A 72,089-nucleotide genomic window follows, 5' to 3' on the forward strand; every position below is an offset into this window, starting at 1 on the left:
CCTTTTATAGAAAAGGCTAAAATCAATTGTGGCATGCAAGTGCCAAAGAATCCTTTTCGCAACTAGAAAATGAATTTCTTTTGGACTCTCCATGAATCCGCCAATGAGACTCACTGTTCACATTATATTAGGCCTTCTTGTTGTCAAGTACATTAAGCTCCCAACAATTTCCTTATAAAAAGTACTTTTAACCCTTCTTCTTGCTAGATCCATCACAAGCTTCAAACCCTTTTCAATTGGAGTAGTGATGGGATTGCAATTCTTCACTTGAAATATGTCTAAAATTTATTGGGCATGTTTCTTTTGAAAAAATAAAAATTTCAGCAAGACATTGTACTACTTCTATGCTATGAAAATAATGCATCTTACTAAGATCAGACATATCAAATTCAAGCATTATAAACTCCTTAAATGTTTTAAACATGACCCAATCATTTCCCATATAAATTAAATAATCTACATACAAACATATTGTGAGCCTCTTTCTCCATCTCCAATTTTTATGTAAAAATCATGCTCATATGAGCATTTTCTTCCTTCAAAAAATAAGCATGTATATGAATATACCAAGCTCTAGGTGCTTGTTTTAGTCCATATAGAGCCTTTTTTTAGTTTATAAACTTTATGCTCAATGCCTAATTTAACATAACCAAAAGGTTGATCAATAAATATCTCTTCTTGTAAGTCTCCATGTAAAAAGGCCAATTTCACATCCATTTGGAACATGGTCGATGAGTTTTGAGTTGTCAATTCAATCATCAATTTGATTATGTCATGTCTTGCAACAAGAGCAAAAACTTCTTTGTAGTCGATGCCAAACTCTTACTTATAACCTTTAGCTACTAGCTGTGCTTTGTATTTGTCAATTTCACCATTCTTCTTTAGCTTCGTCTTGTAAACCCACATAACACCATTCTTCTAATGGTTGTAATTTCTTCAACCATAACCTTTTGCCACTTTTGTTCTTTGACAACAATTTCAAAAATTGTGAGATCACAATCTAAAAATATAGCAAAATGCATAAATGGGTCCTTAAACTCATTAATTCTTATTACCTCATAGTTTGACATCTGTAGACCCTCCATTTTGTTTCCTTAGCACATGCCCTATTAGGCGATCTTTTACTACTCCTTAATACTTCCCTAGTAACCCATTGATACTCATACAACTTACTCTTTTTTTAACCACCTTGGGGATTTTGGTTGAGGAAGTTGTCTACCCCTCATTGTGACCTTTGGTAGCCCTAAGTTAGACCTATAATTTTTTTTTCTTTTTAGGACAACTCATTTAGGAACACTTTTAGGATACTTAAACACTTTTTCAATCACCCTAGGTCACTTAGGCACTTTTTCGATCACCCTAGGTCACTTAGGCACTTTTTTGAATCCCCTAGGCTCACTTAAGTTCACTTGGGCCTATTAGGCATTCGGGCCTATTTAGGTAGGTCTGGCTCATTAGGCACCACTCTAGGCCCATTTAAGCTCACCTAGCCCACGTAAGTAACCTTTTATGCAATTGGTTGTATGACTTGCATGCTTGCATAAGTCCATGACTTGCATGGTTCAATTTTTTTGCATGACTTGTGTGGCTTTCATTTTTATTATTATCTATTTATTTATTTTGCCTATTATTTTACTTTATTTTATTTATTTTATTTATTTTCTTTTTATTATTTTATCATTTTCTAAAATTCTTTTTCTTTACTTATTTATTTAATTTGGCAAAATATTTTTACTTAATTTAATAATTTTGTAAAATTCTTTTACTTTATACAATAATTTGTACAATACTTTTATTTAATTTAAAAATGTTGTATATATATATCGTGTGTGTGTTTAATCTAATAATTTTACTCATTTTCAAAAACATGTCTTTTTAATATTAATTTAATCTATTAATGTTGAAATAGTGAAGTGGGGTTTGGAGAAGAAAAAAAGGATGAGATGGAAAAAGGTAAACTATTTATAGGGTTTTGGAAAGAATCACAAAGTGGTACGTTGAATGAAGAAGAATGGGCAATCCTATCGGCAAATGAGATTTAAAAAAAAAAAAGGAAAGAAAAGAAGGTCAACACGACATATAAAAAAGAAAGAAAGGTGAACTAGAGACTTTGGGAAGTGTTTTCAGAAAAAGAAGAGGGGGAAATTTGGAAAAGGTTTTGTTTTGGGGAAATATTCAATTGATTTTTTGGGAAGGTGGGAGAGCGTTTTGAGCTATGTGAGGATCAGCTTGCAAAAGAATGAAATGTTGAATCCACTTTTCTTTTATGAGGAGTAGATCCAGCATGTAAAAAAAATAAAAAATAAAGAGAAAATTTGAACACAATATGAACCGTTTTAGGTTGGGATTTTGAGAAAAAGAAGTGGTTAGTTTGGAAATTTGGAGATGTAATTGTGAAGAAATAGGAGAACCTACAGTGAGTCATGACTTAAGGCTATCTAGTAGTCATGACCTCACCAAGTTGCTTCATTGTGTTATCTCTCAACCTTGTGAGAATATTGAGCTTGTGCTAAAGTTAGTAGTGGCTTTGACTTATGGGTGAGATGTTGATGGAAGTCGGTAGCAATAGGTATTTTCAATAGAGGCACCATGATATCACATGGGATTGAAACAGTGTGTCTTATTGGGTGATCCTAAGGAGGTGTGTTCATGGAAACCATGGTCATAGTAGTTCCTTAAGTGGAACTTCACATAAGCTCTTTAAGAGCTATGACATGTCAGTTAAATGCACAATAGAAGGATCTCTAACTTAAGGATGGTAGAGCTAGTCTTGAAAGACTGATAGTTTTCACCTTGTTAGACTACGAACACTAGTTCATAGGGAGACTGAACACAATGGGTAGTAGGTCACAAACCCAAACACTTAATGTATCTTTGTTATTTATATGGAATACTAAAGTTTAGTTGATTCTCTCTAGTGGGATGTTGAATCAAATTTAGAATTGGATTTTGAGGGAGTCAATATTCCTATGGGTCCCAATGGTCCCCGTTTTGAGCTCATATACCTTGTTGGCATGGGTTATGATAGTCGGCTTGTCTCTAGGTTCACTTTTGTGCATAAGAACATTTTGGTAATTACAAAGGTTGCATAGGGGTAAGTGACCAAGGTCTAGGCCCTGTTGGGTTAATTAATCAATTAGAACCCATTTTGAGCTAGATTAAGTGACCCTAGCCCTTAGTGGGCTCGACTCACTTAAGCCAAGTAGGAAACCCTATAAATACCCCCTTAGGGGATAGGGTTCCTATAGTTTTTTCTAGAGAGTCATCTTCCATCTCTAAAGAGAGAGAGAGGGAGAGAGAGAGAGAGAGAGAGAGAGAGAGAGAGAGTCATAGCCTTCATTCTTCCTTCCATCCCCACCGGTAGTGTGTCAAGATCAAGGTTCAAGTCATCGAGCGAAAGACTTCGGGTTTATGAGACTTTTATGATTTCGTTCTTCATCTTCACTACATGGATTTGATTTGAGAACATCTGAATCGGAGGTATAGTTTTCATTAGCACTTTCTGAATCACTTTAAAGTTTAAAAATAATATTTTTCCAATGTGCATAGGATTTAGAAAAAACCTAGGATAGTTATGCATGTTCCTAACTTGATCCGAGCATAAGAAACGAAGAGATCTGGGTTTTTCCCTTCACCATCAACATACAAACCCACTACCAGTAGTTTAGGTATGGATTCTTTTCATTATTATGATATACTATGAGACGTTCCAAAGTCAATTAATAATAGTTGTTGTATTATATTATACTTTTAATTATTATATTGTGTTCTATTATACTTTTCCTTATTATACTTTTCAATGATTGTTGTTATATAGTGGTGGTGTCAATTAATTTGAAGTATGAATCGCATTATAATATATCAAGTAACAAGGTGTTTCCTATATTGCGTAATGGTTTTTTTTTTTTCACTGGTACATTCAAACATGGGTTCCTGAATACAATTCATTTTTAGTTCAAGCTTTATGAGAGTTTTCATGTGGTCACTTATTTAATTTTCATTTAGTTTAATTTTAGTTTTTTTTTCATTTGAATGAAAGTTAGTTTTTATAATTTAGTTTTGATATTTTAGTTTTGTTTTTTTTTAGTTGAATAAAAGATACGGTTTTGATATTTTTGTTTTGTTTTTTTACTAGGTGGAAAAGTGGGTTCTTTTAAATACTTTAATTTTTATTTTTATTTTTAGTTTTGGATGAATTTTGGTTGATAATGGATTTTTTTTTTTTTTTAAATTTGGCTTTGGGTAATGTTAGGTGATAATGGAAAAATTGGAACTTGCATGATGTTCCAAATTCAATTAATAATAGTCATTGTACTATATTATACTTTTAATTATTATATTGTGTTATATTATACTTTTCATTATTATACTTTTCAATAATTGTTGTTGTATAGTGGTGGTATCAGTTAATTTCAAGTATGAATTGCATCATAATATATCAAGTAACAAGGTGTTTACTATATTGTGTAATGGTTTTTTTTTCATTGATACATCCTGACATGGGTTCCTGAATACAATTCATTTTTAGTTTGGGCCTTGTGAGAGTTTTCATGTGGTCAATGTGGGCTATTGCTTTATTTAATTTTTGTTGAGTTTAATTTTAGTTTTTTTTTCATTTGAATGAAAGTTAGTTTTTATAATTTAGTTTTGATATATGTATATATTTGCTAGGTGGAAAACTGGGTTCTTTTAATTACTTTTAGTTTTTTTTTTTTAAGTTTTGGATGAATTTTGGTTGATAATAGAAAATCTAGTTTTTTAAAAAAAAAATTAGTTTTAGGTAATGTTAGGTGATAATGGAAAAATTGGAACTCGCAAATTGTAGTTATGAATATTGGGTGAGAATGGAAATATTAGATTTTTGTAAACTTTAGTTTTGAATGAATTTTGGATGATAGTGGAAAATTAAATTTTTTTTTTTTTTTTTAAATTTAGTTTTGGTTAATGTTAGGTGACAATGGGAAATTTGGAATTTGCAAATTTTAGTTTTGAATTTCGGATGATAGTGGAAAAGTAATTTTTAAAATTTTATTTTTGGATGATAGTGGCAAATTATTATTATTATTATTATTTTAAGTTTTAGATGAATTTTGGATGGATAGTGGATTTTTTTTATAAAAAAAAATTAGTTTTGGAATCTTGAATGATAGTGAAAAGTGATAAATATAATGACTTTTTTTTTAAAGACAAAAAATCGTGTACGAGGTTAATAAAAGTTTCTATTTTAAAATGTAAGTTTTAGTTAATTTTTTAATGTTAATAGGAAAGTGTTTTTTTATATATAAAAAAATAGTTTTAGATATTATTTTAATGTAGATAAAAGTTAGAGTTTTAAAAATTTTAGTTTTCGATTTTCTTTAATGTTAATGAAAGAATTAAATTTTGTTTATTTTTTAGTTAGCCTAATTGTCACACCATTCCAGATCTCTCATTCAAGGATTTGAATCTTTGAATTATGGGTTGAAGACCTTTACCCTTTCGGAGTGACTAAATGATCTACAAGGAAGCAAATGATTTACTCTGGAGCAATAGGGAGTTGTTATGTTGCAGACATGGATCAAGTTGTTAGGTGCTGGAGATTAAGCCTTTAGGGTAAAAAGTGATAAGGTAAATCTGTGTAACTTGATTTCTTCTAATAGTGGATTTAGATTAATAGGTCTTAGACCTAGTGGCCTTTTATCTCCACTGCTTGTGGGGGTTTTCCATATAAAAATCTTGTGTCTCATTGCATATTTTTTTATTTCTACTTATATTCTAATTGATGATATTAGTAACCTTATGATTGATTATCCTAAGTTAAAGGCCGCTATTCCCGACTCATAGGCGGGAATAGAATAAGGCCTTGACCGATAGAGTTTTTTATTATTAGTAGGAGTGGCAACTGGGGGTCCAGGGGAACTCCCCTGGGAAATCTTCCTTGAGTGAGAGAGTGACCCTGATAAGGGGCACGAACGGTAAGTTGTTTTATGGATATTACTATTCTGGCAAGCAAGTCCGCTACTCCTGACTCCGAGGAAGGAATAGAATAAGGACTTAACCTTTTAAAAGCTTTCTGACAAGTATGGAAAAAAGTACTTCTTGCTCATTATCAAGGTTATTGGGTTAGTTATCTTAGTGGTTCTGGTTGTTATACATATAACTAATTATTGTTTTCCCTAACTACTCTCGAGATACCTTTTATTGATTTGTTGGGATTGTTATTGAGTTTGTTAGGTTGGTTAATACGTTAGTTATTGTTATCCCCAACTTATCTATTTATATTTCAAATATTAAAAATTATATTATCTTTATTCCTAAACAATTATAGGGCATCCTAAAATTAAAAATCATATTTTTATAAAACAAAAGATTTTGGATATAATCCATTTAGTTATTTGGGGTATCCCTAATATCTATTAGAGTAAGAAAAAGTTTATTATAATTTATAAACATTTATTTAAATTTTTAAATCATTCATTCACCCCCTCACCCCTCTAAGTGTTCCCTATTAGACTTTCAATTGTTATTCAAGTGGTATTAAGAGCAATACTGTAGACCCTCCATTTTGTCCCTTTAGCACATACCTTATTAGGTGATCTTTTAGTATGCTATAGTAGTTCCTTGGTAGCCCATGTTACTCGTACAACTAACCTTTTTGAGTCACCTTAGAGACTTTGGTTGAGGGATTTATCTAACCCCTTATCGTGACCCTTGGCAGCCTTGAGTTAGGCCAAGGATTTTCCTTTCTTTTTAGGACAACTCATTTAAATACACTTTTAAGATAACATATCTAGGCCCATTTAGGTGCACTTGGCCCACTTAGGCTCACCTAGGCCCATTTTGCCACACCTTGGCACACTTAGGTTTACCTAGTCCTGCTTAGGTCACCTTTTTGGCACATCTTGCATGTTTCACATGGCTTGCATGGCTCACATGGCTTGCATGGCTCACATGGCTCGCATGGCTTGCATGGTTTGTTTTTATATAGTTGCATAACTTGACTTTTTATTATTATATTTTTATTTATTTTATTTATTATCTTGTCTATTTCCTCATTTATTTTATTTTCTTGTTAGTTTGTCATTTTTTTTTTTTTTGTAATACTTGTTCTTGTTCATCTATTTTAATTTAATAATTTTGTTTAAATATTTTTTTATTATTTAATTTAACCTAGTAAATTTGTAAAATGTTTTATCTAATCTAATAACTTTGTAAAACACTTTTATTTAATCTAACCATTTTCTAAAACACTTTTATTTCATTTAATAATTTTCTAAACACCTTTATTTAATCTAAGAATTTTGTAAAATCTTTATTTATTTATTTATTATTTTATTTAATCTACTAACTTAAATTTTGTAGGGAAGTACACCAATGGAAAGATAAAGGTGCTTACGGTTTGAAACTCGAGAGGGTAGCTACCATAGTGATTCGAAGAGCAGACATATGGAAGAAATGAATGGAGCCATGTTATGAGGAGGATTCGGCTTACATATGAAAAAGGAAATGTTGAGCGAAAAAGAAAGAATGTAACTCGCCTTTTGGAAAAGGAATCACGTGATGATGGAAAGAGGCTTCAGCAATGTTCTGGGTCAATGGATACTTTAGATAGAAAAAGAAAAGATATGTTATATTTTAAGAAGAATTGAGGTGGCATATAAAATATACAGACTGTATTCTGGAAGGGATTCAGCGGGGGAATTCTTGGAAGGAAAAGACACTATTTTTTGGAGAGATTCAGCAGCATTTTGGGAAGAGGAATCACGCTGGTCTATGGGAAAATTTTTCAACACATCTCAAGAAGGATATTCAAGAGGGTTTTGGGAAATTTTGGTTGGCGTCTTTTAGGAAAGGAATGAGGGGAGCTGGTAAAAGGAAGGATTCGAGTACACCATATGGAGGATCAAGGACGTTTTTGGCAAAACATCAGCAACGTTCTGAGTGAGTATCTGCTTTGGATTAAAGAAAGAAAGAAAAGCTTTTTTTTTTTGGAAGGGAACGAGGCTGGTTTTCTGGGGAAGAGGAAATTTTGAACGTTCGAGGGAGTGATTTTGAAGAGATATCAAGTATTCTGGACGGTTATTTTTCAGAGGAGATTCAGGCTGCTGTTTTGGAGTGAATGAATCCATGTTTCAAAAAGGATTTGGGACAGGCTACAATCTCTGGAAAAAACTAGCTAGGACGCCACTTGGAAAAGGGAGATGGGGGGCACTATTGACATTGCGGACACACAGGAAATCTCCCTCTCGGCACAGCACTGGTTTGTTAATTCTCTGAATATTTCTAAGGTTAGATTTCCTTCATCTCTTATTATTTTATGGCTCCCATGCTTCTTAGTTGTTGGTTTAATGTTCGATCGTTTATGTGAGGCCTTAATATTGCCTATGTGAATCCTTATTTATTTATTTATTTATTTATTTATTTTTGTTTTGGTTTCTATTGGTCCATGTTCATGTGTTTCAATGTTTTAGTTGTTTATTTTTTTATCATGTTAGTGTATTCAGTTAACATCTCTAAGGTGGTCTCCTATTTATTTCTCTCTAATTCATGGTTTTAATACCTCCTAGTTGTTGTTAGTGTTTGGCCTTATTAATTTTAGGATGAGTTTCCAATGATCTATTAACTCATGATTTCATTTTATTTAGTTGCTAAATTTTTAAAATCCTATGTTTTTATTTGTTTATAAATTTAGATTAACTTGTATTATTTAGTTCATCATGCTTAGGTTTATTATTATTATTATTATTATTATTATTATTATTATTATTATTATTATTGTGTTAATTGATGTGCTGAAAAAAAAATTATGATTATTGTTTTATTGATCAGTATGTATGTTTTTTAATTATTGAGGCAAGTCTCTTTTAGTTATTCTGCTAATCACATTCTTAGAAAATCCCTTGTTTAGTATTAATTCTTTTAGGTTAACTTGTATTATTTAGTTTATCATGTTTAGTTTATTTTGATTGTGTTATTTTATGCACTCATAAATAATTGCTTTTGGTTGATACGCTCTCGAGCCATTTAGGTTAATTCAATTTAGTTTGTGTCGTTAGCTTCATGCTTTTGCAATCCCATGTTGTAGTTTTATAACCCGAAATTTTTTAGAAAGCCACCAGAAGTTTTAAATGAGAGAGCACCATATTTTTTCTGAGTGAGAAAGCCACAAGATTTTTTTAAATGAGAGGGCACCATAATTTTTTTGAGTGAGAAAGTCGCCAGATTTTTAAATGAGAGAGCACCAGAGGATTTTTTGAGTGAAAATGTCGCCAGATTTTTTAAATGAAAGGGCACTAGATTTTTTTGAATGAGAGCCACTAGATCTTTTAAAGAAATATGTGACAGCATAATGTAAGCTTCAGTTCTTTGTCATCCTTTTAATATCACCTTGATCCTGTCATGTTTATCTATTTTTAGGATCCATGATTCTTCAATAATCTTTTTCGGATCTTATGTTATTAGTTTCCATTTACCTTTTGTTAGTTTGCGGCTTAAATGTCTTGAGATGTTGGTTTTATTATTACCTGGTTCTCATTGATTTCCTACTACTTCATTGCTTATTTATCTCTAGTATTAATTTGATCGCTCCTTTGTTAATTTGTATTCTTAATAATTATAGTTGTTGGGTGTATTACTCCTCCGTTAGTTCTTTATATATCAGTGTACTTAACTTCTTTAGAATTTTGGTTGGCTAATTCATTCAATTTCATATCATTAACTTCATATTGCACGTTTTAATTCTTTTGGTTAATTTCATTTTGTTTATGAGTTTTTTTTTTAGTTTTGGCTTGATCCATGTCTTGTCTTTTTTATAACTCTAGTTAGGATAATTATTAAGTTTCTTAAAAAAAAATAGTTTTAGACAATTATGTTGTATGTCCAAATTGATAATTAGTTAATGATTAAGGCTTATAATTATTATGTTAGTTATATTTTAGTCATAGTTTAATTCATGCCTATTTTTAAATTGATAATTCCTAAATTTGATTGATCATTGCAATTATTAAGTTGTTTAGAATTTTTGTTTTAGTTAAATCTATGTCTCCTCTTAGTGGTTTCTTTTAGTTGGATCGACCTCATTTATTTATTTATTTTTATTTTAGAATCTTAGTTTTAGTCAAATTCTTGTCACGTCTTTAAATTGATAACTTTTTACTTTGATTGAATCCACTTAATTTTTAGAATTTAGGTTTTAGTTAAATCTTTGTCATGTTTTCAAGTCGACAAATCTATTTTTTTTTTTTAATTGAACTTTTTAAGTCTTGAACTCAAACCTTTTTATTAAGAAAAGAGCTCTTTTAAATTGACATTTTGAATTAAGTCAAAATCACTTCTTTTTTTTCAAAAAAATGAATATTCTTCATTAGTGATGTGGCTCCTTGATCCCAAATGAAAAGGTAGCCAATAAGGGGATCCAAGTTTATATTCTTTTGTTTTCAAAACTCTTTTAAATTAGAAATGAAAAAAAAAATTTAATCTTCATTTTATGTCCTATGTTATGGATTTATCAAATCACATGGTTCCTTTTGCTTTCCTAAAATCATTCTCAAATGAATTTAAATCTTTTAACAACTTTTTAAATAATAATAATAATAATCCATTCTAGGATTTTGGGGCAAAAATCTCACTTTCTTTTAAAAAAATATGCAACTTAGTTTTATCCAAGTTGTATTCCTTTTTCTTAGTTTTCCAAAACTTTATTTTCTTAACATAGGTTTAAACTTGTGCTTCCAAGCTAATGAGAATACATAAGTTAAACTTGTGAATATTAATTGAGGACTTGATGGGACCCCAACATAAAACAATCTTTCAAAAACTCATATTTGCTACCACTTTAGCTACTTGCTATAATCAAAACTATCAAATTTTTTAGGAATTATATACAAGATGTATGTGATCATTGATGATTTTATATACTTTGATCATTTTTGCTATGCTATTTAGATACTAAGCATGCTAGGAATTCTTTCTTTTATTATTATAATTTTGATCTAACCCCTATGTCTTGTGGAAGCACATTATAAGTTACCTATGTTATTCAGGTACGCTTCTTACCTTCGTATCTTAATTCCATAAATTATGTATTGCTTTATACATGATTGTTATGTATTACTTCATATGCAATTGTCAACCTATTCAACATATCTTTTTTATTGTTTGTTTGACTTGCCATGTTTGATTAAGAGACTAGGGTAAAATACATGTTGTGTGCTTTATTTTCCAAACTAACCATTGATGTCTTGTGATAGCACTTAAGAAGTAGTCCAGGTACACAGCCTAAATCTTCTTTCTGATTGTGATTGGTTTTCTTGTTTGACTTGCTATTTTTTAAATCACCTCGACCTACCTAGGTATCTATAATCAACCAATTAATTGTCACATTTCCCTCAACTTAGTCAATAGAGACCTCTTTAGGGCTTAGAGGGGTGCTATCTCTTAGAGGTACCTTCCCAATAGGTAACCCCGGATCAAGACTCGGGTTTTCCAAGACTTGCTTTTCCAAAACCATGTAGTCACTTCTTTAGGGTTTTCTTTTTTGTTTTATTTTTCCTTTTAAAATAAAATAAAATAAGTGGCGACTCTGACTTTTCCAAAACTAATTTTTCATTGTTAAAAAGCGAGTCTCACCAACAAGTGGGGACGCACATGAAGAATGCGGGTCCACAAATACCCATTGTTCAAATTCCATAGTTTTTCTATAAAATAACCCATCTAAATCATTTCATTACAAGGACCCATAAAGGAGCAATCAGACTAAGTTGATCCATTGTTAAGGCAGTTGATCCTCATGTTAATTAGAACCCATATTCATGTGTCTAAACCCTTAGTCAAAGCCATGCATTGCAAGCGTTGGGTTAAAGCCTTGCAAGTGGGTGGACTTAAGAGTTTAAACTTTGACTACCTTCATTTGGTGAAACTTGTGTTTCTTTTACCATTGTTTTTGTTTTAGGTTTTCTCCCCTTCCTAAAAAACATACAAAAAAATATATTTTATCATCCTTTATTTCTTCCTTCACGCCTCCCCAACTGGATCTTAAGTTGAATTAATGCAAAGTTATCCCTATGTAGACAACCTAACTGTTATACAATTGTTAGTTCTTTTTGTTTTTTATTCAAGGAGTAATACCATAGTTTAAAGTTTTATAATGGTAAACCTTTTTTTCCTGATTTTTTTGAAACCAAGAAATACCTTAAAAGAAGAACTAGTGTATTGCCAAGGAACCTTTTTATTCCCAACAAGCACAAAGTCATGGTTGTTTACCCCAAAGTGGAACTAAAAATTGGCGTTGATCTTGGGAAAACTGACCAAACCTCTCTACTTGGGTTGAACCAAATATTGGGGTCATTGTCAAAGATAATTTGTGTATTAGCTACATTAAGGGTATATTTTAAGGTATATGTTTGCCGACTTTACAGCTCTGCACTTGTTCTCCATATTTTTGTTTGTTTCTTTTTAACTATATTTATTTTACCTTTGTTGCTTAATTTTCCCTTTCTTTTTCATTTATTTAATCTAGTATTATAAATGTTCTAGTTACTAGAATGATGTCTTGAGGGAAGTTTGAGAATTATGAAACCTAATCCAAACTAGAAACCATGAGTTGTCTACATCCCCTGACACGGCATATCACGGACCACTCTAAATTTCCTATCAAAATCACAATTTATGGTAGTAGGTGGTTAGGTGCAATGAATAAAGGATTTTGTTTTCTCTTTTCTTTTCCTTTTTCTATCTTTTTCAAACACACACACATTATATTTATGTGTTTCTTTTTTTTTTCACTTTTCTTGTTATCCTTTTTGTTTACTTCTCATTTTTGTTTTATAGAGACTCGTTACCTTCTAGTTTCACATGGGACCAGCATCTTCAATAGAAACCAAGTATGCATTTCTTTTTGTTGTTTTGAATCATGCCAAACTTCAAAACAAAGGAAAGTTCATAATTACCATCAAATGCACACATTGAAAGTATAGTATGGATTGCACATGCAAAGTAGTTAATTTAGATAGACACCTTAGGTGAACTCTTTCAAAGCGTAATCTAGGGTGACCATCCAAATTGCACACTCAAGAATGTATGTCAAATAGCACTATCCAAAGTGTGTTTGTTGAAGTGTCTTGTTAAGCGCATAATCTCCCTTGCAAAATGGTCAACTTACCAAGATCCTGGTTAATGTGTAATTTTTTAAATGGTCAAAGTTCCATTTTTTTAAGGCATAAATTGAAATAAAAGATATATCTCTTTCCAAGAACTTAGCTTTAATACTCAAATGACTTTTTCACCTCCCCCAAATCAATGTATTGGTTGGGATAACGTAAGACTAGAAGGGTCGTCTAAATTTTTTTTATAAAGAAGGATCTTCTCAGTAGCAGGAACTCATTTGTATTATATACACTCAAGTACAATGCTCTATTCTGAAATATGATAAGGCATAGAAATCTAAAGATGAAGAAGAAAAGAAAAAAAAGGGTTTTATGATTTCAAGATACACTATGAGGGATGGGAAGACTCCATAATCCTTCACAATGCTTGCATAACCCGATTAGGCATTAGAAGTAAAGGACTTGATAAGATAATAAAAAAAAAAAAAAGGGATTTTTACAAAAGAACAAAATCCTATGTCTCTTATGAGGCTTACAACCCATCTAGGAAAAGTAAAAATCAATCTAAGCAATTATTACATCCCCAATAAAAAGCAATCACGATTATAACCATCATATTATAAAAAGATCATAATAAAGAACGCACATTAATTATCCCTAGGGTCATGGGAAAAAAAAAAAAACCTGTAAAAACAAGTTAGCACACCCTAGAATGGTTCTAGCACAATTACAAATCTATGGCTCTGATACCAATTGATGGAAAAAAAACCCAGATCTCTTTGTTTCCCAAGTCCGAATCAAGTTAGGAATATGCATAACTATCCTAGGTTTTTTCTTAATCCTATGCACGGCAGAAAATAACATTTGTATACTTTAAAAGAATTCAGAAAGTGCTAATGAAAACCATACCTTAGATTTGAATGTTCCCGAATCAAATCCACATGGTGAAAAAGAAGATCGAAATCATAGAAGTCTCGTAAACCCGAAGTCTTCTGCCCGATGACTCAAACCTTGATCTTGGCACACTTCCTATAGGGAGGAAAGGAGGGTGGAGGCTATGTCACTCTATCTCTCTGGATGGTGGAAGACAAAAGCTATAGAAACCCTAACCCTTATGGGGTATTTATAAGGTTCCTAAGTGGACTAAAGTGACTTGAGCCCACATGGGCTTGGGTCACTTAATCTAGCCCAAAATTGGTTCTAATTGATTAATTAACCCAATAGGCCCCACTAATTAATCAATTAGCCCAATCCAGAGACCTTGGTCACTTACCTCTATGCATCCTTGCATAATTACCAAAATGCCCTTATGCACAAAAGTGAACCTAGTGTCAATTTGACCTTCTTAACCCATGCCAACAAGGTATATGAGCTTAAAGCAGGGGCCACTAGGACCTATAGGAATACTAGCTCCCTCATAATCCAATTCTAAAGTTGATTCAATATCCCACTACAGATAATCAACTGAACTCCAATATCCTATATAAATAACAACGAGACACCAAGTGCTCGAGTCCATAACCTGCTATCCATTATGTTTAGTCTCTCTATGAACTAGTGTTCGTAGTCTAACAAGATGAAAGCTATCAGCCTTTCAAGACTACCTCTACTATACTTAAGTTACAGATCCTCCCATGTGTGTTTAATTGACATATCTTAGCTCTCAAAGAGCGTATGTCAAGTTTCACTTAAGGAACTACTATGGCCATAGTTTTCATGAATTCACCTCCTTAGGATCCTCCAAGGGGACACACTATCTCAATCCTAAGAGATATCATGGTGCCTTTATTGAGAATACCTATTGCTATAGGCTTCCATGAATAGTGACCCAATCCATAGGGAATATATGATCAACTTAGGATCTCACCCGTAGGTCAAAGCAACTACTAACTTTAGTACAAGCTCAATATTCTCTCAAAGTTGAGAGATAATACAATGAAGCAACTTGGTGGAGTCATGACTACTTGATAGCCTTAAGTCATAACTCACCATAGGTCCTATCTAATGTGCAACCATACACACTAGTGTACTCACCATGGGAAATCTATCCTAATAGCCAAGACCAGTCATCCCTCCAATTAGGAAGTGGTGCACTACACCCTTTAATGGGTTGCCTAGGCCCATGAACCGACTATGAACAAGTATTCTATTTGCAAGGAACCCATGACTTAGATCTTTTATGCAACTCCTAATGCACCTAAGTCATGTACAATGCAAAAGATACAGGCAAGAATGCTCATAGAGTATAATACATGGAATAAAGATAGATAAAAGTAAAACTAGAACACCATTAAAAAAATAATGAATTCCAAATTTATTACATTATGTCATGCTTTCAAGGGCTCTATCCTAACAGCTACAACCTTCAACTCCTAAACTATCCTACCCCTAGTTTAGTTGTTTATTGTTGAACATGGTCTCTCTTGAGCGAGTGGTGGCGAGGATTAAAAGGAGCTTCCACTTAAACAAGTCATGGCTACAAGGACCAAAAGGAGTATCCATGAGAAGAAATGAGGATATGTAGTTTGGATTATTAGGGTTGCAAACCACACAACTAAAGTTCCATGTTGGCGTTTCTCCATTGTTAGCCTAATAAACCATAAATAGGCCCTTTTGACATGAGAAATAACCCATCTGAATCATCTGACTGCAAGGACCCACAAAAGAGCAATCAAACCCAGTTGATCTGTTGTTGAGGCAATTGATTTTCATCTCAACTAGAACTTATTTTCATGGTTGTAAAACCTTGGTCTGAGTCATGCACTACAAGCATTAGGTCAAGGCCTTGTAGATGGGTGGACTTAAGAGTTCAAACTATGACTACCTTCCTCTAGTGAAGCTTGTTTTCTTTTAGCTTTTTTATTTATATATATATATATATATATATATATATATAACTTTACATCAATTCGACTTGAGGTACAGTTGGGAGGCGTGAGTGAAGCGAAGGAAGTATATATATATATATGTTGGGTCAGGGCCTTGTAGGTGGGTGGACTTAAGAGTTGAGACCTCGACTACCTTCATCTAGTGAAGCTTGAGTTTCCTTTAGCTATGTTTCTTATTTAGAAGAACAATATATATATATATATATATATATATGTATGTATGTATGTATGTATGTATGTATATAAAAACAAAGCTAAAAGAAACACAAGGATAACTTTGCCTCAATTTAGCTTGAGGTACAATTGGAGAGGAGTGAGTGCAGTGAAGGAAGTATATATATATATATATATATATATATATATATATATATATATATATATATATATATATATATATACAAAGTCATAGCAACTTTCCCCGGAATGGAACCAAAAATTGATGTTGCTCCTGGGGAAGCTTGACTGGACTTCTCTTCTTAGGTTGAACCACTACTCTCCTAGATACTTTGATTAAGCAATTAACTAAGGACAACATGATTGCAATAGCCTCGAGCTCTCCCAACCCTAGTTGCTTATATATGGCATATAATAGTATATTAAAACTAACTCCAAAGTCTAATAGTGCTTTCTCCACGTAAGAATCTCCTATTTGAATTGAGATAGTTGAACAACAATGATCCTTGTATTTTGCTAGAGTTTTATTCTCAATGATTGCATTACCTAGTCAATAAGAAATTCCCTCTTTCTAGTCTTTATTTTTCTCTTAATTATTTTTGTCTTTAATGAACTTAGGATAAACTAGAACATGCTTAATCATATCTAAAAGAGGAGCATTAACTTTTACTTGCATCAAGACCTTCAACATTTTTTGGTCTTGGTTCCCATTCTCTACTTCTTAATTGTTGTAGGAAAAGGTAAGGAGTTAGTAGATTTAATGTTTTCTTTTTCCACTGAAGTTTCCTCTTCCTTCTTCTTTGGTTCCTTATCAAATTCCTTAGTCTCACCCAAAGATGAATTATCTTGCTAAATTGGTCTATCATTTATCACTTTCTATTTTGGCTTCTTCAACTCTCTTCGACTCCATAACACGATTAATGCCTTGATCTCTTCATTTCTTCCTAGCTTAGTCACTTCAAATGCTCTCATTGGATTTTGTTATGGTTGAGCTAGGGATCTACTTTTCCTTTTTTTTTCTTTTTTCTTTTTTTCTTTTTTCTTTTTTTTATTATAACTCAAGGTGGATTTGATATTGGATATAGTCTGTTATGTTCAAGCACTAAATTTTTGTTGTCCTTCATTTATCTTCTCTTTTTGTTACCCTTCATTTATCTTCTCTTTTTGTTACCCTTCATTTATCTTCCCTTTTTGTTGCATACATTGCTTAATTAGATTCTCCATATTCAATCTCCATCTTTTGCTTCTCCTTAGCCTCCTTTTGCTACTTCTCTTAATCTTTGCTTGATTTACTTGTTTGACCTTGATTCTTTTCTCCTCCACAAGCATCAAATGTCCCTTTTGAGCTTAATTGAGCCCTCCTTCTAACTTTGTTGCTAAACTTGCTTGGATTTTATTGTTTTCACTTCTCTTTCCTACCTTTTTGTTTCAAGATAACACATTACTCCACAAACTTGGTTTCTATGACATATTTAAGCTAAAGATAGTGATTAGTGCCTCTTATAGCTACATCACACCATTTATCCCTTTCAAGGATACACATTTAGACACTAATAACTTGTACAATTGTGCAAGGTAGAGAAAGAGAACCAATCCCAAAGGTGCAAGAAAGGGAGGATAACCAAAGAAAGAAGTACCCTTGTTGAAGGCAAAGCCAATCCTAACTGTGCAACTCTTTCAGCATCCCCTTGTGCAAGATAGATAAGAAAGATAGATTGATATATTTATGGAATTAAGGGAAAATAAGGAAAAATATATGAAATTAACTTGTGCAAAATTCAATTCTTCAAACTTAGAGCTTGAAAACATCCCAACCTTTGAACTCAAATTTTGAGAAAATCTCAATTCTTTGGACTTTGAAAAACTCTAAATCTTAAATCTTGATGTTTTAGAAACTTTGAATATAAGTACGAACTTGAACGTAAGCTCTCCCCAACGCCACACTTGTTCTAAAAGCTTAGACTTTGCCATATTTGAAGTGGCTTCAATTCTCTCTTAACATTATAATTTTATTTTTTTATTTTTTTTAAATAATTAAAAATCAGTTTGATATTAGATTTCAATTGTTAATATTTAAGCTAAAATCCATTTACGAGTGAAATTAATGTGGCAACTTCAGATTTATTGTAATCGTCATCCAATGACACGTGGCATTAGTTTGTTTAAATCAATTAATGCCATGTGACAACTTTGAATTTATCATATACATTTACCTATGTCGTTTTGTAACTCGTGTGTATATATATATATAAGAATTAATAGATGTCCAAAATTCTCCCCTATAGAAACAGAAGTTTGGTTAAATAATAGTTCAAACTAATTATCACTCACATAGTATCTTCAATCCAAAACGAATTTGACCGAACACCAGGCTTTAAGAAGGAAACAACTGTGCAGATTTGTTAGCTGGAGCAGCACTGTAAAAAGCATGCATGACTGAACACCGTAAATATTACAAGAAACAGAAAAACAAACCAACCATTAAAAAAAGATTACCACAATCAAATTTGTGCAGTTGCCTGTACACATGCCCCTTCTTGTGTCTGTAGCCAAATTAGGCCTGCATCAGTTTTTATTTATCAAATAGCCAACCCCATATTCCGCATGATATCAGTTGAATAACATAAATCAAATTAAATTCTGCGCAATTTCTTTCTGCCCAGCAGCTCCCATGCTAGTTGCGAATAGATGCATGAGGCACAGCAGGTAAACCAAGTTCATCCTCAGCCTGTCACAGGAGGAGACTACATGAGATGAGAAATAAATGTAGGACACTGCTTTGGTGAAATCTGCTTTCCTATTAGCAATATGTGCACAAAAAAAAAAAAAAAAAAGTCATTCAAATACTAACAAATCTTCAGAAGCTATATCAGAAATGATGCATAATAAACAGCTTGACACAGCTTTGCCATCTTCAACAAGTGCATGGCCAAATAAGTACTGATTCTGTGTGGTTCCTTAGCCCTCTTTAAGTGCATAGCTTTTGCGTATAACAGGAACCAAAAATAAATCCCACCTAAGACTTGGACCATATGACTTACCATTTTTATCAGGACTCTTTAATCTTTATTAAAAAATGTAGAAGTTTCAAATCAGATGATCTAACATAATAATAATAATAATTATTATTATTATTATTTTACCATAGCAGTGTTCTGTGGGGTACAAAGTGTCATGAGTACAGTACTCTAAGCCACTGCCAAGTGTCAAGGACTTTATGCAACACATTACTCATATAAGGCTCATATGAAAGTTGCATTGATGAATTTCTATAAAAGAGAACATAAAATAAGTTTACTATTTTTTTAGATCATAAACAAGATTTCTCCGACAATATAGTATGTATAATAAAAAAGAAATAGTTAAAAAAAGTATCATATTTTATTCTTTTTTTATTACTATAAGCATTCGGAATGGCAGAAAGACTAAAAGAGTGGGAGCAAGTCAGCAATCTCGTATCCCAATTGTAAAAATTTACTTAATTTCCTCTAGGAACACAAAAATCCTTTTTGTCTGTAATAGGCCTTCAACAAAACTAGAAGCTGTGAAGACATGGCACTGTACAATGAAAGCATAAACAGCAGCAACATCAACTGAATAGGAGTTGTCTATTCAGAGTAAAATGGATGAATTTGACACAACAGAAAGACCATATCTGCAATAAGGTGGATGAAAATATACCTGGACGTTTGATCTGCCCGCAGGGATTGTTGTATGTCCTATTGGGGCAGAAGGCAAGTTGAGTTCAGCTTCCACATCATGGTCCTTGTCAGGTCGGAGATAAGAGGGCACCCCATCAGCATCCATCTCTGTTCCCATGTCCACTTCCAAAGCATCAAGCTCTGCATTGCAGAACTGTTAAGGAAAATATACAAATACCAGATTTTTTTACGCAATTAAACAGCTGCTAGATCCAGCCTATTTCTTGGAAACAAGATGTGCATTAGAAAGTGAAATCATTTCCCATCATTCCATGTAGAACCAAGAAGGTGAAGCACAGAAAAATGGAAATAATTGCTTCTAAATACTATTTCTAGGAAATACTTTTTACACACATCAAAGAAGCAAAAGAGTAAAAGGAAAGTTCAAACAAATGTTTATGGCATACTGCTTTCATGGAATTTGAGTCTTCAAATGATATTTGAGCATACCTCCCAGGAGTTCCTCTTCATCAATGTCATCAGGAACATTGTAGCTTCTGCCTAGTGACTCTTGAATCTCATTACTTATGTCCATCAGGTCCATCATCTCATCTTGCAAGTTCTACAGGCAAAAAGAATAAACTATTCAACATTAGAATTTCTCTAAGGTAGAGATATGGCAGCTTGAAAGACAACAAGAGATTACTGACATCGACGTCTTCGATCTTCACAGTTTTCATCATTCCTTTCAACTCCTTGTTTGCAGATTTCAAAGCTGACATCTAGAAAGCATGACAATTAGTAGCAGAACAACCAATTCAACCTTTTAATAGGTGAAAGAAATTTTTTATGGGTAATGAATTTATAATCTGTTCTATCTGAATCCCCCAAAAATGCCCCAAGTGCACCCATCACTATACAACCTAAAATGGATAATAGGATGTGCAAAGCAAATCAAGGACATGGATTAAACATATTTATCAAAAAATGCCTCTAGCGACCAATGGTCATTCCCTACCTCTCATGAGGTAGGCAGCAGGTTCCAATCAGGGCACATATTAAGCTCCGCCTGAATTGCCTTGAACCTTGCCCCTTGGGGCGCTAACAAGAAAAACAAATATTTTAAGGTGAATACAGCATAGGCCCAACACACCCCTAATAGAAATAGCATGGACTAAACCTTAACAATCAGTTTTTTATCTGAAAAAGAGAAGGCCAAAACCAAGTTTGCTTGTTGAACAACTGTGTTTGTGGCACTATAAAAGAGTAAGTATTATGGTAACATCATGTTCAGAACAAACCCTGAGGCATGCGTTACTGGAAATATTGAATATATCCCCCCAGGTGCTATTTGTCTAAACAATCCCAAGAATAAACTGGTCAAGAATTTTAGCAAAAGAAAGTGTCCCCATATGACATTGCCTTATGGTGTGGGATTTTCCATGCTGGATATCATCTCACCACAGACATCTATTACCCAGTCAAAATTTATTATGAAAAAGATTCACAGACCAGATTTCCAAATGATCAGATAGGATTAAGGGCATGTTCGGAAGGCTGGAATAGGGAACAATAACAGGAAATACATTCCAGTTCACATTTATTACTGTGTTTGCATTACTTATTAGAAATAGAATTGGAATAAAAAAACTCATTCTAATGGAAACCAAAACCAACTCTTCTAGGATTTTGATTCCTCTCTTCCACATGATGCTGTGTTCACCTCCATTCTCATTCCAGTCATTCATATTCCCAAAGGCTTGAACCTTCTAAAGAAATTAAATTTAGAAATAAACTGTACTGCATGACATTTCAAATTGAATACAAATCTGTACTCATATCTTGATGTTTGTGGGAGCAATCTACCACATAGATGCACCAAAAGAGCCCTTTTAAAGGGTAATTATAATAGTTCTAAAAATTAAAATTAAAACTGGCAGGTCCTTAACACATACAGTCTGTTGAGCATCTTTGATTCCTTCGGCAGCAAATGCAACTTGATCAAGATTGAAAGTCTGGTTATAAAGCATATCACGCTGCCCTTCATACCTATCCAGAACAGTATGAGGAAGCCATATAAAATCTTTCTAATAGAACAAGTTGAGGAAACATAAGAATCATACAATTTCTTCCAACAAAATAACATCAATCATAATTTAAAGTATCAGGTAATCCAAATAATTACATGCTATCCACATGCATGTCTGAAGAATACAAGTCCAAAAAATTCCTTAAACCTCAACAGAACCTCCATCTTTAGCACATGCAAGTGTATTTTCACGAATATTTCAATTTCATATTAACTAAAAGGTAGGGACCATCAGCAACGGGGTGTGTTTCCCAAAGTTCATCAAGCAAGAAGCTTTGGGTGCTAAAGATGAAATAGTTCAATTTAAGGTCAATATATAAAATTTGTGGATTTAAGCACATTTTGTCAGAAAAAGACTTATTTTTACATCTCTGGGCACTGAATACATTAATTCTGGGCACTGAATACATTAATTCCAAACTTAACATGGCACTACTTTGCAAACAACAGTAAATATATAATAGTAACATTATTATTATCGTCATCACCATCATCATCCTCATCATTGTTGTCATTTATCAACCAATCAAAGGAAAAACACCATCTTCTCACTAGTTGTTGTTGTTGTTGTTGTTGTTGTTTCCATCATCACTCATCATTGTTATCATTTATCAACCAATCAAAGGAAAAACACTAACTTCTCACTGCTTTTGTTCCAAGAAAAACATGAAGGCTTGAATATCTAAAACATGGTAAGAGTGGATATTTCTTCCAATATAAAGATTGAAGAGACAGTACGGGTGGCCGATGTAAGATAACCCTAAATGAGTTCAATCAAATAAGTGAACTAGGGTTTGAAGAGAAGAACAAGGAATAATAGTGAGAAAGTACAATAAATATAGAGAAGAAAAATTAAGGATGAAGAGACAAAAACCTTAAAATCTCATTAAGACCTCCTAGGAATCTCACCTAGAAGAAAATCAATAGAGCTTAACCATTAAGAATTGCAACATATGCAAACGAAAGTTTAACATTATTGATTGTCAACAGTTCATTAATTCTGTTTTATATTAATTAGCCTCATTTATAGGCTTTAGAAAATCCTGAAATTTGAATAAAACTATGAAAAAGTAAACCTAACTTATGTAGTAACTATCAAGATTCTTATTCCTTCCTTAAAACTATTAAATCTTCTAAAAAAATTAAAAGAAAATCATAAACTTTCTTTTTAGCGTTATAAACTTACTTTATAGAAAGTTCTTATAATAAAGTTTCTAATAATAGAAGACTTCTAGACTTTAAAACTCAAATAGAAACTTCAAGATAAAAAGATTATTTTAGAAAATAAAAAGTTTAGAACTTCTTTTAAGGAGAATTCTAAATAAAATTTAAATATGAATTACTAACTAATTATAACACCTAGAAACTATAAAATTACCTAAATACCCTTGATAGATTTATTTAGGATTTTTAAAAAATAATAATAATTCTTTTAATCCTTTCTTGAGTAAATCTCAGGGATTCATCCTCATTAGAGGCACATGTATCACATTTGTGGGCCTTTAGAAAAAAAAGATGTGGAGGGGGCCTCTTTTGTGGTAGGTTGAGGAGAAAGGAGTTCTTTCTTAGAGAAATTTTTTTCCTAGTAAGAGAAACCACTCACCTAGCTCAAAGGCAATTTCACCAACATGCATCCTAGTGAAACGAATTGAATCCTCAACACCAATGGGAGCTAACAGATACCACTTAGCTACATGGGCTGGTAATTACAGGTGGTAACAGTTACTAAAGAATCTTAAAATGGGGCCAGGTATTATGTTTTAAAAATGTTCAAAGTTGAAAAAAATGGGATACCACATAACTGCCTCACTATATAGAATAGCTGGATATTGCATTATTTTTTCTCTAAGTTTTGAACACTTGTTGGCATGAAATCTCTAGAGTTTTACGACAAAAAAATGGAGCAACCATAGGTTAGTTTGCTTGTTCCTCCAAAGAAGCTGCTGAAGTTAGAGAGAAACATGAAAGAAAATAATTCCTCTCATTTATTCTAAGGTCTTGTCACAAGGCTATATATTGAACAAAACTCTTGACTCTAGAATCTAAACAAGGAAACAACAAATCTAAAAAGGAAACAAATTAATCCTAACAAAATTTAAGGATCTACATAATATTGTACAATTATAAAGTCCTTAACTATGGAAGCTATATTACACGCTTGATCAACTTTTCCTTTATAAAATGTCTGTGAACCTCCACATGCTTGGTTTAATCATGATGGACTCAATTGTAAGCTATGTCGATGGCAACTCTATTGTCACAATATAGTATCATAGGTTTTTGAAATTTGATATTGAGATCCCTAAGTATGATCTTAACCCAAAGAAATTCACAACTACCTTGTGTCATGGCTCTAAATTCTACTTCTGTACTTAAACAGACTACTATTGATTGTTTCTTACTTTTTCCAAGTAATAAGATTACCTCCTTAAAAAGTACAACATCTAATAGTTAACCGTCTATCCATATTAGATCTAGCCCAGTTTGCATTTGTGTAGCTTCCAACTTCAACTCTCTACCCTTCTTCAACAAGACACCCTTGCCAAGAGTTGCCTTTAGATATCTCAAAATCTGACATACAACTTCTAAGTGGGATTTAAGTAGAGCATGCATAAATTGACTTACAAACACTCACAACATATGCAATGTCTAATATTGTGTGTGAAAAGTATATTAGCTTTCCCACCATCCATTGGTTGTTGCCTTGGTCAATTGGTTAGCCTTTAGATTTCTCTCGTAGTCCGTGATCTTCTTCAATAGGTATCTCGATTGGTTTATACCAATCATACCTATCTCCCTTAAGTAAACCATCCTCTATATACTTCCATTGAGAAATCAATAATTTCTACTTCGATCTAACTACCTTAATTCCAAGAAATATCGAAGCTTGCCCAAATCCTTGACTTTGAATTCTTTAGCTAAGTATGTGTGATCACCTTGGCCTTGATAGTAACCTCTTCACCATAGCTTTCATAAATCTTTGAAATCATGTCCAAGGAGATTGCTTGAGACCATATAGTGATTTTTTTATTTTACATACCATATTTGTCCATGACTCCTTTTCATATCCCATAGGGATATCCATGTAAACTTCCTCTTCTAGATCTCCATGGAGGAGAGCATTTTTTACATCAAATTGTTGTAAGGGCAAATCAAAATTTTTGCCAATGAAAATAGAATTATAATGGTGTTCATTTTGGCTATTGGAGCAAAAGTCTCCTGGTAAGTAATGTCATATGTTTCTTTATGCCTCAACCATCTTGCTTTGTATCTCTCCAAGGTGTTATTGGCTTTGTATTTAATGTTGAAGATCCACTTGTACCCCATAGTTTTCTTTACTTTTGGGAGCTCCACTATCTCACAAGTCTCATTTTTCTTCTGAGGCTCTCACTTCCTCATCCATGGCCTTACCCCATGGATTTAGCCTAACAACTTCTCAGATGGTAGAAGAACTTCATGAGAGGATGTTTGACTGAGGAAAGCCTAAAATTGAGGTGAAAGATGCTGAAAAAAACAGATTGAGAGATACAATGATGGGTGTAGATCCTAAATCCTTTCCCAATGGCAATAGGCAAATTCAAAGCAACATTAGTATCAAAAGCTTGAGTTCCATTTTCATCAGCTATCACAATGTCAAAGATTGGAACGTGTAAGGTGATTGTAGAAGTCTTCCTCCTAGAATACACATTGGAGATAAGAGTTTCAGGCCTCTCATTCTTAGACTTTAGAGACTTTGCTCTACTTGAGGTCTCAATAGGTTTAATGGACTGGATGGATTGATTTTGACCATGAGAATCATGACTCCAAGACTCATTGAGATTATAATTTGTACTTGCACCAAAATTGGAACCAGGAGTACCAGAATGTGTACTTGTACCAGTACCAGAAAATCAGAGACAAGTACCAGAATTTTTACTTGTACTAGAATTGGAATCAGGACCAGTATTTGTAATTGAATCAGAAGTAGCACTCCGCATGGGGCTATAAGGTAAAAAGGCTGATTACACTCCCACCACCTATCTTCTGCTATTTTGCTCTCCCCCTAAAGTATGTGTCTTAAAGTATGTTTGATTTTCTACAAATGTAACATCCATGGCGACATATTATCTTTTTGTTAATGATAACATTTGTGACCTTTTTAAGTGGATGAATAGCCCAAAAACAAACACTTGGTAGCTCTAGAAGGTTATCAATGTTGAAAAAGGAGTTGCTTGGGAAAGAGCAATCGAGATTTTCTTATGAACGTGCTTGCCTTTGGAGGAGAATCATTGCAAGGAAGTATGGTGAGATGGCAAGGGGTTGGTGCTCCACAATGGTAGGTTTAATTGTAGCCTCTAGAAGGTGATTAGTAGAGGTTAGAATGATTTTCAAGCAAGAACTAGCATCTCCAACTGTAATGGTCAAACAACAAATTTAAGACAAACAAATGGCATGGAGAAATGAAGTTAAAGGATTGCTTTAGGTGCTTTTTGCTTTAGCTATTCACAAAGACACATGGGTGGTGAATTGTTAAGAGACATGGGCTAATATGATGACCTGCAGGAATTTAAGATTTATAGCATAAGTTTCTTTCATTGGGAGTTGGGAGATGATGCAAAAATCTCTGCACCCGTTGATTTGGACTTCATTCGGGTCAGTCAACTCTGTTGATAAGTTGGCACAAAAGGCATCCAGGAAAGGCATATTCTCAGTCAAGTCCCACTACCAAGTCTTTGTGTTATGAAGTTCCTTTGTCCTTTGTCCTTTGTCTTTTGTCCTTCCATACATATTCTTAGTTGAGATACCATCTAAGGTTAGTTTCTATGCTTGGGAGGCAACTTTGGGTAAAATTCTAACAATTTATCATCATGAAAAGATGGTGGGCTTTAGTGAATTGGTGGTCTTTGCAAGCAGCAAGAAGAATCAACATATCATCATCAAATACATGGGGATGGCCATCAAGACTTTGGTCTTTGGTATTTTCTACTTTTGGGGTGGCTTAGGTCCTTCCTAGAAAATGTGTCTTTATAGCATTCCAAAACTAAATGAAATTTGATGTTCAAGGCTAATAAAAATTCCATTCACCATGGGTGCAGTTTCAAGAGGCACTATCATATATAAATCAATAAATTTTTCAATACAACTGCATAAAGAGGCAATAAGATCTAAAGAAGCACATACATCCGTTTTTGCTTGAGAACCCTCATGGCCCTAGCTTTAACAGCTTCTTGAGCTGGACCAGGTCGTGTTTTCTTGATCTGTTCCTTATATCTACTAAGTTCAGCATCAAGCTTTTTGATCTTCTCATCCACTGTTTCACCTCTTTTATTAATCTGTAAAGTTATAAATAATTTAAGCATCAGTTCAGGAAAATAAATAGATAAATAAATAACCTAGCAATATAGGCCACAACATAATAATCAAACATCATTTTAGTACAGAGCTATAGAGCAGAAAACAAATCATTTAGCGATAATTTTAAGTGATAGAAAATCTTTTAGGCAGCCAACCACAGAAAATAAACATAAATAAATCTTACAAGCTTATAGTCATCATATGTTTAGTGCCCAATTAAATCATTTCAACAAAATTTGTCAAATGTAAGGAAATGAAAATTAAAGAACTACCTCAACCAAAAGGTACAAACAATTATCATTTCAACTAGCCTTCTAATGTACGATGAATTAATAATCTAAATAGAGAACAGGATAACTGCACTATCATTGCAGCAAAGGAAGTTCATCTTGCACTTACATTTGTAGCACATAAATTTGACATTAATTTAACCTCATTTTCCAGATCTGAAGTATTTCTAGGGAACTTAACAGATATTGTCTAGGAAGGCTGAGGAAAATTGGGATTGAATATAGTCTGTAGAGATCAATAAGGCAGAATGTAGCATCACCTTTCTGCAATCTGGACCTATTGGCATGGGGGTGAACTCTTCAACTGCATAATGTGATGGCAATGATGCTATCAAATTTTTTAATAATGGGTATACTCGCTCCTGTTCTTTTGTCATTTAAGAGACATGGCCACTCCCATCTTTTCCTCAATGGATTCCTTCACTGAATTTCTAGATCCAGTGACTCAGAGATGGGGCTTTTAGCCAAGAAAGAAGCCCCTCCATTAAATTCATACATAGACCACTGACTATTTCTTCCTAGGCCTTAACAACCTGTCTTGTCAATTGGTCTTTTACTTGTTAAAAATCTTGCTTTCCCTTTAGGAGCCAGATTTGTGTACTTTTCCTTTTTCTTTTTGAACAGAAACAAACACCTTCATTTATCTAAAAAGGGATAAATACAAGAAGGACAAGCAATCCTTTAAGGAAGAACAAAAAGGTTATAAAGTAACCAAGTGTAAAGCTGCACTAAAACTAGTCTGACCTTCCAAGTAAAAAATCTAAGGTACAAAGAAGAGAAATACAGCATGCTCAAGGGGAAGAAAGTCTTCCGAGAAAGGAGGCCACATGCTTAGCTCCTTGTTCAGCTAATTGGTCTACAACTTGATTGGCCAAATGGGGAACCCAAGCGAGGGAACAACCCAACTCATCAACATCTATGATTTCGTACATCCAATTGTCAAACTTCCATGAACCACTTTCCTTATTAATGACCTAAGATATAACAGTAGCAGAATTTCCCTTTATAGTTAGGGTGGAGAGGCCTAAAATTTTCACCTATAGCAAACCCTCCAACAATGCTAAAATCTTTGCTTTAATAGACAACTCTACACCTGCCTACTTAGAGAAGGTTCTCAACACTGTACTAGAGTGATCTCTAATCCCGTCTCCAATACCAATATAACTAGGGTTATCCAAGGAACATTCATCAAAGTTTAAGCTTATTGAACCTATTGGAGGTAGTGACCAACCAAACATAACTTTCTTCCTCAACCAGTTTGAAAAGCAAACACTTTTCCAATCCAACATTAAAAAAAGAAAACAAATGAATATCCGCAAAAGGCTTGGTGACTTAGGTCTGAAGGAAAGACAAAAAGAAATCAAGTCCCAAATGGCATCCATAGATCTCCATCTATCCTAGAAAAATCCTTGCATTCCTCTCCAACCATATAGACTCAGTCAAGGATAATAAGACCACCTGCCAAAGAATCTTCCCGTTTGGAAAGGCTTCCAAAGCCCTTAAAGGAGATTCCCATCATTTTTTATATATCTCTAGAAGAAACCCATTCAAGATTGGTTAAGCAAAACAATCTTTGACAAAGTGCTACTGCAATTGGACAAAGTGCCCATCTATTTTGTCTCTTCTTGTCATTCCTAAAATGGTGGCTTTTAGATTGGAAAAAATGCATAGGAACTTCTTGTGGGAGGGAGGAGCCTCAAGAGAAGACCTCACTTAGTTAAGTGGTCTTACGTCTACAAAGACAAGAAATTGGGAGGGCTTGGTATTAGGGTCTTGTCCTCTCTTAATAAAGCCTTGCTTGGAAATGGTGTTGGAAATTTGCTTTGGAAAGGGACTTCCTCTAGACACGGGTTATAGTGGGAAAGTTTGGGGAAGAACGTAAAGGTTGGTGCTCTCTTGATGAGAGAGAGGGTTATGGTGTCGACTTGTGGAAGGCAATAAGAGGAGGTTAGGAACCCTTTAGGGCCAGAACAAGTTTTACGGTTGGCAATGATAAAAGAACAAAATTTTGGCTTGATGAATTCTATTTGCAAAGGAAATTTTTTGTGAGAACATCTATTGTGTTCATGGCTTGTCATCATAAATAGGACACAAATTATCCAAGTCTATCTACAAATAGTTTTCCATGTACAATGGAAAGCAGTTAGCCGCAACTTTGCCTATGCCAGTTTTCAAAAAATGAGATTCAATCAAAGGATGATGGAGTTAGCAGTGATGGAAAAGAAGATTTTTGAGGTGAGGTTTGAAGGTTCTCATGGGGGGAGGTGGTTTTCCATTACAAAGAGAAGTGGAGGCTTTACTGTTTCTTTGGGTTTTGAAAGAGAAGAAATGGTTTTGTTTTTGGAATAGTTGAAGTAGGCATCAGAGTTGGAAAGGCATATGAATTTCAATGGAAGTTCAAAGGAAAAACTAGGACCCATCTCCTAGAGATTTGTTTCAATAATAGAGGTAGATTCATGAAGGTGTCGAAATTTGTTACAAATCAAAAAACCAAGTCGATGATAATTCTAGAGGAAGACATGATGAGCCCAAGTTTGATGAGAAGGTTTTGTTGGAGGTTTCTAGTAGGGGTAAGCAGTCCTTCGTGAGTGTTGTTGTCCTAGGGGGTACTAGGAAAGGTGTTACAATTCTAATGGGAAAGTGGGCTAGAGAGTCATTTGTGAAAGCAAGGTTGGGATACAAGATTGGGAGGAAGTAGGTAGAGGGATCGCCAAAAGATTGGTATGCAAGGGTATGGTGTCAATAACCCTGTTTTTGTCCTTCAAAGGGTTGTTCTTTGTGGATTCCTCTTAAAGGGCCATTTGGCTTCATGAGCAAGGGAGGATTACTATGAGGGGTGGTCTTAGTATTATCTTGAGAAGATAGTCACCAAGAGAAAACGCCAAAATCTACGGGAAGTTCAAATGGGGATGGATTGAACTAAGGGATCTACCTTTCCATTTATGGTCAAAGATCCATTTCAAACAAGTGATGAAGGCATGGGGAATACAGATATAGATAGACACACTTTAAAGCTGGTAGATTTATCAAAAGCTATATTGGGAGTGGAGAAGAATCTAAATGTCATGCTAACTTCATTATTGGAGATCAAAGATGGAGAGTGGATTTTCATGGTGTCAATTTCAGTTATCGAAGAGGAAGGAGGTCTGCAAGGGAGGCTTGAGTCAACTTGTTGCAAAGGCAAGTTGGTTGCGATGGGTGGTGGCATGCAAAAAGGCCCTTTGTAGGTTTTGGGGACACATGGCAGAGCTAGGGAGAGGATGGAAAACGATTGTCATCCACTTTCTCTTGTTTCAAACATCATTTCAAATTCAAATGTAACCATAAAGCAGTTTGTGGATTTAAGGGGGAAGGATGTTTAGACTGGGGGAAGTCAAGCCCAATTGTGAAAGAAAGCCCAAGCTTCTCCAAAGTCCAACCAGATAACAGAAATAAGTAAAGTGAAAGCAAGCCTAATCCACCTAATGCAAGCAAGGTCATTTCTAGAGGAGGCCCGCATTATGGAAAAGGCTTTGGGCCCCTTTCCTTTTCTTCAAAGAGGCAAGACCGCTTGGAAGGCCCTACAAATAAGGGCTCTTGTTGCAATTTGGACATGTTACTACCAGGGGTTGACGGGTCAAAGGATACTACCCCAAAGACCCATAGCTTCACTCTTTGTGCATTGATGCCCCAGCCTTCCATAGTCAAGCCAATGCGACTCTTCCCAAGCCCAGGCAAGAGTTTGGCTTGAATGCAAGTGAGAAGTTTGCCTCTACCTTCCTATGATGACAACACTACTTTCAATGGTTGGGTGTGCAGAAGGGAACAAAGATTTTTTTCATCAAGAGAGATAGTTCATGTTAAAGAGTGAGATATCCTTGGGAAAGGAGGTCCAGACATCACCTGTTTGGGTACAACAAAATCATCAAAAGAACTAGATGTGACTGAGGCTGAAGGAGTTTTGAACCTTAAATCGTTTTTATTAAGGGAAGCTTCAAGAGGGGATAAAGGCAAAGGCGGTGTTCTCCACGATGGGTGTCAAGCCTAAGTGTAGACTTCTAATTCTCTCTCCACTGTTAAGGACCAGTCTTTAGATGGGACTATCAATTTGTTTGCTTCTCCCTTAACCACTGCCACTTCTCCTTGTTCACCTAGTTATTATGTGCCTTCTTCGATCCTTCCTTTAAGATCTATTTGTTGTCCCTTTTCTTCGTCAGTCGGTCCTTCAAGGCTCAACAACTCCTCCTTTAGCTTTCTTTGGGGAGGGGGAAACTTGGAGAGGAAAGCTCATCTAGTTAATTGGGAGGTGGTTTGTGCGGATAAGGATAAGGATGGATTAGACTTAAGGAAGCTAGCCCTTTTGAACAAAGCCTTGCTTGGTAAATGGATATGGAGGTTTGCTTATGATAAAGACAAACTTTGGAAATAAGTGATCATGGCGAAATATGGGCAAAAGGGTCTTGGTTGGAGGACAAAGAAGGCTAATGGGGCGTTCGGAGTAGGGGTTTGGAAGGAGATCTTGAAGGAAACTGATTGGTGTTGGGATAATATGGTGCTCATAGCTGGGAAGGGCACCAAAATCAGATTCCGGATTGATGTATGGTGCATTGGTGCAGCGCTATCCCAAAACTTCCCTCATCTCTTTACCATGGTTGTTCGTAGGAATGCTACGATGGAGGAGATGTGGGACCAGAATTTTGGACAAGAAGGTTGGAACCTAAGATTTTTTAGGGATTTTAATGATTGGGAGTTGGACATGGTAAGGGACTTGCTCCATGTTTTGAGGAATCATAGGCCTTCTTTGGAAGAAGACTCAGTTTTTTGGAAGGGAGAAAGAAATGGATAGTTTAGGGTTAAGGAAGCGTACAGCTTGTTGGCCAACCCCAATGACACCGCTTTTCCGACAAGTTGTATTTGGGTGTATGGAGTTCCAACCAAAGTTGCATTCTTTGCTTAGGAGGCTACGTGGGAGAAGGTGCTTACTCTTGACAGGCTCCAAAAAAGAGGGTGGCAGCTCCCTAATTGTTGTTTTTTGCGTGAGTGTGAAAAAGAAACTGTAAATCATATTTTTATACACTGTATAGTGGTCAAAGTCTTGTAGAATATCGTCCTTAGGTTATTAGGTGTTCAGTGGGTCCTTCCAAAAACTGTAAAGGAGGTCGTAACTTACTGGAAGGGCCCTTTTGTGGGGAAGAAAATGAAAAAGATATGGAAATCCATCCCGTTGTGTATTTTTTGGACGGTTTGGAAGGAAAGGAATAGATTAACCTTTAAGGGGAGAGAGGGGGGGGGGGGGGGAGGGTGTTAGATATTCAGAAACTCAAGAATTTTTTGTTTGTAATTTATGGAGCTGGGCTAGATTATATATTGGAGAGGAGTCTCTCTCCCTTATAGGCTTTTTGGAGTGGTTAGCTTCCACTTGAGGGGTGGTGAGGCTCTTTTGGCTTTCTTTTTTGCTTGTAAGACCTTAGCTACATTGTATACCCCCTGTATGCAGTGTGGCTTTTTGCCTCTAGTTTAATACAATTCTGGCTTACTTATCAAAAAAAAAACAACTCCTCTTCTAGCTTAAATGTTGGTTGTCATTTTCCTAAAGGTGTGGCATCCCTAGTAGCTAAGCCTAGCCATGAGTTAGAGGGTGTCTCTTTTCTCAAGTTACCTCAAAACAACCCTAGTAAGCTCTTTTCCCCAGGGAATTGTTTACCCTTAGAATCATGTTCCGCTTAGTTGGAAGATTTCCATATTGAAGGCATCTCTCCTTCAAAAATGGCTTCAATTCAATCAAGATTGTCAAATACAGTGAGATAGGCATTCTCTAGGACAATAGCAATGCCCGTTCTGTGGAAAAAGATCTATTCTAGAAGAAAGAACAAAACCTCTTATGTTGTCTTTAGGCCTCTTTAGATTCTAGTTTCTTTAGTGTTTACTAGGTTTTTTTGTAATTATGAAAATCATCAGTTGGAATACTAAAGGTCTTGGTTCTAGAAAGAAAAGGGTAGTGAAGGATTTTCTTTGCCATGAAAATCCAAATGTTGTTCTGTTGCAGGAAATAAAGAGGAAGTCATGCGATAGGAGGTTTGTAGGTAGTGTGTGGAAGGTCAGAAACAAAGAGTGGGTTGTTCTCCCAACTAATGGGGCTTTGGGAGGGGTAGCAATCCTTTGAAGTTTAAATGCTTAAAGGTTGTCCCAATTTCTCAGTAACAATCAAGTTGGAATCAGAGAAAGAAGGATTTTTCTAGCTCACTTTGGTTCATGGTCCTAGTACTTCCCATATTAGAAAGGACTTTTGGGTAAAGCTTCAAGATCTTTTTTGTATAACTTTTCTGAAATGGAGTGTTTGTGGGGATTTTAATCTTATAAGAAGAATTTCATAAAAGTTGGGAGGTTCTAGGTTAACCCTAAGCATGAGGGATTTTGATGATTTGATAAGGGAAAGTGGGCTAATTGGTCCTCTAAAAAATGCTTCTTTCACTTGGTCAAATTTGCAAGAAAACCCTATTTGCAAGAGGTTGGATAGATTTTTGTTTTCAAGCGAGTGGAAGCAAGGATTGCCTCAAAAGCATCCAAAAAGCACTCCTCAGATTGACATCAAATTATTGTCCAATTGTTATATACATCAATCCTTTTAACTAGGGGCCAACGCCTTTTAGATTTGAAAACATGTGGTTGCTTCACTCAAATTTCAAGGAAAATTTCAATGGTTGGTGGAATGAGTGTCAGTTTGAAGAAGGGGAAGGTCACTAATTCATGAAAAAGTTACAGTTTGTGAAGTCAAAATCGAAAGAGTGGAATAGGGTGTCTTTTGGAGACTTAAAGGAGAAAAAGAAAAATATTCTCACGGACATTGTTGGTTTGGATGCGAAGGAACAGGAAGGGATTCTAACTCCTGAACTTGCAGTAAGAAGGGCCTTAAGGAAAAGGGAAATGGAAGAGGCATTGTTAAAGGAAGATGTGTTCTAGAGGCAAAAAAAAAAAAGGTGAAATACATAAAATAAGGGGATTGTAATTCTAAATTTTTTCAAAGTGTGACCAATGGTAGGCAAAATTGGAAGTTCATCAAGTCCTTGGTGTTTGAAGATAACGTAGTTTTGGATAACATTGAAAGCATTTCAAAGGAGATCAAATGTCACTTTGGGAAGTTATTCTCCAAGCCTTTAAGTGGTTCATGGAGGATAATAGGCTTGGATTGGTCTCCCATTTCAACAAAGAATGTTGATTGGCTGGTCACCTTTTTCAAAAGAGGAGATTCACAATGTTATGTTGCATTTAAACAAGTAAAAGGCCCCCGCCTAGATGGCTTCACCATTGCGTTATATAAGGAGTGTTGGGAGACGATTAAGAACGATCTTTAAGGGCGTTCTTAGAGTTTCACAATAATGGAATAATTAATCAAGTATTAATGTGACCTTCATTGTTCCAGTGCTAAAAAAGAGTTAAACCAACAGAATCCCAAATTTTAGACCAATCAATTTGGTTACCAGTTTATACAAGAGCATAGCTAAGTTACTTTCAAGGCGGTTGTGTATAAGTCCTCCAAGATACCATTTTTCATGTCTCAAGGTGCTTTCATTGAGGGGAGGCAGATTTTGGATTTGTTTTGATTGCTAATAAGTTGGTGGATGAGCAAAGAAGATCAAGAGAGGAAAGGGTAGTCTTTAAAATCAATTTTGAAAAGGCCTATGATCATGTTAATTGGGGGTTTTTTGGACCACGTACTTGAAAGAAAAGGGTTTAGTTCAAGATGAAAGCCCTAAATGAGGAGATGTTTGTCTATAACAACTTTTGCAATCCTAGTAAATGGAAATGCCAAGGTTGGATTAAGGTGCATGGAAGCTTAAGAAAAGGAGATCCTCTTTCCCCTTTTCTTTTCACCATTGTGGTTGATGTTTTAAGTAGGTTGATGGTGAGAGCAAAGGAGAGAGGTTTATTTAGGGGTTTCTAGTAGGTAGAAATAGGACTAAAGTGTCTTATTTACAATTTGTTAATGACACTATCTTTTTTTCCAAACATTCCTTGGAAGAGCTACATTATCTTAAGCAAATTTTGTTGGTTTTTAGGCGACTTTCAAGGCTAAGGATCAATCTAAATAAGAGCACTCTTTCTAGAATCAACATTAGTCAAGAGCAAACTACTAGGATTGCTTCAATGCTTTGATTGTGCAGTCTCTAATTGACCTTTAACGTATTTGGGTCTTCCTTTAAGGGAGAATCCGAAATTAATCTCTTTTTGGGATCCAATGATTGGTAGAGTCTCTAGGAAGTAGAATTACCCTAATCCAGTCTTGTTTGATACACATCCTAAGCTATTTCTTATCCCTTTCCAAGATTCTAGCATCAATAGCTTCAAGGATTGAAAAGATGCAAAAAGAATCTTTATGGTTGGGTTTTGGGGAGGGTACATTTGGTTAGTTAGGATCTAGTGTGTAAGCCTAAAGAGTTTAGTGGGTCAAGGTTTGGGAAAATTGCTATGAGGAATCAAGCTTTATTAGGAAAGTGGCTTTGAAGGTATCCTAAGGAAAGTTTTGCACTTAGCATCAAGTTATCTTAAATATCATAGGACATGTCCTAATCGATGGGACGCCAATAATATAGTCAGATGATCACACCATTACCCTTTAAAAGCCATTGCACTTATTCTCCACATTTTTCTACATACATTTGCTTTATAGTAAATGATGGGACAAAATTCATTTCTGGGAAGATTTGTGGTAGGGCAATCAACCTTTGTGTTCACAATTTCCCTTTACATAAAACACCTACTAGAGGCCTATCTAGAGGCAATAAGGTTTACTAAAAGGGAGTTCAAGCCCTCTCAACATCCTTTTAGAAGGAAATTAGGTACCAAAAGGATTTGCCTCTTCTAAAAAACTTTTCTTCAGCATTAAAATGCTTTGATAATTCATAAGGTCTTTGTTCCATCCATTGCATGTCTTCCTAGGAATGTTAATAGTGTAGGTTCTCAAGGCAAGTCACCCATATCCAACCTTGTCCCGATTATTAAAACCTCTTCCTATTCTCGTCTCAAAAAAGTTTTAAACAAGGCAAGGTGGATCAAAGCAAGTAAGGGAATTTCCCCTATCCACCCACTTGTTTAATTTTATTCTTTTAAAAATTATAATCATATAAAAAATAAATATAATTTACAAATAAATAAATATTTTATAAATTTTATATGTTATTTTTATAAGTAAATTTAGTTTTTATTTAATGTGTCAAGAAAGGGAAAATGAAAATAATAATAAATTGAAGTATTTTTAACTTACTTAGTCTTATATATGCAATTTGTGCAGAAAAATACCTAAACTCATGTGTGAACCCAATTCGGTTCTCAAATCAGTCTTTAACCCATTCATGTCTATTCCAAATTCACTCTACCATGGGAGGGATAGGACAGAGTAGGTCTCCGAAATATTAGCCCCATTGTCATCCCCAACTTCCAAAACTTCGTTAAGCTCCCCCAACTGGCAATAAAATCTCTCCAAGTTGGACAAAAAGAAGTGCCTTCATTTTTTTTTTACTTTTACCTTCACACAAGACTTTACATAACATTTAATATTATTAGCCTAACACTTGTTGCAAGCGTTGCCTTATCTCCCAGTTGCCAAGATGTAAAAGAACACCTAAGAGTAATTACTATAACTTCAAAAGGAAGAACACATCACATCACATCACATCACCTATTGTTATAAAACTTGACAAACACTATAAAAAGCAAAATCACTCTCAAAGTTGCTTTGTTGGGGAACAAGACAAAGACCAAGTCCCATGCGATTCATTTCTTCCTCCTTTAGCCAAGCTAAATCAATCAAAAATTCTTTGCCAGCACCATGTCAACATTCCTGACCAGAAGGCTTATTTTTTTTGGCTAACACTCAAAGTGCCTTTTATTGTCCTTTAGTTTTGCAGTTAACAAGCTTTTTAAGTAGTTAACAAGTTTCTTAAGGATTTCAAGGGAAAGATTGCCCACACATAAAAATTCTAGTTTCATGTTGTTTGCAACTATTTTTCTAGTTTTTCCAATCATAATCACCAAATTGCTATCTTACAAAAAGCTACAAATTTTGCCTTGAAAAAATCAATTTCAACCAAAATGTTTCACCCCATTCAGATAAGATAAATTCTTCTTTGGGAAAGATAGGGAAAAAACAAAGAATAATTATTCACTGTGTGTGGAGAAAAATGTTCAGTTCAGAAGGAAAACTATCCATCAGAACATCCTATTCCATCATTCACATCCAGTCCATTCGGAGCCATTTCAACATTATTTCATACAAATTTAATGTATGTATTCAATAAGTACTAATTTTTTATTGGATATTTTAGAATAAGTAAAGGAGATTAGACACAGTACTTGAAAGAAGCCATGATTCTTCCCAAAACCTCCCCTGACCTGACTTAGGAAATATAGGTAAAGCAACATTTAGAATATCATAGTTTTCAACACAGATTCAACTTTCAACTGGCTAAATTTAGGCATCAAATCAGTTTTCAAAGTCACAAGTTTAGCCATTGATTTGCAACTTCCTATTGATCTTGGAAGATCTCTATTATTCTTGTAATTTCCAGAATCTCTAATTTCTGTGCTCACGCATTTGTCTTCCATATACTTTTTTCCACACTTTCCTGCAGCAACGAGCACAGTATATGGAGCTGGCGATCTCAGTTTCATATACAATTTTATTCTATTTTTAATTCTAGCGGAGGTAAGGTCAGATTCGGATCCCATCCGAATCATACAAAGCCTAAAATGAAAAAATCATGCATTAGAAGCACTACTTCAATATGCAACGGTAAGCCCTAATTTAAAATCAAGGCAAACATGAACCATCAAACAACACAAACAATTGAATTGAAGAAGCCTCCGTTTGGCTGCCGAGAAACGGGAAAGGAAAAAAGAAAATCTAGTGATGAAAAAAAAAATCTGTAACGTTTTCCCGGCATCCAAAGGGAGAAAATGGAGTGAAAGGTGGAGAGGGATTGACCCTATCGGTGGCGTCTTGAACAGAAGGAGGAGGTTCTTTGTCTTTCTTGACCCCAAAGACTCTCTTCATTTTCCTCTTTGCTGCTTCGGAATTCTATTTCCCCAAAACTTCAATCCAATCACCCTACACTATAAAAAAAAAACCCTCTCACCCTCTCTCACTCCCTCACTTCCACAATTTGTAAAGAAAATGATGGATTTTACTCGGCTTTGGTTCGGAATCTTTGACCAAATAATATTTAAGAAAAAATTGCATTCGAAGTTTTCCCCCCTTTTTTTTTCCCTTATATTCAAAATTGAATTTGAATTTAGCGTAAATTTAGCTCATTTATCAAATAATAATTCAAATTTGAATAAAATTAACTTTGAATTAACGATCTTGAAATAGAATTTTTTTTAACATCTTTAAAATATAATAATACCTATTTTTGAATTGGGTTATTTGATTAAAAGGGTCTTTCAAACCAATTTTGAATTTAACCTTTCACCTTTTTTTAATCATTTGGACAAAAATATCATCATCATTTTCTTGTAAAATAACACTTTCTTTTAAAACTACATATAATACTTGAAATAAAAAAAGGTATTTATGTCAAAAATTGGTTATTTTTCAGAACATGGGAATGATTAGATTTTCAATTTGAGGATTATTTCATCCCTTTTAACTAAATATTTCTTTGAATTTTTATCTTAAAATAATATTAATATAACTATTTATGATTTTTGCATGTAATTATAAATATTAAAACTTTGAATTCCAACATATGTGTTTTTCCATAAATAATATAATTTTTTTTAAAGTATTTTAGCTTTATTTTTTATTTAAGAAGCTAGTTATTCCCTACCAGTTATTGAATCGAAAAATTATCGGTTCATGTTTCACTGGTCAGACCGGTCAAACCCAGTGATGTCATAAATATATAATTTATAAATTATTAAAAATTAAAATTTTATTTGAAAATTAGAAATTAGTTTCAAATTATAAATTTAAATTAAAAACATAATTTAAATTTAAATTTTAAAACTTTAAAAATTCATTTTAAAATAAAAAAAACTCATTTTAAAATCAAGAATTTATTTAAAATTGTAATATTTTCATTAATTTAAATTAAAAGCATAAGTTTTAAATATCATAAAATAAAAAAATAATAAATATAAAAGGAAATAAATAGTAATGAGATAAGGTAAAAAATAATTGAAAAAAAAATATGGAAGAACCGAAGAAAGAGGAGAGGAGCGGGTAGTGGGTTTTGGGGGTGGGTTTCCACTTCCAGTGCAGGGTGGGGAGCTTCTGACGGGCACTTCTAGTGCCGAGTGGGGGATTTCCGACGAGCAAAGGGAAAGATTTTCGGCTTTTCCAGAGCAAGGGGTACCAGCATAGGGGAGGGGGTGGTTTTCCAGCGCGGGGGGTTCCTACGAGCAAGAAGAACTTTTCCGACGCGCACGCAAGCAAGGGGGTGGTGTTTCCAGCGGGGTCGCGGCCTGGCTTTGCAAGGGTGGTGGGGGTCCTGTTGGCAGGGCTTTTCCGCGCGGGGACAGGGAGGGTTCCAATGGGGTTGCCGGAGGGTTTCGACGGAGAAGAAGAGCTTTTCCAACGGGTGGCTTTGCAAGGGGGTGGGGTCTCGCCGGAGGGAAACACGACAATGGAGGAAATAAAAATATAAAATTGAACCGACGGTTCGGATGAACAGTCCGGTTCATCCGGTTCACCGTCGGACCGTTGATTTAACTAGTCCAATTCCGATTTGACCATTTTCTGGCCCAACTGACCGGACCGGATCGAAACCGTGATCGGCCAATGGTCGGACAACTGGTCCGGTACAATTTTTAAAACCATGGACAAAGTGTTGTTCTTTAGGGACAAAGTATTAGATTTAGAAGGTAAGAACAAAGTGTTAAAAATGTAAAAGGTTCAAGTGTATTTAACCACCCAACTAACCTTTGTCTCACGATTGCAGGATAAGCAAGGAATGAATTATATTTTGAGGAAGTTTATGAAAAATAGTTTTTAAAAATAATTTTTAAAACTATTCTTGATATTTTGTAGAACAAAGTCTATTTGAGAACTTAAAATGTTTTTAACATATTTTTAAATATGTTATAAAATAATTTTTATGTCTGTAATTTTATTTTTAATCATTATATATGTTTGTATAATTATTTTTTAAAACAGCTCCCAAAAAACAATAAAATGATGTTTTATGAAAATATCATATTTTTTATTTTCTAATAATAGAAAACAGAAAATAGTTTCTTATTGTCAAATGTGTTTTCCAATTGTTTTGTTCCAAAATACAAAAAATTGTTCTTAAAATAATTTCAAATAGGCCCTTACTCATTCATACATTTCCCACATGTGAGGTTTTGCAAGTAAAAAAATAATTTTTAAAATTTTTTATTTTAAATGTTTTAATAATACCGAAGTAATGAGTCTAATAAGATAAAAATAATTTAAAACATTGCTTATGTTGTACTTTTTATTAACAAAAAACTTTAAATATATTTTATTCCATAGGAGGAGCTGATAAATGGAAATTATATTTCTAACATTTTATCGAATAACAAAACAATTTTTGTTTGAAAGAGAAATTGTGCAACGTCACATAAGTCAAAAATTATTATAACATAGCAACTTAGTAGCCCAAAAAATTATAGGATAAGAAACTAGATATTATATTTTATTCTATATTATTTTATCACTTATTCTATCATATGTTCAATCATGAGATAGGATAAATTGTGAAATATATTATTTACCCTCTTTTTTTTGTCTTTTACATAGGATATGTTAATCTTATATTATAAATTTACTTTGGGAAAAACGGGTTGAAAATATATAAAAAAAAGACTTCCAAATTTTATAAATTAGTTTTATCTTCATCAATATTAAAATATTTTAAAATACATGCACTTTTCATAAATCAAATAATTATTTATTAAAATGATCCTTTACTTGATAATATTAAATAAAATTATCAAAAAAATAATTTATCATTTTAAGTTAATAAAAGTATCTTACAAATAAAAATATTATAATTTTATCATATAATATGAGGTACAAATCATTGTGAAAATTTTTTATAAGATTCTCAAGTGATAAATTAAATTATTTTTAATCTTCTAATTGATAATGATTTTATATTTTACTTTATATAAATCTCTTCATTTATTTTTTAATAGAATTGAATGAAATTTTTGTTAGTTGACACCAACAATAAAATAAGAACTTTAAAAAACTTAAAAGCAAAAAATATAAAATAAATATTTACTTTCAAGGATTGCAAAGTATGCTAATTAATGTTTTTAGAATCGGACGAGTTATTGAATTGGAAAAGCTACTGATTTATAGTTCACTAGTCAGATTAGTGGTCGAATCGCAGTTGAATTGATAATGTTATAAATATATAATTTATAAATTATTAAAATTAAAATAATTATAAAAATAAAAATAATAATTTATATATTATTTTAAATTTAAATTTTATTTGAAAATCAAAAATTAGTTTCAAATTAGAAATTTAAATTAAAATAATAATTTTAATTTTAAATTTTAAATTTTAAAATTTATTTTTAAATCAAAAACTTATTTTAAAATCATAATTTTGTTTAAAATTGTAATGTTTTCATTAATTTAATTTAAAATCATAAGTTTTAAAATCATAAAGTAAAAAATAATAAATATAAAAGAAAATAAATAATAATGAGATGAGGTAAAAATAAATAAAAAAAATCTAGAAAGGAAGAAAGGAAAGGGGTAGCCAAAAAGGGAGGTGGGGCATTAAAGGGCAGGAAAAAAAAAAGGATTGAGAGGGAAGGGGGGTGGTGGGAGGTTTGTCAGCGGGAGAGCGAAGTCCGGTCAACCAATGGTCGGTGACAGCAGCTCGGTGCCGACAACAATGGGAGGTAGCAGCTAAGGTAGCCACGTAGGAAGGGTTGCAAGGGGAAAAAAAAAAAGTTTGGTTGAACCAGACAGTTTGCCAATTGGACTGTCGGTTCAATCAATCCAATTCTGGTCCAACTACTTTTTGACCCAATTTACAAAACTTGATTAAAACCGTGACCGGCTGACAGTCAGACCAACCAATTCGGTCTAGTTTTTAAAACCATGAAAAATATAAACATTGAGGAAGAGAAATAGAATAGGAGTCAATTTTTTTAAAGAAACAAAATTAAGCTTTTTTTTCATTATATTTAATTTTTAAGTATTTTAGTTTTAATTATATTTTTAATTTTTAAATTTCTTATTTTATTGTTGCTTAAGAAAAAAAATATCTTCAATCGGTCTCATCATTGAAAAAAAAAAAAGCAAAACTAAAAGAGAGATCAATTCTTTATAATTAAATATCTAAAATGGTCATTTTAGGAAATAATTATCTAACTTATAAAAAAGTACATGTGTTTTATAATATTTTTAAATAGATGGAGATAAACTAATTTATAAAATTTGAGGTTTTTGTTATATATTTTAACCCACTTCTCCCTTTATTTTTTTTATCATTTTTTTATATACTCATTTTGAAAAATAATTTTTTTTTTATAAATTAAATTTATGGTTAAAAAGAAAAAAAAAATTAGAAACTAATATTGATATATAATATATAAATTACTTTTATATATTTAATAACATGATATAAAAAATTTTATTTACAAAGTTTAAATATTTTAATTATGAATATTGTTAAATATAAGAGAAAATTCAAATTTTTAAATAGAAAATATTGGAATGTGATATAATTTATATTTTAAACATCGAAAACAATATATATCCCCAAATTATTTTTTTATTTCACGAATTAAATATTAACATAATATAACATAACATATCCTATTGGATATGATACCTTAGAATATTATGTTCATAGGATATGCATATTCTATGATATATTGCAGACCCTCCATTTTGTCCTCTTAGCACATGCCCCATTAGGTATTTATTCGATACTTTACAATAGTTCCTTGTGGGCCATTACTACTCGTGTAACCTATCTTTTTTTAAGCCACCTTTAGGACTTTGGTTGAGGGATTTATCTAACCCCATCGTGACTCTTGGTAGTCCTAATTTAGACTTAGGCACCCTAGGTCCATTTAGATTCACATGGCCCATTAGGTACTACCTCAGACCCACTTAGAAACCCTAGGTCCATTTAGATACACTCGGCCCTTTAGGCACCACCTTAGGCCCACTTAGGCACCTTAAGCACACCTAGATCTTTCAAACACACCCTGGCCCACTTAAACACTACTTAAGTCACCTAGGCACCTACCAACTTATGTCACTTAGTCACCTTCTCATTTAGGACACTTAGATCTTTTTTATGATAGGTTCCACTTAGATGTTTTCAAAGCTTAGTTCACTTAGGTTTGATTTCTTGATTTTGATTGCTCGATTTTGAGTTCAAGTGAGTATTGGCTTGATTTTGATTTGATTTTGAGTTCACAAGATTAATTTTTGCATTTTGAATCACGTATGTGATATTTATTTATTCACTTATTTATTTATTTTTTTTTGTCTATATTAATTAATTAATTTGTTTTCTTATATGTGGTTTATCTTTCCTATTTTTTGTCGTTGTTTTAATTTGAATGTTTTCTAATTTTATTACTTATTTACTATTTGCATGATTCCTATTTGATTCATTTTATTTTATATTTGTGTAAGGATCTTCTCCAAAAAGGAAGACAAGTGAAAGTCTACAGTTGCAAATAGAGATCAATTTTTGGGGATATTCATGCACAAAAGGGATTTTTAGTTTTGGAAGGTTTAAGAATCTCTTTGGAAACTTTGAGATTGTTTTTGGATAAGGAGACTCTTTTTAGGAAGATATCATGGAGAGTTTGGAATGGAGGTTGAACTTGCTATTCTGGAAAAGGAAATGTATGTGTCTACAATAGAGGGTTTTGGAGGAGAGCACAGGCTACAAAAGGAAGATAAGAGGGTTGATTGATTTTTTTTTAGGAAGATGGAAGATGAGGGACGTGATTGAAGGGGTTGACAACTGGCGGCACTAGAAAGAGTCTCATCTACCGACTCTTTGCGGGGGAGGCATCAAGATGAACACGCTAGAGTATCACTCTCACCAAATGGAAGTTTAAGAGTAGGGAAGCACTTGATTGATAGAACCATGGACCGTAACCCCTTGGACTGTTCCAACCAATGCTATTGTTATGGTGCATGCTAAGCTACAAACCCATCTCAAGATTCTTCCTCGGAAGTCCCATAAATCACTGTTCAATACATAGATCTTGTGCCTATCGGAAACGGATAAATTCACGACAAACGATGAGAAGATGAAGCTCAAAGCAATGTTTCCATCCAGTTTTCATTTAAGATTAATTATGGAGATATTAAAACCCGTGGTATTTGATGCACCGTTTCTTCTCTTCCCACAAAGAGACTTGTAATATGGGTTCATAGACAGTACATCATCTAGATGTCAAATTGGTCACTGCATAGATCAGATCATAATGCAACAGATCGTTCTCATTGGAACGACTTGATTTCCATTTTCTTCTGATGTTACCATCACACTGACACCATGACTGCTACAGGCGCACCTTCTCATAATGCATCACCAGCTTCGTCTCCATAGATCTGATGGCCAATACTCTTTTGGTCGTCGGTGCTTCTCTCACGATGCTCCATTCCCTTCAAGAAATCCTCGACTTCACTCCTCAGGCCCACGCCCTCCTCATCAACGTCAGCACACTCTCTGATGTCTGGCTTCCAGTATGAAGTCGGTCGTCGAGTTTACAATTCAGTTTGGAAGACCCTGGGTGCTAGACCTGGTAACCACCGGCGCGATCGGTTTCCAGTTGAATGTGAGAATGTTTGAAAACCACCACACCTTTTAGTGGTGAGAGTCTTTCATATATATAATCATTTACAAATTGTATACTAACTTAATTACACATAAAGAATGATTATAAAATAAATAGAAAGAATTAGCTAAACAAGCTCCTATGATTGAGGGTCAATGGATGCACATATGGAAGGCCTTAGATTAAGGCAAAGGATCCTCAACACCCCCCCCCCCCCCCCCCCCCCCCCGGAAGTTGAGCGTTGGATTGGAATAGATGTTGAGCTTGGAGCAAAAAAATTGAAAAGGAGGCCAAGACACACTTTTGGTGAAGATATCAGCAACCTGTAAGTGAGAGGGCACGTACTGAGTGCGAAGTTTGCTAGCAACAACAAGTTCACGAAGAAAGTGGTAATCTAACTCAACATGCTTGGCCCGTTTGTGAGAAACGGGGTTGGAGCTAAAAAAATTGCACTTTTGTTGTCACATAGGAGAAAAGGCTGTTGTGGAAGGGAAATTCTAAGGTCACGAAGAAGATGCGTGAGCCAAAGAAGTTCAATGGTAGTGAGAGCAAGAGCACGATACTCAAACTCACAGTTGGAACGAGAAACAGTAGGTTGCTTTTTGGCACTCTAGGAAACCAAGTTGTCGCCAAGGTAAATAGAATAACTAGAGGTAGAGCAACGAGTATCAGGACATCCGACCTAGTCTACATCAGAGTAAGCAACTAAAGCACTAGGAGCAGCAGATGGATGAAAAGTGAGGCCAAAATGCAGTGTGCCCTTAACATAATGAAGAATGCACTTGACAGCAAGCAAGTGGTCTTCAGTCGGAGAGTGTAGAAATTGACTTACAAATTTTACAACATGAGCAATATCGAGACGCGTGATAGTCAAATACTGGAGAGCATCAACAAGAGATCAGTAAAGAGTAGGATCTGAAAACAGAGGACCATCAGAAGACATATGCTAAGAAACAACCAAGGGAGTGTGAATAGGCTTGCTGTCAAGTAACCGACCTCGCGTGAGGATGTCTCGGGCATATCTCATCTGACTAAGAAAGAGACCATCAGTAGTGGATGTAGCTTCCAGACCAAGAAAGTAAATGAGAGAACCCAAATCCTTAGTAGCAAACTCAGTATTAAGCTTATGAGTAAAACTATCAAGAAAAGATGAGTTGTTGCCTGTAATAATGATGTCATCAACATAAAGAAGCAAATAAATAATGTCAGACTGCTTGTGAAAGAGAAAGAGTGAGGTGTCGACACAACTGCAATAAAAACCAAGTTGAATGAGAAAAAAGTTGAATCGTTGAAACCAGGCACGAAGAGCCTGTTTGAGGCCATAAAGAGCTTTCTTCAACTGACAGAAATGATTAGGGAAGCGGGGGTCAATATACCCAGGAGGCTATTTCATATAGACATGTTCAGTAAGATGACCATTAAGAAATGCATTCTTGACATCAAGTTGACGGAGAGACCATTTGTTGGTCAGAGCAAGAGAGAGGACAACACAGACAGTTGTAGCCTTGATAACAGGACTAAAAATGTCAGTGTAGTCGAGACTAGGTACCTGTGTATAGCCTTTGTCAACAAGGCGAGCTTTAAGACGCTCAATTGATCCATCAAGCAAGTATTTGGTCCGAAATACCCATTTGGAACCCACAATGTTGGTGTTGGTAAGGCGAGGAACCAAAATCCAGGTACAATTAGTTTGCAGGGCTTGAACTTCTTCATCCATAGCGGCGAGCCAAGCAGGATTCTTAGTAGCAGATTTGAATCATATGAGCTCAATGGATGCAGGTAAGCAAAGAGAAAACCATAGGATCCCAAGAGAGCAAGATTCGCTGGATGGCGATTTTTGAAAATACCAGTTTTGGCTCGTGTAATAATGGGATGAGAAGCCATCGGAGTAGCTGCAACAGGAGCAGGGGTAGGTAGCTCGGTGGTGAGCTCAAGAGAAGCGGGACTAGGATCCAAGTGTGGCAGAGATGGACCTGTAAGAGAATCATTGACTTGCAAAGGCTCATCCACTGGATTAGTACAAATACCGCACGGGGTAGATCCGGATTATGTAATATGCCGGGAATGAGGCATAGGGGAAGATGGTAGCATGGCTGGAGGGGGAAGACTGGTTCCAGAAAATTTGAGAATTGGAGGGAGGATAGGGGTTGAGCCTGAGAGGTAGTGAGAAAGAGAAAGTGAGTCTCATCAAATTGAGCATGGTGAGTGATATATAGCCTAGAAATGGTAGGATTAAGACAACGAAACCCTTTGTAAGAGGAGCTGTAACCCAAAAAAATGCAAGGAATGCTACCGGGGGGGAGGGGGGAATTTGTTAGGCATATAATCACGTAAACAAAGAAAAACACGACAACCAAATGGATCAAAATTTTCATAATTTGGAGTGAAACCATATAGAAGCTTAAAAGGGGACTTACCTCCAAGAAGTGGTGCGGGCAATCGGTTAATGATATGAGCTGCAGTGCTAAAGGCATCAACCCAGAAGCGAGAGGAAGTGTGGGAATGGAAAAGCAGGGCTAAGCCGGTCTCAGTCACATGACGGTGTTTTCTTTCCACACGACCATTTTGGGCGGGAGTATATGGATAAGAGAGTTGATGATGAATACCAGAGGTATGAAGATGGGCTTTAAAGTAGTTGCTAGTAAATTCTGTACCACCGTCACTTTGAAAATTTTTTATACGAGCAGAATGTTGATTTTCCACAAATTTTTGGAAATGAATAAAAGTATCATAGAAGTCAGATTTTAGTTTCAATTGATAAAGCCAAGTGAAACGAGAATAATCATCAATGAATAAAACATAGTAGACAAATCCCAAATTTGATTTGACGGGGAAAGGACCCCAGATATCACAATGAATAAGATCTAAAACACTAGAAGATCTATGCTCATTATGAGAATAATGCAAACAGTGATTCTTTGCAAGTTGACATGTATCACATAATTTAGGAGACGGCAATAAAGAGGTAAGATAAAACTATCATTTTTTATTTAAAAAAGATATAACAGAATGATTCACATGTCTAAGGCGAGAATGCCATAAATCATATGAAGCATGAAGAGATTTATTTTTAAGGACAAAAATAAAAGCGGAATGTCCACACTCTAGCACATATAAGCCTCCATCTCTTTTATCGGTTGCCATCACCCTTCCCATTTGGCGATTTTGAACAGTGAAAAAATTATTAGCAAATGTAACAGATAATGGAAAATCATGCATTAATTTACTAATATACAAAAGATTTTTAGTGAGGTGAGGAACAACCAAAACATCTAATAGATAAAGATCTGGGGAATGGGAAATTTTACCAGTGTGGGTAATGGGTAGGGATGCACCATTCCCTATAATCACACAATCCTTACCTATGTAAGTAGTGGATTGATCCAAAGTGGAGTAGGCTAGAGTCATATGGGTCGAAGCCCCCTGTGTCTAAGAACCAATTGGAGGCTTCATTGCCAGACATGGAGCATGAAGTATTGAAAGCTTCTGCAAGGTGCGCCAAGGGATTATGTTGGGGCTGATCATAGCGTTTCCTACACCGATCATCATAGTGGCCGTCCAAGCGGCAAATTTGGCACCGTGGTGGTCGACGACCTTGAGTGGGCTGGGCACGACCCTGTTCATGACTGGAGGACTCGTGGCTGGAGCCATTCCCGTGACCACGTCTAGAATGAGAAAAGCCACCCCTACGTTGAGAGGAGCCACGACTAGCGGTGAACGTTGCAGCTGAAGGCGTCAGACTCTCAAGAGACTTTTGAAAAAGTTCAAAGCTCTCAACTTTGGACACAAGATTGGAGAAGTAGGGGAGAGGAGTCTGTGGAATTTCGGTAGTAGAAAAATTGGAGAAATCGGGTCTTAGGCCACGAAGAAACTAGTGGACTTTGTCGGTTCCATCAACAGGGCGACCGATGGCATGAAGCTGATCGCATAAGGCTTTGAAAGCACAGGCGTAGGCAGTGACTGGACGGGTGCCACGCTTCATCAATTGGAGGTCATCTTTAAGGCGTATTTCACGGGTTTTAGAGTGGTGGCTGAAGGTGTTTTCGAGAGTAGTCCAGACCTCACAGGATGTGGAGAGGTCAACGGCTTCAACCATGGCTTCCTCTGTGAGAGATGAGAGAAGAAGACTCAGTAGGCGTTGATTAATGGCTTTCCATGCCAAGTGTTTGGTATTTGATGTCTGAGAGGTGGGAGAATCAAATAGAGGTGGTGACTCAAGAGAACCGTTCACATGACCTAGCAGACCTTGGCTCTCGAGAAGGGAAAGAAGTTGGCTATTCCATAAGAGATAGTTGGAGGATGAGAGTTTGATAGTAACCATGTGAATCATGGTGTTGAAGGGAAGGAGAGTGGAAGAAGAATCAGAGGCCATTGGGGATTTTCGAATGTTAATCCAGGTATGCTCTGATACCATGAGAATGTTTGAAAACCACCACACCTTTTAGTGTGAGAGTCTTTCATATATATAATCATTTATAAATTGTATAACAACTTAATTACACATAAAGATTGATTATAAAATAAATGGAAAGAATTAGCTAAACAAGCTCTTATGATTGAGGGTTAATGGATGCACATATGGAAGGCCTTAGATTAAGGTAGAGGATCCTCAACAGAAGGCTTGTCAGGAGTTGGTTGGACCTAGGCCAACTGTTATAAAAGAAAATGGTTCGAAGATTATTTCCCTTTCTAAGGCCTCCTTAGGGGCCACTCAGATAGCATTCATGGATCAGTGGATGTAATGGAACATGCAAAGTCCTTGGCTAAAGCAAGTGGTGCCATAATTGCAGTATCTAGAGTAGTTGACATTGTTACAAATGGACAACAAGTTGTTAGTGCTCGTAATGGGGTGGCCATGATGCAACGGATCACAACGATGGGATGTTCTACCGCTGCTCTCATTGCTGCTTTTGTTACAGTTGACCCATTACATGCTTTGGAAGCTACAATTTAGGCATTATCTATCTTTTGTGTTGTCGGTGAGATGAGTATGGAAATGGCTAAAGGTCTAGCTTCATTGAGGATGCACTTGATAGACTCATTGTACGGTCTTGATCAAGCAGTTGTACTTTCTCGTATCAATATCACCAGCTTGTCATAAAACGTGGGGAGCTCCGTGTGAGCTCCAGCAAAGAGAACAACCCATAGTACCTCCACAAACAACCACGCCATTATTGATCTTGGGGGAGAGGGCTACAAGCCATTCGGTAGAAGAATATCCATCTTTCTCCATGTTACATAGCCATGGATAGTCCACCCAGAACACCACTCATCCGGTCTTCATTTGCACAATTGCCACTTTGAGAAAGACACAATCCATGCCATTGCTCGGAAAGGTAAGTTAGAATTCCATTCTATTTAAATCTTGATTTATTACAAAAAAAAAAAATTATTGATTGCAATCGGGTTTAGGCTTTGATTCGTTTTGTCAGATTGATAGGGTTTGAATTATTTAGTTTCGGTCTCGAATTTGTTAGATTAAATTAGAGAGGTTTGAGTTTAGATCGAAAAAAGTTTGGGACTAGTTTAGTTTCGGTTTTAGCCCTATTCAAGTACATGTGTTCTTTAGAATGTTGATAAATTTTATTTTGGGTGCTTCCATTTAATTCTTTAGATTTTCAAAATATTAAAATTTCATTTTGGTAAAATCCTTGTCATGTCATTAAATTGATAAATTGCTGATATGATTGGTTCCTATTAATTACAAATTATAATTATTGGTTTTAGATAAAATCTATGCCATGTTCTCAATTGTTTTTTTGTTAGTTCGGATAATTTTATTCAATCCTTGAGTTTTAGATTATTTTATTCTGCATTTAATCCACACAATTGCCTTAGTTGTTGATGTTTTTAATTGGTCTCATGTCTTTAATATCTTATGTTCTTATTTTTTAAATTCAGGTGATGTCTTTAGGATTAATTTATTAGTTTGATTGATTCTTGCCAATTGTTAAAGTTGTCTATAATTTTAATTTTATCTAAAAATCCATAATTATTAAGTTATTTAGAATTTTTCTTTTAGTTAAAATCTAGACCTGTTCTAAGTTATTAAGTTCCTAGTTTGATCTACCTTGCTAATTATTTAGTGTTTAGAATTTCAGTTTTAGTTAAATCCTTGCATGTTCAAGTTGATAATTTTATTTAGTTTGATTGGTTCTTATTTAATTCCTTACTTTCCAAAGTTTAATACATAATTGTTGATGTTGGCTTCCTTATATTTGATTGAATTGTTTGTTCTTTATTTTTGACACTTATTTTATAGGCACCTTAGGGAATTCTTGAATTTGAACTTTCTTTTAGAAAATGTTTTCTTTATTAAATTGACATTTTGAGTTGAATCAAATTTTCTTTTTCCAAAAATGAATTTTTCCATCATAAGTTTGGCTCCTTGATCCCAAATGAAAAGTATCCAAAAAAGGGATCCAATTTAGCTTTTCACTTATTTTCAAAATCCTCTTAAGTTAGAAATCAAAAATTTCTATTTTGTGTCTATTGATTGGGAGTTAACAAATCATTGGGTTCCTTTTTATTTATTTATTTCCCTTAAATTCATTTTCAAAAGCATTTAAATCACCAATAAAATGTTTTAGAAAACAATCATTCTAGCTTTAGGCAAAGAACACACTTTCTATTAAAATTACATAACTCATTTTAACCCGAATAACATAACTCTCGAATGACATAACTCCCACTCTGATTCGTTCCCAACTGGTGTCTCAACTGATTCATGTCCAACTGGTGCTCTTTGATTGAGGGAGTAATCAACAAAATTTATAACCTATATCACCATGCATTAGGATAGCTTTAGCTAATATAGCATAGTGGCTCTAGGATCGTTCTCTGGGAAGGGTTTTCAACTCACAACTGATACCAATTCAAAGTCAAATCGGTGCTTTTTCATTTCAAGGTTAGGTTAAACGGGTTTTGCTTCAAGCTAACTAAAAAGAAAGCAATGGAAATTACTTATGAAGAAAAACATTCCTTGGAGGTTTGGGTTCACAGGGGAGGTTCCTTATGCAAAAATAGAGCTCCGGTCATTTGGTTAATTTCCTCGCATTAGAGAATTAACATATAGTCAATTCTCTAACCGGTGCTATACAGATGCATCCCTTAAATGGATTTCAGCTCTAATTCCCTCTCACTGATGCAACTTGCAATGGCTCGCGGCTCTCACCTAGCATTTGCCATTCAAGGTGATCTTTAACTTTGGACTTCCCTTCTCAAGCTCGCAAGAGATAACTAATGGATGTCTCCTTGGAGTCCAAAAGCTTACTAAGTATTGGCAATTCTAGAAAATCCTACCTTCAAGTCACTTCCCAAAAGCTCGCAAGAGGTAAACTAGTGCATTTTCATGGACGAAGATCACTTACCTTACCAAGTGTTGGCTCAAGTGAATTGAAGGTGTTTTAAGTTAACTAAAAACATAGAAATCATTAAAGGATCACATTTTCTCTTTATTAATGGCTGAAACCACAAAGCTATAAATTCTTGCACTTGGAACCTTTCCCGGCAACCTTAGCTCAAAGGAACAAAAAGTCTAGCCACTCATTCTCTGAGGAAACTTCCTCAGAGCTTGTTTGGTTAGTAAGAAAAATTAGAAGAATATAAACAATAAAAACAAGCAGGTAAAGTAGAGCAAAAACTCTCAACTTTACTTCCTTTCAAAAACTATACAAAGCGTCTGTGTACAAGCCTTCGCTTCTTCTCGCTCTTCCTTCACTGAGGAAACTTACAACCTTTTTATATGGGTTTATTTACCCCTTGATCTTACTTAAAGACCAAGGAATCCTATGATAGGTGGGTTACAAGGAGACTTTGGGGATTTAGACATCAAACATCTAAAGCAGAATATCCCAAAATGTCAGTAGCAAATATCGGGAAGTTTCAGGAGAACACTGCGACACTGTGCAAAAATGGAGACTTGGTCGTCAGTATTATTAGAGTTTGCTTTTTGATTGTGGGCGGAAATGGATTCGGCGAATCGCGAGTGTCTGACGAGCCAAGCTGTCAGGGGAATCTGAATTGTCGGCTGCAGATGCTCTCCGGGTAAACGCTATCAGAGGATTCGGACATGTCTGACCGGGGAAGTTGAAACGCCCTCCTCTCCCATCCTGCGTCAGGCGCCGGATGTGAAATATCCGGAGAAGGTGGAACGTTGGCTGGACAAAATTCCATGAGCTATGTCGCGCGTCGCAAGGGGGACCGTTTGCGTGTGCAAGGTGTAGGGACCCTCCCCCTAATGACGTAGAGCGCGCATCGCTATCTGGAGCAACTCCATCCGGATTCCCCAAGAGGACACGTGGTGCGCTCCCCTATCCGGACTCCCTCAGGGAGAAGCACACGGCACTCGCGAACATCACACCCCGGACGATAGCATATCCTATCCGGATATGTTGTCCGAATCATTGACTAAAGTGAGCAAGCCTTGCTACGTCATTCCGCCAGCCTGCCACAGCCCACGTTCCGCCGCCCTCCGATGGTGTGTCCGAACGCCCTGTCCGGACATCTTTTGCAGGGAAGACTGAACCAGAACTCAATCTGGGTTAAAAACGTGCGTCCGGATAGAATTCCAGATGTGAGATATCTGGATTTGCTTATGGCAAAGGACTTAAAAGCTTCGGTTCTTCATGTTTCTGAGATTTCCATTGCTTTGCCATGGATTTCAAAGAACTCTCCTCAATCTCGGATTGCTTGGTGATAAAAAAGCTATCAAAACATCAAAACTTAAGACAATTTGATTAGAATTGATTGCAAGGGTCTTTAACATGTTAATTGGGTTAAAAGGTGATAACTACTGCTCAAAAGTGTTTAAAAGGGTTAATTACAAGCTATCAAATAACACTTTTTGAGGGACCGTATGCATCCACCTCGTATGAGTGCACCGTCATGTATAGTGCCTCCTACAGAGCAGCTAGTGATCAGACCGTATATTGTTCCACTTCTACCAACTTTCCATGGGATGGAAAGTGAGAATCCCTATGCACATATCAAGGAATTTGAAGATGTTTGTAATACATTCCAAGAGGGAGGAGCTTCAATTGATTTGATGAGGCTTAAGTTATTTCCTTTTACTTTAAAGGATAAAGCCAAAATTTGGCTTAATTCTTTAAGGCCGAGGAGTATCCGTACTTGGACTGACTTACAAGCTGAATTCCTTAAGAAAATTTTTCCCACTCATAGAACAAATGGCTTGAAAAGGCAAATTTCAAACTTCTCAGCTAAAGAGAATGAGAAATTCTATGAGTGTTGGGAAAGATATATGGAAGCTATAAATGCTTGTCCTCACCATGGTTTTGATACGTGGCTATTGGTGAGCTATTTTTATGATGGGATGTCGTCCTCAATGAAGCAACTCCTGGAAACAATGTGTGGAGGAGATTTCATGAGCAAAAATCCAGAGGAAGCTATGGATTTCTTGAATTATGTAGCTGAAGTTTCACGGGGATGGGATGAACCGATAAAAGGAGAAGTGGGAAAGATGAAGTCTCAACTTAGTGCTTTCAATGCTAAGGCTGGGATGTATACCTTGAAAGAAGAGGATGATACGAAAGTAAAGTTTGCAGCTGTGACAAGAAGATTGGAGGAGCTGGAATTGAAAAAGATGCATGAAGTGCAAGCTGTTGCTGAAGCACCAGTGCAAGTGAAGCTTTGTCCTAATTGTCAATCCTATGAACACTTGGTGGAGGAATGCCCTACAAATTCAGCTGAAAGGGAAAGATTTGGAGATCAAGCAAATGTTGTTGGACAATTCAAGCCCAATAACAATGCACCCTATGGAAATACTTACAACTCAAGCTGGAGGAATCATCCAAATTTTTCATGGAAGCCTAGAGCACCTCAGTACCAACAGCCAGATCAACCATCTCAACAATCTTCAAGTCTTGAACAAGCAATTTTGAATCTCAGCAAGGTAGTGGGAGATTTTGTTGGAGAACAAAAAGCCATCAATGCTCAACTTAATCAAAGAATTGACAGAGTAGAGAGTACTCTGAACAAAAGGATGGATGGAATGCAAAATGATATAACCCAAAAGATAGATAATCTCCAGTACTCAATATCAAGGCTCACAAATTTGAATACAGTGCAAGAAAATGGAAGATTTCCTTCTCAACCCCATCAAAACCCCAAGGGTGTCCATGAAGTGGAATGCCATGAGGGAGAATCATCACAGATGAAAGATGTCAAAGCCTTGATCACTCTAAGGAGTGGTAAGAAAATTGAGCAGCCACCACCTAAGCCACATGTTGAGGAAGAAGAAGAGACAATGAAAGGGGAGGAAATGGAAGACAAAAAGAGAGAGATCAGTGAAAAGAAAGAGGACTATGAGTCAACAATGAATGCAAATCCAGAGAAGGAACTTCTAAAGGAAGAAATGCTGAAGAAATCAACTTCTCCACCTTTTCCTCAAGCATTGCATGGGAAAAAGGGGATTAGAAATGCAGCTGAAATTCTTGAAGTATTGAGACAAGTTAAAGTCAATATCCCACTGTTGGATATGATTAAACAAGTTCCAACATATGCAAAATTCCTAAAGGACTTGTGTACTATCAAAAGAGGGTTGACTGTAAATAAGAAAGCCTTCTTGACTGAGCAAGTAAGTGCAATCTTACAATGTAAGTCTCCTTTGAAGTACAAAGATCCGGGAAGTCCTACCATTTCAGTCATGATTGGAGGAAAGGTAGTGGAGAAAGCTTTATTGGACTTGGGAGCAAGTGTTAATTTGCTTCGATATACTGTCTACAAGCAATTGGGACTTGGTGAGTTAAAGCCAACAACAATCACTCTATCTCTAGCAGATAGATCAGTAAAAATTCCCAGAGGAGTAATTGAGGATGTCTTGGTTCAAGTTGATAATTTCTACTATCCGGTGGATTTTATTGTTCTTGATACGGATCCTACTGTAAAGGAAGCTAATTTAGTTCCTATCATCCTGGGAAGGCCATTCCTTGCTACCTCAAATGCAATCATCAACTGTAGGAATGGGCTCATGCAACTCACTTTTGGCAACATGACACTTGATCTCAACATTTTTTATATGTTTAAAAAGCAAATCACTCCGGAAGAAGAAGAGGGTCCAGAGGAAGTGTGTATTATTGACACTTTAGTAGAGGAGCACTGCAATCAGAATATGCAGGACAAGTTGAATGAAAGTTTTGCGGATAGTGAGGAAGGTTTGTCTGAACCCCCTAATGTGCTGGCTACTCTACAAAGTTGGAGGAGGATAGAAGAGATTCTACCTTTGTTCAATAAAGAAGAAGGAGCAGATGCTGAAAAAGAGATCCCAAAACTCAATTTGAAGCCTCTACCCGTGGAGCTGAAATACACATACCTTGAAGAAAATAATCAATGTCCTGTTGTAATATCTTCATCTCTGACCAGTCATAAAGAGAAGTGTTTACTGGAAGTTCTCAAGAAGTGTAAGAAAGCAATAGGATGGCAAATATCTGATTTGAAAGGCATTAGTCCTTTAGTTTGCATGCATCATATATATATGGAGGAGGAAGCTAAGCCAATTCGTCAACTTCAAAGAAGACTGAATCCTCATTTACAAGAGGTTGTGCTAGCTGAGGTGCTGAAGCCACTTCAAGCAGGTATTATTTACCCTATATCTGATAGCTCTTGGGTGAGTCCTACTCAAGTGGTGCCAAAGAAGTCAGGGATTATTGTGGTTCAGAATGAAGAAGGAGAAGAAATCACTACGCGTCTCACTTCAGGGTGGAGGGTGTGTATTGATTATAGAAAATTGAATGCAGTAACCAGGAAAGATCATTTTCCATTGCCATTTATCGACCAAGTGTTGGAGAGAGTCTCTGGCCATCCGTTCTACTATTTTTTGGACGGGTATTCAAGGTATTTTCAAATTGAGATTGTTGTGGAAGATTAGGAAAAGACCACTTTTACATGTCCATTTGGAACCTATGCTTACAGAAGAATGCCTTTTGGTTTATGTAATGCACCTGCAACATTCCAAAGGTGTATGTTGAGTATCTTCAGTGATATGGTGGAGCGAATTATGGAGGTTTTCATGGATGACATCACCGTATATGGAGGTACATTTGAGGAATGCTTAGTCAATTTGGAAGCGGTTCTTCACAGATGCATTGAAAAAGATTTGGTGCTCAATTGGGAGAAATGCCATTTTATGGTACGTCAAGGAATTGTCCTTGGCCATATCATCTCCGAAAAAGGCATTGAAGTTGATAAAGCAAAGGTGGAGTTAATTGTCAAACTACCATCCCCAACAACTGTAAAGGAGTAAGGCAGTTCCTTGGCCGTGCAGGCTTCTATAGGAGGTTCATCAAAGATTTTTCAAAGCTTTCAAACCTCTTTGTGAGCTGTTAGCTAAGGATGCTAAGTTTATATGGGATGAAAGATGTCAAATAGCTTTGACCAACTGAAGAAATTTTTAACAACAACTCCAATAGTGAGGGCCCTAACTGGCAACTACCTTTTGAACTAATGTGTGATGCCAGTGACTTTGCTATAGGAGCTGTGCTTGGTCAAAGAGAAGATGGGAAACCCTATGTGATCTACTATGCAAGCAAAACATTGAATGAAGCTCAAAGGAACTACACAACTACAGAGAAAGAATTGTTAGCTGTGGTATTTGCCTTAGACAAATTTCGTGCTTATTTGGTAGGGTCTTTCATCATTGTTTTCACTGACCATTCAGCCTTGAAGTATTTATTGACAAAGCAAGATGCAAAAGCAAGGTTGATAAGATGGATTCTTTTGTTACAAGAATTCGATTTTCAAATCAGAGATAAGAAAGGAGTGGAGAATGTGGTAGCTGACCACCTCTCAAGGTTAGCTATAACACATAATTCTCATGCCTTGCCTATTAATGATGACTTTCCTGAGGAATCACTTATGTTCCTTGTAAAAACTCTTTGGTATGCTCATATTGCTAATTATCTAGTTACTGGTGAAATTCCAAGAGAGTGGAATGCACAGGACATGAAGCACTTCTTTGCAAAAATTCATGCTTATTATTGGGAAGAACCTTTCCTTTTTAAATATTGTGCTGATCAGATTATAAGAAAGTGTGTGCCTGAAGAAGAGCAACAAGGAATTCTAAGTCATTGTCATGAGAATGCATGTGGAGGCCACTTTGCCTCTCAAAAAACAGCTATGAAGGTGTTACAATCAGGGTTTACTTGGCCATCGCTTTTTAAAGATGCCCACATCATGTGTAGAAGTTGTGATAGATGCCAAAGGCTCGGAAAGCTGACAAAAAGAAATCAAATGCCCATGTACCCCATACTAATAGTTGAGCTACTTGATGTATGGGGCATTGACTTTATGGGACCTTTTCCAATGTCTTTTGGTAATTCTTACATCTTGGTGGGAGTGGATTATGTTTCTAAATGGGTTGAGGCAATCCCCTGTAAACAAAATGATCATAGAGTGGTTCTCAAGTTTCTGAAAGAGAACATTTTTTCAAGATTTGGGGTGCCCAAAGCTATAATCAGTGATGGAGGTTCTCATTTTTGCAACAAGCCTTTTGAAAGTTTATTAGCCAAGTATGGAGTGAAGCATAAGGTAGCTACACCTTATCATCCACAGACTTCCAGGCAAGTTGAGCTAGCAAACAGGGAAATAAAGAACATATTGATGAAAGTGGTAAGTTCAAGCAGAAAAGATTGGTCTATTAAGCTTCATGATTCATTATGGGCGTATAGAACAGCTTATAAGACTATTCTTGGCATGTCCCCCTATCGTCTTGTCTATGGCAAAGCGTGTCATCTCCCTGTGGAAGTTGAATACAAAGCTTGGTGGGCAATCAAAAAACTGAATATGGACTTGATTAGGGCCGGGGCAAAGAGGTGCTTAGACCTTAATGAGATGGAGGAATTGAGAAATGATGCTTATATCAATTCCAAAGTTGCAAAACAGAGGATGAAGAAGTGGCATGATCAACTAATTTCCAACAAGGAATTTCAGAAAGGACAAAAAGTTCTACTCTATGACACAAGACTCCATATTTTCCCTGGAAAGCTCAAGTCAAGATGGATAGGTCCTTTCATTATTCATCAAGTACATATCAATGGGGTGGTGGAATTATTGAATTCCAATGGTAAAGACACCTTTAAAGTCAATGGATACCGTCTCAAGCCATTCATGGAGCCGTTCAAACCAGAAAAGGAGGAAATCAACCTTCTTGAGCCACAAAAAGCTTAAGCAAATAAGAGTTTGATGGACTTGGTATCGCCAAAGTCCAAAAATTTTGTAAATTTTGTAAATTTTAAAGTTTTATCTCTACTTTTGATCTTAATTTTTGATCTTAAATTGTGTGTTTTTATGTAATTTCATCTTTTTGAATGATTTCAGGTGGGAGAAAATGCAAAGGAAGAAATCGGAGCGAAAACAGAGCAAAAACAGAGCAAAAACAGAGGAGAAATAGAGCTCTGCGAGATCTTGCAGCCAAAGAGGAATTCTCTGCGAAAATAGCCCTTTGTTGCGAAATCAATTCGCAACACATTTGAATTCTCTGCGAAAATTTTCGCAGCTGTGAAGGCGATTTTGGCACACGAGTGCCACTCCGCAGCACAGGAGCCCCCATTTCGCAGCTGCGAAAGCGGCTGCGAAGCTCTAAGGCGTAAGAAACCCCATTTCCGCAGCAATAACTCCATTCTGAAGGGTGTTTCGCATCTGCGAAACCAATTTTTGGCACACGAGTGCCATTCCGCTGTACAGTGACTTCAATTTCGCAGCTGCGAGATGAGTTGCGAAAGTGGTTTTCTCTTGCGAAACCCAAATTTTTGCTGCGGAATCGGCTTTTATCTGCGAAACCCAATATGACCTTTAATATTCCGTTATTTTTTATAAATACCGATCATTTGAGCTGCGAAAACGTTTCAGAAGGGGGAAGAGTAGCAGCAACCGTCCGTTCATCTCCTCTCCATAGCCCGATGCCGCGTGCACCTCCGGTCATCCCTTCCGATCATCACCGCCGCCCAAACCTCATCAATTCATAATGGCACGAACCAGAGGAGCCAAGTCTTCCTCTCCTTTCGCCCGAAAGCGAACGCCGCGTGAGGCGCCTGTTCAAGCTTCTACTTCTGAGCCTCCAAGGCCAGAATCCGTTTCGCCTCCGGCCAAGCTCGCACCACAGAAACGTCTGGCCAAGCCCGCAACACAGCAACCACCGGTGAGGCGTTATCTTACCAGGTCAGGGGCCGTCCCCTGCAAAAAAGAGCCAGAGTGGAAAGCTCGGAACCCATCGACTTGACAGAGCAGTCCCCTGTTCCATCTCCAGAGCCCTCTCCGGTGCCATCTCCGGCATCGCCGACGAGGCCTTAAGCAAGCCAGCCGTCACCTTCTGAGACCCAAATTCCATCTAGGCCAGCTCCTGAAGTGATACTCAGGCGTCCAATGCTCACTCAATCACCAATTGAAGGCAATTTGGACTGCCGAGCTCGGCCATTTCACTTTGAGCTGTGCTTTGACACAGCCGCCTTCCAATTGTGGCCGGAGCTTGAAGGGTCATTCCAATTGCTGCGCAGATATAGAATGGAGCAGCTGCTGACCCCACGAGACTTCTTCTATCTTAGAGTAGCCATGGATTTTTATCAGTCCATGACTACTCAGCAGGTCAGAGATCCTACCTTAATCCATTTTACCATTGATGGTCGACATGACATTCTAGGAGCTCGCCATATAGGAGAGGCCCTGCATATACCATACGAGCCCAACCATTTTGATGACTTCCGAGCATGGGCTAGTCCTTCTCAGCTGGAGATGGTGCATATCTTGTCCAGAGGTGCCTCTACAAATCCATATCTTTTAAGGGGAGAACTTCCTCCAAGGATGTTTCTCATTGATGCACTCTTGCGCCATAATATTTATCCACTCCAGCATTGGACTCAGAGGAGAGGAATTCTTTTGGAGGCTTTGTTCAGAATGTCTGAGGGATACTTTTTTGGCCCTCACCACTTAATCATGGCTGCCCTTCTCTACTTTGAAGAGAAGGTGCATAAGAAGAAGTTGCCGCGAGCTGATGCCATTCCACTTCTCTTTCCGCGGCTGCTATGTCAGATTCTTGAGCATCTGGGGTATCCATCAGAGCCTCAGCTGAAGCGCAAGCGGATATGTCGAGAGGTGTTTACTTTCGACAAGTGGAGCAACATGACAGCATATAGAATGGAGCAGCCAGAGCTCCCACAACCAGCTCAGATACCAGCTGCTAGGAGAGCATCTCCACGTCTTATACCTGAGGGTATACCTATTGCCTCTCCTACCATAGCCAGAGCCCCTCCAGTTACTCCAGCCTCCTCATAGCCCTCCACTTTAGCTGAGCCAAGGATGGCCATCCCTATTTCTGAGTATAGGGATTTATGCCAGGCATTGCAGACCTTGACTGCCTCTCAGAGCAGCCTTGCTCAGGAGATGGCAGCTTTGCGAGCTCGCCAGGAGCAGATGATGACCACCCAGGCTCAACATACTACCATCTTGAGGCAGCTCCAGAGTCATCTCGGTCTCCCATCAGCTGCTGAGCATCTCACTCCCACCACTGCAGGACCACACTTTCAGGCCACAGAGCCTCAGGCCCCTCATGAGTCAGCCACTGAAGAGGCAGAGCCATCTGCTTAGGCCATCAGCTCCAGCATCATCCTCCTATCTGATCATATATATATATATATATATATATATATATATATCTATTATATATTTCCTTTATGTATTTTGTTTTAGTTAGTCATATATGAAATCCCTCACATTTTGATATCATATATGGGGATTACTTGTATTACTTCTTTTCCAACTGCACTCAAATGATTAAAGTAATACAAAGTCTAGTTTTTTGTTAACTCTTAGCATTAATTTATTCTTATTTCCTTTGCTCACATCTTTTATTCTTTTTGAAACATGTGGTTTCTCCAATCAGTATTCGAAATTGATATCACTCAGGAGGTACCACTTCCTCCCTTTAATTTCAATCACCCATATCACATTGAGGACAATGCTCAGCTCGGTTGGGGGGGAGAAATGAGGAAGGAAGTATGCTAAGTTAAAGGAAGTATGCTAAGTTATTTTGATAATTTAGCCTTGTCTAGTAAATTAGTTGTAGTTTTTTGCTTGTTACTATAATCTCCATGGATTATGAGGAAAAATTTTCAAATTAAAATAGGAGAAACTGAACTGTTGCTTTTCATCTAACTTAGAGTTTGGATTATGCTTGCTAAAGTGGTTCAATTGTTGAAACTTCTATTGAATTCAAGTTTAGTCCTTCCACTTTAAGCTATTCACACATTGTGCACAATAGATTCCTTTTATAAGATGAAAAACTATTTTCCTCTTGACTTAGAAAATTTTGGGACTTGGTATCTTTGACCTTATTTTAATAATATTGAGACACCTTATGAAAGGCCAATGAGCCTTTGAAAAAAGAAAAAGAAAAAGAAAGCAAAATGTTTGCTTGCCTTGAAACCCGAGCAAGGTCTGAGGGGTATATGGTGAAAATCTTTAAAACCTGGTGCCCTAAGCCTTCATTGGTTGGGAGTCACCGGCCTCAATGCTCGTTACAAGGGTGGATAGGTGGAGTTAGCATATGGTAGGCGCAAGGGTTTATGAAAAAGTCTGGGGTAAAATCCGAGGAGTTAGTGGTTGAAAGATCCTTAAAGCTTGATGCCCTAAACCTTAATTGGTTGGGAGTCATCGATGGACCCCCGTTACATGGACAAAATAGAAAAGAATGCCCCTTAAGCCTTATACCTTCTAAAAAAAAAAAAAAAAAAGAAGTGTGTTCTCTGCCTATTGAATTTGGTCAATTTGCTAAGTGTTGAAAAAAGATAGGTTGGGGGGAGAGATTAGTTTAGCATGCTATATTCGGAAACTATCATCTTACACTTGGATTTTTGTGGAAGAATAAAGTTTGGTTCTTTGGAAGTGAAAATGATTTTAAAACTTCAATTTGCATAATGCATTCCCTTGATCAATGGTATTTAGCAAAGTTTTTGATAGCTTCGATTGAAGTTTGAGTATAATTTCTTTAATGTTCCATGTAAGAGTTTGATCAATCATGCCACTTAAACATTTTTTGAAGTGATAAGCATGATGTTGTAAATCATAGTATTGCTTATTTTTATTTTTCTCTCCTTCATTGCTAAGGGACTAGCAATATGTCAGTTGGGGGGAGTGATTACTACTCAAAAAGTGCTATTTGATAGCTTGTAATTAATCCTTTTAAACACTTTTGAGTAGTAGTTATTGCCTTTTAACCCAATTAACATGTTAAGGCCCCTTTCAATCAATTCTAATCAAATTGTGTTAAGTTTTGGTGTTTTGTTAGCTTTTTGATCACCAAAGCAATATGAGATTGAGGAGAGTTATTTGGAATCCTTGGCAAAGCAATGGAAAGCTCAGAAGCATGAAGAATCAAAGCTTTGAAGTTCTTTTCAAGGAGGGGAAGCAAAGAGAAACCAGCCATGAAGCATTCTTGATGACAGTCATGTTAGCTAGTTTTGGAGCACTTCCCGAAGTCCAATTTTTGCATGCTATATGTCATTTTAAAGCTTAGGAAGTCAACAATCCAATGCTTCAAACAGTGTGCAATTCGAAGTTGAAATGAAGGAGTTACAGCCATTGGAAGCTGACCACTCCAAGCTGAAGGAAGAATTTTGCAAAGTGTTGCGAAATCACCATTTTGTTGCGGAATGATTTCGCAGCCTTTTTGCACAGTGCTATGGATTTCCCATGAAGTTTCACGACGCGATGGAAGCCAAACACCACAAGATGAAAGCCAACTTCGCAGCGCTGCGGAATCAGCCTTTTGCTGCGAAGTGATTTCGCAGCCCTTTTTGTTCATCTGCGAAATTTCGCAGACCTCATTTTCACCTGCGAAATGGTCCTTAGTGCTTCCCGATATTTGTAACCGACGCTTGGAGATATTTTTCTTCAGATTTTTGTTGTCTAAATTCCCAAATTCTCCTTGTAAGCCACCAATTATAGGATTCCTTAGCTTTTAAGTTAGGAAAAAGACTAAATATCCATGTAATAGCTATTAATGTAATTTGGATATAAATAGAGCCCGAGGAGCCTGTTCGGAGGGTGATGAACCTTTTGTAAAAATTTCAAAGGAAGTAAAATACAGAGCTTGAGCTCTGCCTTACCTTCTCACTTTGATTGTATTTTTCATTTACTAAGTTATGCACTCTCTGAGGAGCTTTCCCCAGAGGATGAGTAACTAAACCTTTAGTTCCTTGGAGTTAAGGTCGCCGGGAAAGGTTCCAAGTGCAAGAATTAGTAGCTTTGTGGTTTCAGCTATGAATGAAGAGAAAGTGTGTCCCGTGAATGGTTTTCATGTTTTTAGTTAACTTAAAACGCCTTGAAGTCACCTGGGCCAACACTTGGTAAGGCAAGTGATCTCTATCCATGGAGATGCACTAGTTTACCCCTTGCGAGCCTCTGGAAGGTGACTTGAAGGTAGGATTTTCTAGAATAGCCAACACTTGGTAAGCTTTTGGACTCCAAGGAGACATCCATTAGTTATCTCTTGCAAGCTTTTGACGGGTAATCCAAGGTTAAAGATCACCTTGAATGGTAAAGGCTAAGTGAGAGGCTCGAACCATTGCAAGTTGCATCAGTGAGAGAATTAAAGCTGAAATCCAATTGAGGGATGCATTTGTGCAGCACCTGTTAGAGAATTGATTTTATGTTAATTCTCTAATGCGAGGAATTGAACCAACTGACCAGAGCTATGCTATTGCATGAGGAACCTCCCCTGTGAACCTGAATCTCCAAGGAATGTTTTTCTTCTTAAGTAATTTCCATCAATTGCTGTGTTGTTAATCTAAGTCCAAACCTTTTTCAATCAAAGTTTGTGTTTTATTTCTTAAGCTAACCTTGAAATGAAACAACACCAATTCACTTTGAATTGGTATCATTTTCAGTTTGGAAACCCTTCCTAGTGAACGATCCTAGAGCCACTATGCTATAGTAGCTTTTTCTTTGCTACCCTAGTTCATGGTGTAATAGGTTATAAATTTTGTTGATTACTCCCGCCATCAAGGAGCACCAGCTGGACATGAATCAGCTGAGACACCAATTAGGCATGAATCAATAAGGTGTAGCTACCTTATGCTTCACTCCATACTTGGCTAATAGGGTTTCAAAAGGTTTGTTGCAAAAATGAGTACCTCCATCACTGATTATGGCCTTGGGCACCCCAAATCTTGAGAAGATGTTCTCCTTAAGAAATTTGAGAACCACCCTGTGATCATTATGTTTACAGGGGATTGCCTCCACCCATTTGGAAACATAGTCCACCCCACCAATATATAAAAGTTACCAAAAGACATTGGGAAAGGTCCCATGAAGTCAATACCCCAAACATAAAAAAGATCAACTATAAGGATGCGGTTCATGGGCATTTGGTTTCTTTTTGTAAGCTTCCCGAGTCTTTGGCATCTATCACAACTCCTACACATGATGTGGGAATATTTGAAAAGCGATGGCCAAGTAAACCCTGATTGCAAGACCTTCATGGCTGTTTTCTGAGAGGCAAAGTGGCCTCCACAGGCATTCTCATGGTAATGGCTGAGGATCCCTTGTTGCTCTTCTTCAGGGACACACTTCCTTATGATCTGATCTGCACAATACTTGAAAAGGAAGGGCTCTTCCCAATAATAAGCATAAATCTTTGCAAAGAAGTGCTTCTTGTCTTGCGCTTTCCACTCACTTGGAACTTCACCAGTAACCAAATAGTTAGCAATATGAACATACCAAGGAGCTTTCTCTAGCAACATAAGTGATTCCTCAGGAAAGTCATCATTAATAGGTAATACATGGGAATTATGTGCTATAGCCAACCTTGAAAGGCGGTCAGCTACCACATTCTCCACCCCTTTCTTGTCTCTGATTTGGAGATCAAACTCTTATAACAAAGGAATCCATCTAATCAACCTTGCTTTTGCATCTTGCTTTGTCAATAAATACTTCAAGGCCGAATGGTCAGTGAAAACAATGATGAAAGACCCTACCAAATAAGCGTGAAACTTGTCTAAAGCAAACACCACAGCTAACAATTCTTTCTCTGTAGTTGTGTAGTTTCTTTGAGCCTCGTTCAATGTTTTGCTTGCATAGTAGATCACATAGGGCTTCCCATCTTCTCTTTGGCCAAGTACAACTCCTATAGCAAAGTCACTTGCATCACACATTACTTCAAAGGGTAATTGCCAGTTAGGAGCCCTTACTATTGGAGCGGTTGTCAAAAATTGCTTCAATTGATTAAAACTCTTTTGACATCTCTCATCCCAGATAAACTTAGCATCCTTAGCTAAAAGTTCACAGAGAGGCCTTGAAAGCTTAGAGAAGTCTTGTATAAATCTCCTGTAGAACCCTGCATGGCCAAGAAATTGCCTTACTCCTTTTACAGTGGTTGGGGATGGCAATTTGGCAATAAGTTCCACCTTTGCTTTATCAACTTCAATGCCTTTCTCAGAGATGATATGGCCAAGGACAATTCCTTGACGTACCATAAAATGGCATTTCTCCCAGTTGAGCACCAAGTCTTTTTCAATGCATCTTTTAAGAACAGCTTCCAAATTTACTAAGCATTCTTCAAATGTACCTCCATATATGGTGATATCATCCATGAAGACCTCCATAATTCGCTCCACCATATCACTGAAGATACTAAGCATACATCTCTGGAATGTTGCAAGTGCATTGCATAAACCAAAAGGCATTCTTCTGTAGGCGTATGTTCCAAACGGACATGTGAAAGTGGTCTTCTCCTGATCTTCAACATCAATTTCAATTTGGAAATACCCTGAGTACCCATCCAAGAAACAATAGAAAGGATGGCCAGAGACTCTCTCTAGCACTTGATTAATAAACGGGAGTGGAAAATGATTTTTCCTTGTCACAACATTCAATTTCCTATAGTCAATACACACCCTCCAACCTGAAGTGAGGCGTGTAGCAATTTCTTCTCCTTTTTCATTCTGAACCACAGTAATCCCTGACTTCTTTGAGACCACTTGAGTAGGACTCACCCAAGGGCTATCAGATATGGGATAAATAATACCCGCTTGGAGTAGCTTCTGTACCTCAGTTCGCACCACTTCTTGTAAATGAGGATTCAATCTTCTTTGAGGTTGACGAATTGGTTTAGCTTCTTCCTCCATATATATGTGATGTGTACAAACCAAAGGACTGATTCCTTTTAAGTCAGATATTTTCCATCCTATTGCTTTCTTGCAGCTCTTAAGAACTTCAAGTAGAGAAATCTCCTGATGACCGGTAAGAGATGAAGATATAACAACAGGACATTGGTTGTTTTCTTCCAGGTATGTATATTTTAACTCATGGGCAGAGGTTTCAAATTGAGCTTCGGGAATTCTTCTGTTACATTATCTTGTCCCTCCTCTTTATTGAATAAAGGTAGGATCTCTTCTTTCCTCGTCCAACCTTGTAGAGTAGCAAGGACATCAGTGGGTTCAGACAATCCTTCTTCAAGATCCTCAAGACTTTCATTCAACTCATCTTGCATATTCTGATCACAATGCTCCTCCACTAGAGTGTCAATAATGCATACCTCTTCTGGACCTTCTTCTTCTTCTGGAGTAATTAGCTTCTTTGACATATGAAAGATATTAAGCTCAAGTGTCATGTTGCCAAAAGTGAGTTGCATAAGTCCATTTCTACAATTTATGATTGCTTTTGAAGTAGCAAGAAATGGCCTTCCAAGGATGATAGGAACATAATTAGCTTCCTTAACTAAAGGATCAGTATCAAGAACAACAAAATCTACTGGATAGTAGAAATTATCAACTTGAACTAAAACATCCTCAATTATCCCCCTTGGAATTTTCACTGACCTATCAGCTAAAGATAGAGTGATTGATGTTGGCTTCAATTCACCAAGTCCCAATTGCTTATAAACAGAGTATGGTAACAAATTCACACTTGCTCCCAAATCTAATAAAGCTTTTTCCACTACCTTTCCTCCAATCATAACTGAAATGGTAGGACATCCCGGATCTTTGTACTTCAAAGGAGATTTGCATTGTATAATGGCACTCACTTGCTCAGTCAAGAAGGCTTTCTTATTCACATTTAACCCTTTTTTGATAGTACACAGGTCCTTTAGGAACTTTGCATATGTTGGAACTTGCTTAATCATGTCCAGTAATGGAATGTTGACTTTCACTTGCCTCAATACTTCAAGGATTTCTGATGCATTTTTTATCCCCTTTTTCCCATGCAAAGCTTGAGGAAAAGGTGGAGATGTGCGTTTCTTCATCAATTCTTCCTTAATAAGTTCTTTCTCCGGATTTGCATTCACTGTTGAATCACGGTCCTCCTTCCCTTCACTGATATCTTTCTTATTTCCTTTCATTTCCTCCATTTTCTTTGTCTCTTCTTCTTCCTTCTCTTCAACATATAGCTTGGGTGTTGGTGACACAACCTTTTTACCACTCCTTAGAGTGATCAAGGCTTTAACATCTCTCACCTGTGAAGATTCTCCCTCATGAGTTTCCACTTCATGGATACCCTTGGGGTTTTGGTGAGGTTGAGAAGGAAATCTACCCTTCTCTTGCACTGTGTTCAAATTAGTGAGCCTTGAGATTGAGTATTGGAGATTATCTATCTTCTGAGATAAGTCATTTTGCATCCCATCCATCCTTTTATTCAAAGTATTCTCTACACTGTCAATTCTTTGATTGAGTTGAGAGTTGATGGATTTTTGGTCTCCAACAAAATCTCCCACAACCTTGCTGAGATTCACTATTGCCTGTTCAAGACTTGAAGCTTGTTGGGATGGTTGAGATGGTTGAGCCGACAGTTGGTACTGAGGTGCTCTTGGCTTCCATGAAAAATTTGGATGATTCCTCCAACTTGAGTTGTAAGTATTGCCATACGAAGCATTGCTATTGGGCTTGAATTGTCCAATGACATTTGCTTGTTCTCTAAACATTTCTTTAGCAGCTGGAATTGTAGGGCACTCCTCCACCAAGTGTTCATAAGATTGACAAATAGAACATGGCTTTACTTGCACTGGTGTTTTAGTAACAGCTTGCACTTCATGCATCTTTTTCAGTTCTAGCTCCTCCACTCTTCTTGTCATAGCTGCAAATTTTGCTTTCATATCAACATCTTCATTCAAGGTGTACATCCCAGCCTTAGCATGAAGAGCATTTGGTTGAGACTTCATTTTTCCCATTTCTCCTCTGTGCGATTCATCCCATCCCCTTGAGACTTCAGCTACATAACTCAAGAAATCCATAGCTTTCTCAGGATTCTTACTCATGAAATCCCCTCCACACATTGTTTCGAGGAGTTGCTTCATTGAGGAAGACACCCCATCATAGAAATAACTCACCAACAGCCATGTATCAAAGCCATGGTGAGGACAAGCATTAATGGCTTCCATGTATCTTTCCCAATACTCATAGAATTTCTCATTCTCTTTAGCTGAGAAGTTTGAAATTTGCCTTTTCAAGCTATTTGTTCTGTGAGTAGGAAAGAACTTCTTGAGGAATTCAGCTTGTAAATCAGTCCAAGTACGGATACTCCTTGGCCTTAAAGAATTAAGCCAAATCTTGGCCTTATCCTTTAAAGTAAAAGGAAATAGTTTAAGCCTCATCAGGTCGATAGAAGCTCCTTCCTCTCGGAATGTATTACAAACATCTTCAAATTCCTTGATATGGGCATAGGGATTCTCACTTTCCATTCCATGGAAAGTTGGTAGAAGTGGCACAATATGGGGTCTGATCACTAGTTGCTCTGTAGGGGGGCACTATACATGATGGTGCACTCATACGAGGTGGATGCATGCGGTCCCTCATTGATCTGAATTCATTCGGATTGTCTTAATGACCATGGTGACTATGTTGATCCTCAGGTGTAATTTCCATGATGTTCAAGCTCAATTCCAACTCCTTGTTATGAGGTGTTTCAAGTTTAACAAGCCTTCCTCCACTATCTCGTATCCACTTTGGCATACACAACTAGTATCAACTGTAACTAAAAAAAAAACAAAAACAGAGGAAAACAAAAAAAACAAAACTACCAAAAAGAGTTCGCTTAACTAAAACTAAATTAAAAGCTATGCTAGAATATAAATGAGTAAAAGAAACAACTAAAAGAGTTAGTATAATGATAGAAAACTCACCAAACTTGTGATGAAAACCACAAGTATACTGAAATAATATCACTATGAAGTTGGCACCTTCCCCGGCAACGACGCCATTTGATTCGTTCCCAATTGGTGTCTTAGCTGATTCATGTCCAGCTGGTGCTCTTTGATTGAGGGAGTAATCAACAAAAATTATAACCTATATCACCATGCATTAGGATAGCTTTAGCTAATATAGCATAGTGGCTCTAGGATCGTTCTCTGGGAAGGGTTTTCAACTCATAACTGATACCAATTCAAAGTTAAATCGATGTTTTTTCATTTCAAGGTTAGCTTAAGAAATAAAACACAAACTTTGGTTAAACGAGGTTTTGTTTCAAGCTAACTAAAAAGAAAGTAATGGAAATTACTTATGAAGAAAAACATTCCTTGGAGGTTTGGGTTCACAGGGGAGGTTCCTTATGCAAAAATAGAGCTCCGGTCATTTGGTTCATTTCCTCGCATTAGAGAATTAACATATAGTCAATTCTCTAACTGGTGCTGTACAGATGCATCCCTTAAATGGATTTCAGCTCTAATTCCATCTCACTGATGCAACTTGCAATGGCTCGCACCTCTCACCTAGCATTTGCCATTCAAGGTGATCGTTAACTTTGGACTTCCCTTCTCAAGCTCGCAAGAGATAACTAATGGATGTCTCATTGGAATCCAAAAGCTTATTAAGTGTTGGCAATTCTAGAAAATCCTACCTTCAAGTCACTTCCCAAAAGCTCGCAAGAGGTAAACTAGTGCATCTTCATGGACGGAGATTACTTGCCTTACCAAGTGTTGGCTCAAGTGAATTGAAGGTGTTTTAAGTTAACTAAAAGCATAGAAATCATTAAAGGATCACACTTTCTCTTCATTAATGGCTGAAACCACAAAGCTATAAATTCTTGCAGTTGGAACCTTTCTTGGCAACCTTAGCTCCAAGGAACAAAAAGTCTAGCCACTCATTCTCTGAGGAAACTTCCTCAGAGCTTGTTTGGTTAGTAAGAAAAATTAGAAGAATATAAACAATAAAAACAAGCAGGTAAAGTAGAGCAAAAACTCTCAACTTTACTTCCTTTCAAAAACTATACAAAGCGTCTATGTACAAGCCTTCGCTTCTTCTCCCTCTTCCTTCATTGAGGAAACTTACAACCTTTTTATATGGGTTTATTTACCTCTTGATCTTACTTAAAGACTAAGGAATCCTATGATAGGTGGGTTACAAGGAGACTTTGAGGATTTAGACATCAAATATCTAAAGCAAAATATCCCAAAATGTCGATCACAAATACCGGGAAGCTTCAGGAGAGCACCGCGGCACTGTGCAAAAATGGAGACTTGGTCGTCAGTATTATCAGAGTTTGCTTTTTTATTGTGGGCGGAAATGGATCCGGCGAATTGCGAGTGTTTAACGAGCTAAGCTGTCAGGGGAATCTGAATTGTCGGCTGTGGATGCTCTCCGGGTAAGCGCTATCAGAGGATCCGGACATGTCTGACTGGGGAAGTTGAAACGCCCTCCTCTCCCATCCGGCGTTAGGCGTCGGATGTGAAATATCTGGAGAAGGTGGAACGTCGGCCAGACAGAATTCCATGAGCTATGCCGCGCGTCGTAAGAGGGACCGTTTGCGTGTGCAAGGTGTAGGGACCCCTCCCCTGATGACGCGGAGCGCGCATCGCTATCCGGAGCAACTCCATCCGG

At 36.2% G+C, this 72,089-nt stretch overlaps 1 protein-coding gene and 1 pseudogene across 2 annotated transcripts; one reads left to right on the plus strand and one right to left on the minus strand.

Moving 5' to 3' along the window:
* Positions 1-18,416: 18,416 nt before the first annotated feature.
* LOC117929142 (vacuolar protein sorting-associated protein 60.2-like) lies at positions 18,417-38,600 on the minus strand. 2 transcript variants are annotated; one of them, XR_004653701.1, is made up of 8 exons: positions 38,459-38,600; positions 27,035-27,186; positions 21,741-21,834; positions 20,496-20,567; positions 20,296-20,407; positions 19,826-19,986; positions 18,641-18,872; positions 18,417-18,561 (listed from the first exon to the last, which is right to left on the minus strand). XR_004653701.1 is itself a non-coding variant. In XM_034849361.1 (7 exons), exons 1-7 carry the CDS (start codon positions 38,525-38,527, stop codon positions 18,819-18,821), a joined length of 714 nt encoding a protein of 237 aa, XP_034705252.1. In that variant the 5' UTR covers positions 38,528-38,600; the 3' UTR covers positions 18,427-18,818. The 2 variants fall into 2 exon arrangements, 1 of the variants encoding a protein (XP_034705252.1); XM_034849361.1 differs by having other exon boundaries at positions 18,427-18,872.
* A 6,425-nt stretch (positions 38,601-45,025) lies between these two features.
* On the plus strand, positions 45,026-50,377 carry LOC117928343 (annotated as a pseudogene).
* The last annotated feature ends 21,712 nt before the right edge of the window (positions 50,378-72,089 follow it).

This window comes from Vitis riparia, chromosome 13, assembly GCF_004353265.1.
Source record: "Vitis riparia cultivar Riparia Gloire de Montpellier isolate 1030 chromosome 13, EGFV_Vit.rip_1.0, whole genome shotgun sequence".
NCBI lineage: Eukaryota > Viridiplantae > Streptophyta > Magnoliopsida > Vitales > Vitaceae > Vitis > Vitis riparia.

Excerpts from the sequence above, each read along its gene's own strand:
- LOC117929142 (XM_034849361.1), bottom strand. The coding sequence starts at position 38,527 with ATGAAGAGAGTCTTTGGGGTCAAGAAAGACAAAGAACCTCCTCCTTCT. Across the intron at positions 21,835-27,034 it reads GTTCTCAAGCAAAAACGGAT|GTATGAAGGGCAGCGTGATA; the intron begins GTATGTGCTTCT and ends TGTTCTGGATAG. Across the intron at positions 19,987-20,295 it reads TGAAGAGGAACTCCTGGGAG|AGCTTGATGCTTTGGAAGTG; the intron begins GTATGCTCAAAT and ends TCTGCAATGCAG.